Genomic DNA, 70,738 nt, shown 5'->3' with positions numbered 1-70,738 from the left:
GTGAAATGGCTGTTTTCAGATTGGCCTCCAGAGTTGGATTTAGCCGAGCCCTGCTTCTGTGTGAGCCATGCTACATGGCACAATGTCCAGTCCTGAAAAGGTCAAGGGGTTTGGAGAGGTCATTCTGTAGTTGCAATACCAGGCTAATCATTCAGAAAATGTGTCCCTTGGATGAACTCAGCACTCACTCTGCAGCTCACCAGGGTCAAATTTTAACTGTGTTTGTTTAATATAAGTCTTACCCTTGAAATGTAGATGGATAGATGAAAGATAGATCGATGAAAGGTAGGTAGGTAGGTAGGTAGGTAGGTAGGTAGGTAGGTAGGTAGGTAGATAGATAGATAGATAGATAGATAGATAGATAGATAGATAGATAGATAGATAGATAGATAGAAGATAGGCAAAAATCTGTTGCTGGTGTCTCTGCTAACAAATGTTAACAACTTCATATAAAACATACCAGACATATGCATTTTAGTAGCAATTTACCAACTACGCCTCTTTTTCACCAAACTGCATTTATGAAATATATTATCTTAGACCATGGAAAAAAAATAGTTCTAGGAAGCACAAAATCTATAGTGAAACAGATAGGAAGTTTCTTCATTCCGATGCCTTCTGTCTTATCAGTTCTACCAAAATCAAGAAAACTGCATTAAAATTAAAATAAACCTTGCACAGAAAATTAAATTCTAGAACTCTCACATAATCAGGAAACAAATTAAAAATACTGTGTTAATTCTTTTGTTCTTTTGGTGAAAATAAAAACTCTTGTCTTCATCCAGAACTGCAAATTCTATTAAAACACTTACGGGGAAGTAAAACCATAGTGGTCATTGCTTTGGAATAAACAAGGCTACATAGAATCCAGCTTCTTTTGCTTCACAGGATACAATTTTAAGAGAAGACATTTGACACTGTCCCTGCCCCCTTTCATTCTTAAAACCCAAGCAATATGCAGTTTCAAAAGAGCAACCCAAACTTTAAAATAATATCTATATATATATATAGGTATATTATTTTACATATATTACCTTTTTAGCTTCGCAGGATTTTTTCCCAGATGTTTAAAGCTGATGGTATTCATATTTGAAGTCAAGTCTTCCATTAAAAATTAAAAAAAAGTGTTCAAATTTTAATGTATATTTCAGAGAATATTATCTCCTGGAAGATATCTTAAAAGATTCAAGGCTCCCGGGTGCTCTCTTTTTTTTCCCAACAGAAGGTCTGTAGAGGTTTGCTGTTGAATAACAATAGGAAAAGGATAAGTATTTGAAGAAAAGAAATGATTAATGATTTTTTCCGCATAATTCTCACATTTTTCTCAGCTCCTGTCTGCTTTCAATGCCTGTGAACTTTTGGAGGCTATAGAAATCCCCACCCTAAAATCTATTCACACTCTCCAGCTTTGATTTGGTTCTATAGAAGCTACATTCTTACCAGTATATGCTTTAAAGTTTTGTTTGGGATACATAGAAGGGAGAAGGACTTGGGGTAGCGCTAAACAGTCTGAAGTGAACCCTCCAGTAACACAAAAATCAAGAGAAATTAAAACAATGTGGTCTAGCTACCACCAGTCCTGGGGGTGGGGGAGAGGGTTGGGGTTGGAATTGGGGTTGGTAATCAAGCTTACAAAACATTTGTTCCACTTCAATATGGCAATAATATGAAATCAGTATGGAATACAATTGTCAGCTGTTTATTTTCTTTCTTATTTTCTTTTCAGCCTTCCTCAAGCCTGTCACTACCAGATGTAGTAAATGTTCTGAATATTCCAAAAATAATAAAAAAAAATCTACCAAATACTTGAAATGACATTGCCCTCAAGTATTAATCCGTAAGAAATATGGGATGGGGGAATTAATTAAATGTGTTGTTATAAACAGATCTTTTTTCTGTAGGTGCAGGATGCATGCACTTCCCTCTGTGCATCCATATATAACTGTCCCAAGACATCCTGGAGGCACCATATTTACTTATAAGTTAGTCCCATTAATTTCCATAAACAAAGGATCTGTCACAGATTTATTTATTTTATTTATTTATTTATTTATTTATTTATTTATTTATTTATTTATTTATCTATCGTATCGTATCGTATCGTATCGTATCGTATCGTATCGTATAGTATCATATCATATCATAGCAGATTTAGAAACTCTCCATCTCACTCACAGACTGACTCTGGGTGGTGTACAATGATTCACAGCATTATGGCTGTTTTTTGAGTTGTTCCAAAGTAGTTCTATTAAAAAGCAGTGGATTAAGTGGACAGTGCACAATGTTTAGCAACCCCAAATTTCTTAGTAAAGGATTAATAGAGGGTATGGCTTGGCACGTTCTTAATTTGATTTAGAGTAGTCTCACCCAAATCAATGAGACCCAAGTTTGCAATTATTAACTGAGCTATCATAGAATTAAATGATTTTATATATAACTAAATTCTAATCAGGACAGGAATTTTTGCTTCAACTTTGATATGATATCTATTTATTTATTTGTCTATCTATCTGTCATTTGAAAGGTGAGCAACGCAATTATAGTAGATCCAGTAAAATTAATGGGATCTAGCTTGTTAGGAGTTGTTTAAGTCTCATTGATTTCAGTTGGTCTGCTCTAAGCATGATCAAGTTTGGATCCAACCTATTACAATTAAATATAGACATGTGGATTGTGAATAAATCCTACTGAAATGCATGCTTTGATAATACAATAAAGCAGTAAAATAACACTCAGTTTGAATAATGGATAAAAAAATATATAGCCTAAAGGAAGGTTATAGAATCGTTAACTCTCCCATGGAAATTACTTTCTCTGAGGCATTTCTCAGGGTAGAAAGCAAGCGGAATTTCTCTTGCACAAACTCCATTAAAATGAATGTGACCTTCATTTTTACAGGTCTTCTGGTAGAGAACTTCTGGATGAATTCTACCTACATGATCAAATAAATTGGGACCTACATTAATGATATAACTCTTCTGTCTCTCCCTCCCTCCCTCTCTCTCTGAGTCTGTGTGTGTTTGTGTGTTTTTAAGGAGAATTTAAGTTTTCTTTACACTAGCTTGTATCACCACCATACACACCCAACCATATAAACACACACACTCACACAGAGTTTGTAACTTGGAAGTGGAATGCTATTTCATCCAAAACAGTATTTTCGATACTTTATATGGGAAAGAAAATGAAAATTAATACAAGAGCTATGGAGCACAAAAGAAGTCATTTGTCTTCTTGATTATCTATTTGCTTGTCAGAGTTTGAGCTATTGCAGTGGCTGGCTCCTTTGTAATATAAAAATACACAGAAAAACCTGCAAACACCAAGAAACATCTGCGCAAAAATTATGATCATAAAATGCAGTAAATACCTTAAAGAAGGTAGCTTTTCTTACAGAAAAAAGAGAAGGGAAGGAATAAATCTCATGGAAAATGTAAGTCTACCCTCTTAATATCAGGTAGAAATCTAATACTGTGGTATTTTTTGAACCAGTTTAAAAAGCAAAATGTAACCATCCTGATGCATACTTACAAAATAAATCATTCTATACAGCCTGAGTTGTAGTAAAGGAAGGAATAGCCTATGGTCAAGCATTTTTCATTTGTCAGAGAAGTTTGGGTTTAAAAATTGACAGTTAAAATCTGCTAGAATCCAAAAGTGGTGGAATTTACATGGAGAGGGGAGGTGAACAATCACAACAAAGGAACCCTTGTCAATATTCTAGCTGTTGTTCACAGATTCTGAAAAACGCAGAGTCATGTTCACAATAAAATGTTTTATTTTGTGGTATACTATATACACATTTGCATGGATATCACACAAAACAGCGAGAAGTAATTATACAAAAGCAAAAGAGGGAGGCATCTTCTCTCCCTCCACAGAGTTCTCTGGCATCACCCCATTTTGGAATGTCTTAGAGGGAAGGGAGGGGAAGAAAGGATTTGTGCCTGTGAAAAAAGGATGCAGGGAAGGTAAGGTACAGAGGTCATATATATCTTCCCCTCGCCCCTAACTCCCGGGGGGGGGGGAATTCCCTGAAGTCCCATCTTTATGCCTACATTATTTGGTCCAAAATCGGGTATAAAGACACCAGAGGGGCACTCTTATAAATAAGGGCCCCCCTCCCGTTTTAATGGCTACTGGAACACAGATGGCCTTATAATCAACTTTATGGAGTGAAATGTACAGCACTCTTGGCTTTCCATGTTTTCCATGTTATGTAATTAACCTGAAGAAGCTGCCATTTTTAATGGGTTTATTATTTCAAGACCCCCTCCCCATTTTTTGTTGCTCTTCTCATTTTGTTTTGTTTGTTCCTTTTGGGCCCTTTTCTTACTATGTTCACCAGCCAATTATATCCTTAGAGGAGGATATATCCTCATCTCCTGCCCCTTCCCCAATTCTAATAATCCCCTCATCCATAAATGCATTAAAACAGCTTTCAATAGTCTTAATCAGCCCTCTCTCTTTAGGATGGCTTGTGTGGTAGGTGAGGATGGATGAGGGGGGGGCATAGGGAGCAATAAGGATGGGATGCGAAAGAGGAGACAGAAAGAAAAGAAGATGGAGAGGGAGAGAGAGAAAGAATCCAGTCCTCCTTAGGTGAAACCAAGCCTCATTTATTAAAGATGACTCTGGCTGTCGAGCTAATGGCTGGCATAAGGTCCTTCGTTTGTACGGGAGAGTAAACATGACAAATGGGCCCAAGTTTGGCTTGATTAAGGATGAAGAAGGGATCCATCTTAGCCAAATCTGGAAACCCCTACCTCCTATACAGTAGAACAGAGAAACTACCCCCAAACACAACCCGGCCAGTGAGAAACCACCCCCCTTCTCCTTTGTTTCCTCTTCCTCTTATAAATAGTGATCCCACCCACCTACCTCCATATCCCTAATGGCCCCCATCTTTCTTCTCAGGGAACAGTAAAGCCACAAAGCAACCTTCCGTTCCATAATCACTTCTTAGCACAAGCATTCATATACATCCTGCCCCCAACACACACACACACACACAGACACACACACACGTGCGCGCCCACACACCCCCTCAGGTCGCATTCAAGGATGGTTATAGGTTGGGGGTGGGTTTCAGGGTTGGCCCATTGGTTCGGTCCTGGGGGCCTCCTGCCCCGCCTGGCACCGGCAGGTTGGCAGCAGCATTTGATCGGATCTTAGTATTGGGTAACTTGTGGTCTTTTTTCCATTTCATCCGCCGATTTTGAAACCATATCTTGATCTGGCGCTCGGACAGGCAAAGAGAGTGAGCGATTTCCACCCTTCGCCTCCGGGTGAGGTAGCGATTGTAGTGAAATTCTTTCTCCAGCTCCAGCACTTGCTGCCTCGTGTAGGCTGTCCTGGAGCGCTTGGGCTCCCCTCCGGTATAGTTGGGGTTGACTGGAAGAAGAGGCACAAAAGAAGTGGGAAGGAGGGAGGACAAAAGAACAAGGGCGGAATGGGGGAGTGTGAAGGTTACTCTTCTGCCTCTTTAAAACAAAACAAGAACGGTCTTCACTGCCCTCAGTCTCCTGCAAGTGGTAGTCAAGCAGACCACAAAAACAAATCGCAAACCACAGGTCCCCCCCCCCGCCCCAAATCTGCTCAAGATTTTGAATCCTTCCTTCCTTCCTCTCAGAAACCTCTTATGGGGGACACTCCGACATACCTAGGGTAGTATTCCAGTCTCAGATCTCTTTCAGCCCACCAGACACACCCCATTGCATTTAGTACAGTTTACTTTTGAATAAACCCATCCAGGATAGGATTACAGAAATACACCCATGGGTGTATCTGTTTGCAGTGAATGGAGCACAATGTTTTTTAAATGATACAGGCTTAATTGGAAGGTTTGAAGTAGAATATCTATTCGACCTTTTTTTTTTTTTTTTTTGCCTACCCGGAGATCAGTGCCTTTAACAAGGGTTGGAACCTTCCCACTTCCTCCGGCCTTGCATAGCTTTAAAATTTATACATCCTGCATTAAAAAACTTCACTTCATTCCCAGCCTAAAGGATGATAGCTGAGATCTTCAAAGCAATTAAACAACAAAGTTTTAAAGTTAATCTACAGTAAACCCATTAACTTACTCTTTGTTAGAGTGTTTGGTATCACTGCTAAGAGAATGACAGCAGACTCTGCATTAAATTACGGATAGCAGGTCACTTTTAAATTTATCGGCAATCTTAAGCAGAAATCAGAGAAAGAGGCCCTATTTACACGTGCAAGTGCCGACTATTTAATAATGAATCCATCAAGGATAGGAGTGAAATGTAGAGTGCAGTTAAACCTTGTCTTATTGGACTGATAAACAACATAAGTACCTTGAAATCACTCGCAGTGAACAGGAATTAATAAGCTCAGGGGTGGCAATTTAAGTGCCCCCAAGCAAAGTAATATTTATCCACGTGTACCGAAGAGTTAAGTGTGCACCCCAAAGTTCTATAAAGTTTCTGCTAGCATGTAACACACTCTTTCGTACTAAATCGTCTTTTCTCTGATTCCACTATATAGCCACCTTCAGTGCTATGAAAAGAGGTTGTGAAAAACTGTCAAGAAAGAGAGACTTTTCAAGAGAGGAATTTGAAAAAAAAAATGTACAAATTGAACTTTTAAAAATCCCATACCTCCTTAAAATTTTTCCAGTGGAAAGGAAAGGAAAGGAAAGGAAAGAAAGGAAAGGAAAGGAAGAAAGAGAATCTGGAGAAGGATGTTAACAGGACTTCAAAGGCAGTTGGCCAAGAAGAGCAATAAAAATTTATGGAGGATGTAATTATAGAGCTCTGCAAACAGGGAGACCATAAATCTCCAAGGGGAATGGTTCTTTTACAACGGGGGCAATAAGCCTTTTTCCCTCTCTTCCCAACGAGACTTTGAGGTGCAGGTTAGTATAAAGCGAACAGCTCTTTAAGGTTCACTTACCCGTGCTAACATGAACCTTCTTCATCCAAGGATAAACTACCGGCTCTTTGCCAGGGCTTTGGTTGAGAGAGTTTTGGCTACAGGAAGGCGGTGGGCTTGGCGTGATGGATTCGCAAGTATGATTTGGTTCGGAGAGATGGTTCTGAAGTCCAGCCGGAGCATGTTGGCTCCTGGGGGAGAGGACCAGTGGCTGGTGCCCAGAGCCCTGACATGGAGGATAGGATGGTTGGTTACAGGCGGACCGCGCTGGGTACAACGCCTCGTGTTGGAAAGAGTTCTCCTGTCGCCTCTGGCCGCTGAAATATTCCGGAGTATGACTGGGAAGGTAATCGTGCTGGGAATATTCTTCGCATGGTGGGAATTTGGGGTCCACATAGTTGGAGTTGATCAAGAAAGAACTCATGGCCATTAATTTTGGAATTGCAAGAGCGCGCGCGCGCCGGCACGCACACTCGCTCACTCACACACACACGCACACCCCAAAAATATACTAAAATTTATTCCTATTTCTTCACCCCCCTCCCTTTCCCCCTTCGCCCTTCCTTCCCCTCCCCTTCTCGTTTTCCTGTTTCGCAGAGCCCTCCTACTTTTGCCGTCAACTGAACAAAGTTAGCTATCCATGTGACCCCATGAACCAATAGAGAAGTAGCCTGGGATTCCCGGATAAGGAAATAATCAAGAAGGAGGAAAGGGGTGGGGGCGCACTTTTAGCCTTACCGTTGCCACCTCGCATTCAACTTGAAAGCAGGTTGCTTTGAAGCCAGTTGGATTTATTTTATCTGTAAAATACATTCGGGATATAAATAGGATTCTGCTTTGCGGTACGAATAATCGGCATTCTGCATTCCTTTTTGATATTTTAAAAACTATATTAATATTTTAATTTCACACACACAAAATCGGGTATTCCATAATCTCTCCAAAATCAGGAAGACACAATCCTAAACTCCATCCCTTGTCCGCGGATGTTTGGTCAAAACTCAATACACCCAACGTCTCTTTTCGTAGCGAATATTTTAATTCAAAAGGCAAATAAAGAACTTTGTTGAGAACAAATATGAAACTGGAAGGAAAAGAACGGGATCTATGGGTATGTGAGGTATTCATTTTCTTGTCTCGGCTTAAATTTTGTGAGCGAGTCAAACCAGTGGCAAAGATAGATAGAGGTTATTTTGGATCGATAGAAACATCATTAACCAATTCGAATTACCCATCCTTTAAATGACAGCTAGTTTCTGATTTAGACTGGTTCTCTTTCCATGTTTAGAAGATAAAACTCATAAACATTAAGAAGTAGAAGAGAGAATTAGGACTAATGTCATCAAATTGTGTTGGGCATTAACTGAAGAAATTCGCTTTTTAAAAAGTATAAAAAGAGGTTACAGGGTTCCTATACGGACAAACACACACACATCCAGATTGTTCCTTTTCATTATACAGCACTGTCTCATCTTCCTTTTGTAAACTTCACTGGGCAGGGATATGTTCCCTTTACTGTGATTTCCCTCCCAATAAGATTGCAATGCAATAGAAAAAAAATTAAAATGATTAGATGATAGTAAAAAGTGAAAAAAAACCTGTGATAGATGCTTATATATGTGTGCGTGTGTGTACACACATGTATGTATGTAAAACCTAACAGATGGAGGTGCACCAATGGTGCATAAAAAAAGGAAAAATCTTAAACAAATGATTTTAACCATTTATTCTCCTTTCTTTTTCTCATTCTTCTTTCTTTAAGGCTGGGCTCCGCTCCGTAGGGTTTGTGTCAACTACATATTCCCCTAGATGCGAATTTGTGAGACAGCTTCTTTTACACAAATTCGGATCTACAGGGTACATACAGAAGACAGAGAGACCTTCTCCTTTGCGAAAAAGGGAGAAAAATGTTAGTTTTCAGCCAAAAGTGGTTGGCATTTGGAAAAACAATGGTCCAGTTTCAAAAGAAACTATGGAATTGTGGGCATTTGCAAAATAGTGCAAATTAGCCAGAATCTGTAGTAGAATCCATTACAGTTTCATCCAAAAAGGTATGCAGTTATTGAAACATAATCTGAAATTTAGGGGTTAAAAGTGGATTAAAGAGGAACATTAAGTAGAAAGAAATTCATCCTGAATCTAGTTCAACAAGATTTATCCTTTCATTAGAATGAAAATCACTCCTTTGCATGACTTCATGGTAGTAAAGAATAACCTCCAAACATTGCAAAGATTTTTAGGCATCTTTGCATAAAATGAGAAGTAGAGAAGAAAAGGCAGAGAAATCTGGAAACAAATTTAGAGGTAGACAGGGAACTAGGGTGTGGTTCTTTTTTTCTTCGCATTTCCTTTAAATCCCAGAAAAATGAAGAAAAGATCAAAGAAATGTAATTGCAGTCCTCCCACCAAAATGGGGATATAAAACAATAAAATATGTATCCTGGGTAAACCATTCATCTTCTGTAGGTAGTAGGAATGAGGAGAACAAAGTTGTAGGCAGATGTTTAAAAAAGGTAAAATAACTCCAATTTTGTTTTAGGATATGTTACTAATTGTCCCTAAGCCTTACTGAATTCAGTGTTCTCTATCTCTAAGTACGGTAGATCATAGAATTCACTGTTCCTGCAGAAAGAAAAAGGCTTTTCTGTTACCTAGACATATTTATCAGAAGAACATTTTATTCATTTTCTTCTGAAGTTAGGATTGAACTACTGGAGCCTGAGGTGTACTCTTCTGAATAAAATTATATATCAGTATATGTACATGAATTATGACATACATATACTGATATGTAATTGAGAAGCAAAACTATTCACTTCAGGAATAAATATTAATTTCAGATAAAACAAAACATTTGGAAGGAAATGTGACTAAACTTATCATCATTATTTTCTGGTTGGTTTTCCCTCCTTCCCAACTTCCTACCAAACAATATCCCTCTACCCTCCTAGTCAAAAAACACAACACGTTTCTTGTTCCTTTTCCCCCAATAAACAAATTTCTAATAATAATGAATATTTTAATTATGCAATATAAATAAGAGTATTTTAAATAATGTAAATCTGCTTTCAGCAGAATTTTCTTTTAACTATGTCCAAATTGAATACCTTCATCCAAAAATGGAGTGTTGACATATCATTTTGTCTTTATACACCATTCCAAAGCACACCAATCTCATTAGCAGAAAAACATCAAAGGGCATTCAGAATTAAGCTACAAATCTTTAGTTTTAAAAAAATAAATCAAAGCTAACTTGATGAGGAATGGAGATCAACTAGTGAGGCTTACTTCGAAGTAAGCTTTTTCCAATTCTGGTGATCAAAGTTGAAAAGAAATTCCTGCTCTCTTCAAGAAAGTTTACCAAATATGGATGCACACTAGTCACATCTTTCAGACACCAACTCTTGTTTTCCTTCTGATCTGGATCTTTTCCATTTTTCCCTTTCCTGTTTTGGGGAGGGGGGATGTTATATGTACATTCTAGCTGCCCTTCATTTAAGATACGGGCTTTCTGGGAAACGAAAAATGAGGGTAATTCTCTCTTTTAAAAGAAACAAAACAGAAATATCGGTATCAGTTTAAAAAAATTCCTTGTACAAATAGACAAATGGGGGGAGGAGTTATCCCAGTATCACCAGCACCCCTAGCGTTTAGCAGAAATGTTCACACTTTGCTCCTCCAAAACACACATACCCCCAAATCAAAAGAAACAGTAACGTCCCCGCTTCTCCCCACCCCATTCGCATCTCCTCCCCGCCCCCTAACCTTTTGCGCTTAATTGGGTGGTGGAGAGGAAACATTTTCGATTGCTCTAATAAAAATGTCTTAACTTTTTGGAAGTTTGGAAAGAGATTTAGTCAAGCGATTTCTGCATAAGAGAAAAGTTAATGAGGCTAAAAAAAAAAAAACCACCCCAATCTCATCGCAAACGTGGCCAAGGATCCTGTTTGCAAAATGTAATAATAGATCGGAGAGGATGGTTGGCAAGGGTTACCCACAAAGGGGCTCACTTTTCGGGATGCTGTGAGAAAAGGGGAATCCAAGGGGAGTCTCTCAGCAACATATAGACAGACAAAACACCTGCCCGGACATTACATCTTAAGACCTTGATACATAACTGTCACTCTAACATACAACATTTGCACCTTTTCCATTTTCGGGAGGGAAGGGATGTTGCGCAAGAATCGGCACAATGCTTATAACTATTACTCTGTCCTCTTTCGGCTAGAACTATGTTGATTTCCGAGGAGGGCCGATTCTTAGCACCCTTTGCCAGCATGAACCCAAGGAGCTTCAGGAACTGATCCCTAAGTGCCTTCACCCCAAATTCCGGCTTCATCGTTCTTAAAGCTCCTTAAATATTGTTGAAGTCACTCCTCGTGTTCTCTTTTTCCACAGTTAAAAAAAATCGGTGCGCTCGCTGCCAGCTAGGATACAAAATGCAATCGTCCATCCCGACCACTTCAGCCGCAATACGCCCCCTCTCCACCCCACACCCGTGCCATGCAACCATAATACCAACCAGAAAAGTAGATCCTTCGCTTTTATCTTCCCTTCCTCCATGTCAGATATTTTCTCCGAAAGTCTTTCTTTCTTTCTTTCTTTCTTTCTTTCTTTCTTTCTTTCTTTCTTTCTTTCTTTCTTTCTTTCTTTCTTTCTTTTTATTTCTTTCTTTCTTTTTATTTCTTTCTTTCTTTCTCTCGGCTTTTAAAGCTTAAGATATATTTGGCTACTGGCTTTCAAGCAGCCTTAGGCCTAACTGAGCCTTTTCGATTCGGATACCGGCAAGTTTTCGTATTAATCTCCATAGTTTGTCAGTCTTTGTTAAACAGCTAGGCGTGTCCCGAGCGCCTCCAACATTTTAATATTTGTTAGACGCGCTGACCTGAGTTTCACCCCACTCCGGGCTCTCCCCCTTGCATTTCTATAATACGCTTGCATAGTTCTCTCGGTCATATTGAATTTTACTCAGGCCATTACTTTGTACGGGAGAGAAGTGGGGAAAATGCCAGGACCAGGCTTATGAGCGCAATCCTGTCCTTTATAGGAGCTGCAATTATTGTTTAATCCTTTTAATACACATTCCTTTTACTATATATTTTAATTACAGCACAATGAATTCCTGGGGATACAGCCCATATACACAGCGATATCAATATATCTGCACTTATACTAATAGGATTAGTAAGCATGCAATATAGTACAATATATGTAGAGAGAAAAATACAATGAAAAGAGAGAGAGAGAGAGAGAGAGAGAGAGAGAGAGAGAGAGAGAGAGAGAGAGAGAGAGAGAGAGAGAGAGAGAGAGAGAGAGAGCCCAGGAATTGTTCAACTTTTTCTTTTGTTTTTGGGAAAGAGAAAGTTTTGTTTTTTCCTTTGTTTGGTCTTAGAGGTTATGTTGAAATTACACTTGTCACAGGAAGGGAATTGTAGGAAACACTTGGCACAGAGAAGGAGAGTGATAGTCTCTCTAGCAAAGAGAGAAGAAACAGAAAGAAAGAGAATTGTCTGTGCAATTCTTCCAAATATGCTATCTTTACATTTGAGTAAAATGGCACTAAGCAATAACGAAATATTGAGGTTAAATCTCATTTATATCTGATACAGTGGCCCCTTCAAAATATTTAGTTGTCTCTAAAATATACTAATCAAAAGGAAAATAATATTTGTGGAAATTTTCAGGGTATTAGCCTAATTTATCCAAGTTACATTTTTACTGTTATAATTATTTAATGCCTTTCTTATTGTGCAATCTTATTTATTATTTTGCATATGCCACTTTCTACAGGTCCCAAACACAGAGCAATGCTTTACATAGGTTGCTGACAAAACTGGCAAATTGCCATTAAGTTATTGTTATGAAGAGGTCATTATATTGATTGCCTTGTAGAAATACCCATTCTCTTTCATTTTATCTCTACATGGGATGGAAGCTTTATCCAATAACAAGCAAGCTTCAGTGGTTTCTTCCCTTTTTCCCCTAATTGATATTTCTTCAGTGGCTATTTCTATAGGACTGGAATATGTGAGGGCAGAAAAACTGAAAGCTTTAGGTTGCACAAGTTCATATTAGAAGCCAAGTAAACCTTTATATTAGGGACAGAGACTTGGGACTGTTATCCATTCACACACACATTCCTTCATAATAATGCACTAACTAGAGATGACTGCACTTTAGAGATAAGTGAATTAATTAAGGGTACCAGGGAATGCATCACCTAAGTTCCAACTAAACAGAGGGCCATTTATTTAGTGGTATTTTATAAAATACCAAGCAAAACATATGCCATCTATTAGAATTAAACCTTTACCTTCCCCCCCCCCCCAGACATGCACAAATATATTTTCTTACATTTCCATGGATATGCACATGAGAAATAAAACACTAATTGGAAATTAATTACAGACAGATCCTTAAATATGTGGATTATATTATTAGATATAAACATTTTGCACTTGACTTCTTTGGTCATCTTAATTTTGATAGTCCAGCTAAAATTTCTGTTCAAGAAATTCATCTCCTAAAGATGAGAGAAAAAGAGAGGCTGAGATTCTAGAATGGAATGGTTCTTTGTCTTTAATGGCACTGTATATCCCTGAACAACCTCTTTTGTAAACAAATTGAATCTTTTCAATATTTTCTTCTAAATTTTGTATCTGAAAAAAATGTAATTTTAACTCACTTAGGATTTTGATATTCACTTGAGATTGTAACCATGGCAGAGAATAGCAAATCTTCTTATAAGAGATTGTGATTATACTGTAATAAATTTGTTGAAATCCAAAGTTTGATAAATATACAGTAAAAATGTGGAAATGAAATTCTGCTTTTTTGTTGCAATGTTATTGTTGAGTGAAATCAGTTTTTTCCTTTCAATATTGTAATTCTATTTTTTTCTTTTGAAGGTTGAAAAAAGGTTCCCTATCATTTTAAATTAAATGGCCTTTTACAATTGATTTAATCCATCCTTCTTTCATTCCTCATTTTTGCTAAGAATATTCTGCAGCAATACTCTTAAGGATTTTTCCCCATGTAAATTCAGAGACTTTAGATGCTAAAGAGACATACGTGAGTTATTTATTCCTTGTGTAAAGCTAAAAAGAATCTACCTGATCATTCTAAAAAATACTTCTGTCAAGTAATCGAATATTCGATTTCTCTGCCATTTAACTACATCATGTATTGATGTGCAATTGTATTTAAAAGGCAATATGTTCTTAAGCGTATTATTAACTGGATAAGACAACTGCATTTGTTTTTTAAAATACAATTCAGGAATACAGAATATTATCTGCTTAAAGACAGACAAACAGTATAAATCCACAAGCTAAATATATAAACAAAGAGAAACATGATTGAAAATAGTTTCAAAATAAAAAAGTTCAATATTCAGTATTGAATTTCAAAATAATAATAATTTAACAACAGATAAAGAATAAGCAGGTCTGGCTTTCTGATGATTTTTATTTTTTTAAAAAAAATATTTATTTATATATTGCTATTAATGTGACATGACTTTCAGCCTACTGGGAAATTGTATAGGACAACCACTTGGTGGAATTCTCCCTTTATATATATGAACATTATATATTAGTATATAAACTAAGAACATTCAGTAAATCTTTCTGTTCCAAAAAAAAGGAAATTTCATAAGTCAATATAATCTTTATTTATTTTCAAGAGTGTACCTACAGAAGTTTCCCCTTGCATCATGTTCTAAAGCAATACTTTCCAAACTTTTCCTTTCACTGTCCAAAACTGTTTATCAGAAAGTTCATTTTACCCAATATAGGTAAAACACATTAAGTCAATTTAAATGTCCCTGTTCTGATTGGGCAATGGTCCTGTGTATGTTACCCCTCCACTTTTACTCAATTCTGATTAATTTACCCAGGTTTAGCAAACAGTGCTCTAAATCCCTGAAAAATGCCTGCAAATTGCCGGTTTAAATCTATACATTCAAAGCTGGATTAGGTTCTAAATCCTTTGGAACTTCATTTTGGAGTAATGTGGGGAAAGATTTAGAACATTACTGCCAACATAAATTAAGATTTATGATGATTACTATTATGCACCATTAAAAGTAATTTCTTAATTTCAAATCTATTTTTCTATGTGATTAAAAAATACCACTTAAGGATATAGGTAGATTTCTAACCAAAGGAAGAATTGCAGCCAATTGTGTAACATTAATAGTATTCTATATTCTATATCTAGAACACTTTATATTTATACTTCCTTTATACTTCCTAGCAACTCATCTTGCTGATATTTTTATGTTATGGGATTGATGGTAAATTGGTCAAACTGCACATAAGGTGGGTCATATAAAACATCGATACGACCATTCAAGAGCAAGGTTTTATGGCCAAAAGCTGCTGCCACCAAAGAACCCTGGGATGGGTAGCATCCCAAGCCATTCATTTCTGCGGAGCTTGCTCTGGAAGTCCAGGACACTGGGCTATGGCCAAGGTGTTCAGGGACACTTTTTCTTGGAAAAACGAGGGAATGGAGCAGAGGAGGGAGGGCGAGAGGGCGGAGATCGTTCAGAGCCCCAAAGAAAAGCGGCCGTCCAACTTGCCCCAGGTACGTTTCCTCGTAAATGCCGGGAGTTCCCTTTGCACTTCCTAACTCTTTTCTCTCATGTTCACCTTCTCTCCTCCTTCGCCAGAAAGCCTCTTCCTTCCTTCCCCCCATCCCCGCCGCCTCCCGCCCTCCTTGGAGCTGACATTCTGTCTATCCGCCTCCAACACAAGACCTGGTCTCGAACCACCTAAACTTTTGACCCTCGCCTTTTTGACCCTTGGCGCTATAATGGCTGCCCTCTCCAATCCGCCTAAGACCACCGCCTCTGGCCAGATTCCCCAACCTATACCGGTCGATACTTCCGGCCGTCGTTCCTTCCCCAACTTTGCAATACGCCCCTGTCCATAATATATTTGCCTTCCGGGTGGAAAAAAAAGGGGGGGGGGCGGGGGGAGGAAGGTCGAAAGAACGAGGCGGCTGGAATCCCGGTCGCTTTTCCTTCCTCTGTTTCATGCCGGGCAGCGGCGGTGGAAAGTAGCCTTTCCTCTCCCCCCCCTCCCCCCTCCAATTCTCAGGGCAAAGCTTCTGTAGGAAAGGAGGGCCCTCTCTGCAGAGGAGGGCTGGTGGGCAGCTGCTGTGAATTGGTCTGAAGCGAGCTCTGCTGGCAATACCGCGTTGTTACAAGCGCGGAGTTTCACCCTTCTTCTTCAGCTCCAGCTCCTTTTCCCCAACCCCAACCCCCCCACCAATATGATACTTCTATAAAGTTGTTTTTAGGAGAAACTTTCAGTTTGTGTTTCTGGTGTAAAACAACAAATCCTTTTCACAGAACGTGGAAAATCAATTCCAGAAGATTAAGCTGTCAGGAACAGCCTATCCATCCTCAAAACCCCGAGGCTTGGCATTGTAAAATCCTATCCCCGCTTCACAGGGTTTTGAGGAAAAACCTGCTGAATTGCATAAGGTTTGCCATCTGTAGAATGCAGGGGCTGGGGGGGGGCGGAGGGGGGGTAAGGAAGAGACCGCTTTTCTCAAGGCTACCTGGTGCCTGGGAATCAACTTTTGGGAATCAACTTTGCGAAATTGTTCGGAAACACCGCAAAGGAAAAGAATGTCCGAATTTCAGTTTCAAAGTGAGGACTTCTTGAAAGAGTCCTATGTTTCTCCGGTGGTTAAATTTGTATTTGATACTTAAAACCAAGAATGGGTTCTTGGCATGGCAAGTACAGGTCAATTATACCCAAAATTACATCCTGTCCAATCGAGTTCATCACAAGAATCTGTCCTCCATCTTCTCAAAATTGATCATATTTTCCTCCTCCAAGCCTGCATTGTTAGAGAGAAGCCGGCAGAGCCAGCGAATCTTACTGAGTGAATGATTCTCTCTTTTTCTCTTCCTTCTTTATTACTTTGTTGTGTTTTTCTGTACTCAAAGCAGCTTACTCTGTCAAGCAATCAGTCCATCAGCCAAAAAAAAGAGGAAAAAATGAAGAGGAAGGAAGAGGAAAACTAAGCAAAATCTCAAGCATTGGTTGGAATATTTGTGATGCTGTAGCTTTTCCTCAGTTAGAAAGAAAATGCTGCAATTATCAACAGAAGAGAAGAGCACTTTTCCATTTCATCTTCAAAGGCAGTCTCGATATGTCTCCAAATTCCCACAAAATGATGGTTTCCTATGAAATGGCTACTTCTGGGGGGAAATGAGATATTTCCATGGCAAAACCTTAATGTTTCATCCTGCTAGAAACATTCCAAGTTCTTCACGTTACTCTACAGTTTTGAAAATTGTTTGTGGGGGGTGAAGGTGATACTTAATGATAGAGACTTGCCTAAAGCTGTCCAGAAAAATGTCTGAAGATGTTACCATGCATAAACCTTAAGAGGGGAAAAGGAAACTTTAAAAGAAAAACATAAACAACCAAAGCACTAAGATAAGAAATAAAAGAAGTTTGGAAGAAAGCTTGCAAAGAATGGTGAGGGGGGGGGGAAAGGGGGGAAGTCTAGTGACATGAATAGGACTTAAAATGGGACACTCCCAAAGCACTTGAAGAAAAGTCTCCCGTTGCATTTGTACAGGGAAATGCAGAGGTCCTTCCCCTTCAGAGATGCCTGCTCTTTACCTCTGTCTGCTGACCTAGGAATGATCCCCGGTGCCTATGAATTATTGATGAGCTATAAGAACCGTCCCCCACTTTTCAGTATGCAAACCCCATTACACTGTTAAAATGGCGATTTAATCGTTTGGAATAGCTTTGCTTTGCTTCCTCCTCACCCTTCTCCCGCCCCTCCACAGAACTCATTTGTGCCCCTTTTTCATTTAATTTTCTTAATTAAAACCTTTTCACAGATTTTAATTCCTCCTCTTCCTCCTCCTCCTCTCCCCCTTTCTCTGCCCCTATAAAAAAAGAGGACAAGGGAAAGAAAAAAGCCAAACTCCACACCTTAAAAAAACTATGTTGCATTTTAAATAATACTATTAAAATAGTACTATCATTATTCTTTTTAGTAAAAGGACAAATCAGTATTGACTATTGTCCTATTAATTAAACATTTTAGATGCAATATTCAGTAACCTTTCCTTGGCAGTGATGAGGTATGTTAAGAGGGGGGAAAGAGAAAATGCAGGAAAAACTGAGATTGAGATAAAAGAGGGGAAAATATGTGTTTAGTTCCATTCATACCCCACAATGTTATTTGAAGTTTAATCTTCAAAAGTAAAATTATAAAGAATTAGAATGAAGACAATTTCAGGATAAATATATTTGATTTCAATGAGAAATGTGCAAATCACATAAAGAGCATTTAAACATACACAACTAGTACCTTTTAAAAAAAAATCTATTAGCAAGTTGTTTACATGTACACACACAAACACAAATGCACACACCTAGCAAGTTTCCTTGCCTCTTTTTAAATTTTACATACTATTTTTAATGCTTTTAATATTATTGCACATCACCCAGAGTTCCTCTGTGAAAGAAATAGGCAGTTCTTCAATATAAGTAAATAAGTAAATGTTGTGTGTGTGTGTGTGTGTGTGTTTTGCAGGATCCAATTTGTGTTGATCACCAGGACCAGAGATTTAGTCTTTCAACCTTTCAAATTAGTGCTGGAGCCCATCTTCAGGGAATTTATCTCTTATGTGTTTGTGTCTGTGGACAACTAGCAAATTGTACAAACACACATACACAGAGAAAAAGATCTGTTTAAAAGTACTTCATGGGATCTCTGCCATGATCTCATTGTACAGCATCCTGTAAACCAGCCTGAATCCAGGTAGAAGGCCAAAATCCTGGCGTGAGATAAATAACATTCCTTCTGTTTTATTTACTTCCTCGCATAGACTTAGCACTAGCAGGATTTCAGAAAATGGGTTGTTTAGGGCCCAATTTTGAATAGGAAATTCCAACTCAGAAACTAAGGAAAGGCTTTCCCTTTGTTATGGGAGCTATATTGTCCAATCTTCATCCCATAAGTTATCTATCTCCAAGAAGCCCAGAACTGTTTGCTGCTTAACTGTATATCAGGTATAGGTGTACATAAACAAATGTGTCTCTGTCTCTTTCTGTCTCTAAATGACAACAGGCTGGAAACAATGGGAATGATAATACTACATTTCTGAAGGGCACAGAAGAGTGTGAGAAAGCATACATGTAACATCTCCCACATCTGTATGCAGAGTAATGCCTGAAGGTGATATCCTACAAATTGACTGGAGATCACTAGAACAAAGTTACATTCAAGACAATTGCTTCAAAGAAGGGTACGTGATGTCTTCAAATCACAAATCAAATATTTCATTGTACATCTCCAGATTTAGCTAAAGAACAGTGGCTTGTGAATTACACAGTAAATCTACACCAATAGTTTTAATTGTATCTATTTAAATGTGTATAAATATGTATATTTATGTGGGTTATACTAAGCCATTGTGAATTGTGGCTGTGAGCTTTCTACTGTGTATTTGTATGTGAGCCAGTGTGAAAGAAGCATTCATACAATAGTTTATACCCACACATGCGCCTGCAATGAATAGGGTAGACTGGTTATCATGAGGCCAATAGAGTTCAAGGGGAGTTTATGCATTGACTTCAAAGAACATTGGATCTGACCTTTTGTGGTCAAGAAGTCAGCTATTGTTGCCTGACAAATGTACTACTTAGAGAGGTGTATATTGGCTGGTTTGGAGCAGATTGCCTTCTCCTCTTCTTCAACACCCCCTCCCACACCCTTCACAATGTGTATGGGTGGACTGAAAACATTAATTGGAAAAAGATTAAAATGTGATGATTAAACTGGTCCATTTTTGCTTTAGGAAAATGGTTCAAGATCATTCAAGGGTGGAAAGTGGCGGTGCTGGCGGTGGGGGGACATATACATGTCTGTATATTTCCATGCATAGTTTATTATTTACAATTGCTAGTTACCTTAGTCCAATCACATTTCTAATAGCAAATTGTCATATTAGCAACAGGACAATCTATAGTAGTTTGCCACCACATTTTTCTCTTGAATATATTTAACATGGGAAATATTTCTTTAATATTTAGATGTAAGATTCAAAATACCTCCATCACTTTACTATTGATCAGTTGTAGAAATTCTTCCACTTTGCCATACTTTTAAACTTACTAGTCATCAGAAGATCCTCAGAAAGATAAAATTAGGATTTTGCTTGTGATTGTGATAATTTTATTGTGCAGAAAATAGACAGCATTCAAGATTTTTTGCTTCTTGTTTATATTGTATGCCAGTGCAATTTACTCTTGAATGCTTTAAGGATATAGTATTGTACAGTTTATAACAAGAAATGGAATTTTGCATAGGAACCATCGGCTATCTAGGTAGAATTTTCTTCCTGTTGATTCTGCTCTGAAAATAGTCTTAGTCTTTTTCAAAAGAATGATTAGTTAAAAAAAAAAAATCAAAAGCAAGAGAAATTCTTGCTTTCCTTTACTATGAAGTGATTGCTGAGTCTTTCTGAGGTCTAGCAGTATTTGTGGAGAATTAAAAGAAACCCAGATAAGATGAATGTCCTACAGAAGTGACATAAAAGAGAAGACATTCAGTGAAAAGATTGCAGAAGTAGATCCAGAAAAAAGAAAATGAGGACAGTTTCACCACTTATTTACTCTTAGTAGTGCTGAAATATTCAGATATATTTATCTTGGGAAGGGGCTGGAATGGAATGATGTAAGACTGCAGCACCATTTTCAAACTTTACCTTCCTTTTCTTTACCTGAACAAGAAGGAAGCAAAAGCACCACTTCCTTTTGTTCACAAATGCTGTCTTTCAACACCAGCTATCCCCTCTTGGCACTACTTCAAATACAAAAGAAAAGGGTCAGCCTATAGACAATGCTCCATATTTACATCAAGAATCAAAGGCCTCTGGCTCAGGCCTTGGATTCTTGAGATATTCCAGGTATCCTTAGTTGGAACAAGCCTTTTCAATTAGTGCTATGCATTGGGCCCCGCAGTGCAGTCTTTTCCCAGTATCCATGAGATTATCTCATAGTGCGTTTAGCAATACTTTTAATTTCAGTTCACTGTGCATGTGGTCTGTGGTTGCTATATTTGAAAAGACACAAGATTATACATACAAGGGACAAATGCAAAGAGGTGAATAGAGAAGTTAGAAGCATAGAAAAAAATGACTGAAGAAAACAAAGTAGAGAATGGTAAGAAAAAAGTAGTTGAGGGTTAGAGTAACTAAACCTGTGGAATAATTATGAATATTTCCTCCACAATCACATTATGTCCTTATAAGACTAGGACAGTATTGCCAACAGTTTACTCAGTATCCAAACCCTTCTAGATAGTATCATCTGATTGTTTACTATAAGATGCTAGTGTTGGTACAAAATAATGCCATATGCCATTATTTTCCTTCCTGAGAGGAGGAACAAATTTAGAGGGGATCATAGTATTTCATATGCAGAGTTGCATGATTGATGCATTTAATCCTAAAATGGAACATTTATCATTATTGTAGGAGTCCAATCCAAATGACTCAATGCTATTTATATTTCCTAAGAAGCTCCACTCAGTTAGGTGCAATATACTTTTATGCAAACTTGTATAAAGTTTAATGCAAGCCTGCTTTAATTCAAAGGAGATTTAGACTCCAATTCTATATTCATTAAGGTAGAAATATTTCTCACAGAACTCAATGGAACTTCCTAACTATGGCTGGATCACAGTCGCATTGTATGCCCTCTCCCCCTCCCCCGCACTGCATGAGCATTCAGACACAAACACACATAATCAAAAGTATATTATACAATAACAAAAGAACCACGTTGAAAATAAATTTTAAGGAGATTATTATCTTCCCAACACTTCCTAAAAAGGAGGCCACATTATTGCCTCCTTTTTATAAGATTAGTAACAAGAATTGTTTTAAGCAACAATAAGAATATCATTAACCGACAACATGCTTTATAGTCTAAATGCAGAGAAAACAAGCAATAGAAATTACCCCCTCTTACACAACCCCCAAAACATGTGTCTACCAAATGGCATGGTCATAAAACCTTAGTTTAAATGATTGAAGGGGGAAGGGGTTGAGCGGAAACGGGAAGAAAATGTAAACACCACAAATTGTTAAGACAAGAGTTCTCTCACCTTTACGGCCAAAAAGCAGCAGGGAACTGGCACAAGATCCCTTAAACCCAAAAGTTTATCCTCTTTTAATTCTTAAATCACCTAGAGGCCCTGATTTTCAAGATTCTACCCTGTGTGATGATGCTTATTGCTGCTGTTTTTAACGGTGTTTTCTACAGTTCTCAACATTATTGGAAGAAAAACCTCCCAATAAATGGTAAGCATATTTCTGAGATGACTCAAATTCAGAAATAGTTTCTACCAATACAGTCTTTTTGAGTGGAAAGGTTTGATGTAAGTGCTACAGTGGCAAATTAGTGAAATGTGGTGCTTACAGAAAAGTAAGGCTTCCTATACTTTTTGATTTCCTATAATATTAATTGAAGTTGATGGGAGCACAATAGCATTTAATGGAAAGGAACAAGTTGAGGGTGGGTTTGGGAAGTCAAAGTTAAGCAGAGAACAAATAATTACTGAAAACTGGGTCTACAATCCCTAACCATTTATGCTTGCAATGTGACAGTCCAGAACCTATATTATTTTACTAGGAAATAAACCCATGGAATAAACTTAATGAGATTTACTCCTAAGCAAGGTATGTTGGTTAGTTACCAGAGGACCATACAGCATGTTCTAATGGCATCTATCAAGCAATAAAGCCTTGTTTTATCAAGATTATAAGTCAAAAAAGTTGCATGCTCTTACTGCAAATGGAAGCTCTTATGAATCAGGAAGGGAGGGAGGGAAGGGAGGGAGGAAGAAAGGAAGGAAGGAAGAAGAAAAAAAAGAAAAGAAATTTTAATCCCAATCAGATTTTCCCCGTCTTCCTCAGTACAAATGAATATGCTTATATTAATTTTCACTGACAAAAAAGATAACTACACCAATGAGCTCTTCTAAAGTTAAATCATTAATTCAATGTCAGGACCTTCTACTTAGATCACCCTAGCCAAGGAAATATAAATCTTTTATTGTTAACATCTAGATTAGGTTATCTTGAATTTAATCTAATTTTCCTTTTCTTGAGATGAAAGAAATAGGAGTCTTTAAAAATATTTTTGGGAAACAGATCTCTGTGTCATCTTTTTTTATATTTCAAAAATCTAGTCTTTATAAAGGCTCCAGAAGTGATAAAAAATATGTCCTATGAATCATATATCTGTCAATGAAGTTCAGCTCATAAGTGAACTGAATATAAAACAAGGCATGCATGTGTAGTGTACTTGTATGCATCCCACAATGTGTGTGAGAGTTGCATGCCCTCACAACCCAAGTAAACAAAGGGAAGGGGAAGTACATATACTTATTTTCTACCAGAAAATTCTAAGCTCTGTATTCTATGGCCACAAACTTTCACAAGATATTTTTCTTGTGGACTGTGGCCAGGAAAGCAGCGACCAGTGAGTATTTGCAGTTATGCTGTGGATAAAAAAAAGGAAGGAAGAAGAAATTCTAGAGAAAGGAGGGATGACATAACTGTTATAGCAAGAAAAAAAATGTCCTGAAACCAAATGCTGAAGGGGGGAGGGGGAGGGGGGGAGAATAAAAGCTGGAGGAAATGGGAAAGGGTGGATTAAAAGTAAAGTGCCAAATTATTTATCCAGAGCTTTTTAAGGTAAGGACAACCTTGGTTGGAATTGCTTATATCTACCTTAATAATTCTTAGATCCTTGATTAGAATTTGAATTATTAAGTTTTCACCAGCCCTAGACTGTGAATCTGCAGATTACTACTAATAACAATAATAATACACATTGTTTAAAACCATTCTCACGCTTGCACCTTTGACTCCTAAAGGTAACTCACAAAAATCAATCCCACAGATTCGGATGGAAGTCTGTCCTAAGCAGTTATGCTTAAGCTTCTGATATCAATACAATCAAGAATTCAGTATTATCTCAAAGTGCTTTCTTTAGGAGGCTAATGTCAGAGTGGATACATATAAAGTTTATATATACATATAAACCCATACCTCACAAAATTATTGGTGTATTCCTCTATGCTACCATCATTATTAACAATTATCTCTGTTTTTTCTTGGTTCCTGCAAATCATATGCTTTTAAAAACAAAATTATTGTGGGCCACAGGCAGGTAATTCAGGGGCCTTGGTGACAGTGTTCTCACTGAGATTTTATGCAGGAGAAAGTTTCCAAGGAAGAGAGAAACCCCTCCCTCTAGGCCGCGCTCCCTCCACCCTCATCTATAACAACCTGGTTCTTTAAAACTCATTTAAGCAGATAGTATTTCAAGAGAACTTACTTTAAGGTTAGCAGTTCCTAAGTCCTCTTTGGAGTAAACAGTGCACCATCAACGCTTCCTATTTCTGCAATGGAGCTGCCTTTATCTGCCTGGAAAAGTGTTCTCCCTTTCCTGCCCCCTTCCAAGCCAAAGCAGGCAGTTAAAATGTCACTTAACATTCTGGAGAATGTGAAATATATTGTACATTGTCAACTCCCCAAAACCATAAAACTAACTTTATGGACCTCACGTGACTTTTGAGAGCCAGTGAGGGGTATCTGGCTGAGGTCTGGGCGATTTTTACGATCTAACTTCTAGATAAAACCCTATCCATTTGACATCTTAATGTCACAGCCACTTTCGGTATACTTACTTACTTTACTACGGGTAAAATATATACATGCGTGCATGTATGTGTGTGCACGCACAGGGCAGGTGTGGTGTGTCTATGTATATTCAAGAAAAGGCAAGAAAATGGGTTGTTTTGGAAATGACAACTCACACCCCAGCCCTCTCAAAACCATTTTAAGAAGTAACCAAAGAGTTTGGGGTAAGTTTGTAAGACCAATTTTACTTCCTACAAGAGTGTCAGAGAGAGGGGGGAGGGAAGGAGAGAGAGAGAGAAAACTGCTCTAAGCTATAATTTAAGAATATCAAAGACTACTTATTTCCCTATTGCAACAAACAGACCTTAATCATAGCACTGTGATTTAAGGGGAGGAGGAAAAAAAAGTTAGATTACCAGATTAATTTTTAAAGGAAAAAAAAGAAAAATTGCCTCCTGCACATTGTTTATATTAGCCCTGTTGAGACAACTGTGATTTTCCATGCTGAATGAATTGTGTGTATATGTATAATATTTGCAGAATTGTATAGAAGCAAACAGAACAGATAATACCATATGTACTGAGCTCTAAAATTTGAATGGCATGTTGCCATTCTGTGATAACTTCAGTGGCTCCCTAAATGCTTGGTTTGTGGTCTTTGAATCTGTAATCTGAAGCACATTTACTTGGAAGTAAAGGCCTTAAAATGAGATAGAAATTTCTTGGTCAAGAAAATGGTCAAAGTCTCTCAGTCTAAGGAAGAAAAGGAATTTTTGAGAACCGAACCAACCCACTGGTTCCTCTTCTTTTTTTCTGAGTTGTGCTAGTTCAGCATCTAATACCGCTTACAGGGGATGATTTTATATCCTTGGCTCATTAGAGATTTTAGGGGAGTGGGACAAAGACCCCTAAGGAGAACCTGGAAGCTGGATCAAGCGGTGGGTGAAGAGTATACACTTTCTCTCTGGGCCTCTTCTTAAAATGTAGATTTTGCTGATGAGTAACTTTAGTGTTGTGACTTGTGAAAATGGTGGAATAAAAAAATGCAAAGAAGGGCACTATTTTTCTGGCCAGGAGAAACGTTTATTTGACTTCAAGTTAAGGCTACAAACCAATACGAAACAGCGTCTTGGCAAGGATGGGAACAGGCGGCTAGACGTGACAAATGCCATTTCAGACACACAGAACACTGAATTCACCCTGCCCACTAAAACTTCCTATTAGTCACTGTAGAAATATTTCTAGTATTTACAAACATTTTAAACATACTATGGTTGGTCCAATCATATACCCTTTTAAAGTGAACTTCACTCACATTTATTTAAAAAAGAAAGAAAGTTTCAGAACTGGCCTGGGATAAAAACAAGGCCAGGATCAAATCACAGACTTGACAATTTCAAAGACAGATACATGGAGTTTATATAGAGAGATATACTGGTGGTTGTTTTTTTTTTAAAAAAAAAGTTTTTTTGTGGTTGATGGTTTTTAATTTTCTTTCTTTTCTTTTTCTTTTTTCCTGCTACTGAATTGCAGGAGCCCCCAACTTGAGTGGAAGGAAAAGAGGTAGGGTTCCACACAAAGTTGTGAACTTTTACGAACCCATCGTTCCTTCCCCATACTGGCTTATAAATAAGTTATAACATTTAAAAAGCACATTAAAAGAAAGAAAAGAAAAGAGAAAAGAAAGGGACATGCTAACTTCTTCCAGAAAGCATCATTATAGCACGGACACAAACATTTAGAACATCTAAAGCATCAAAGAAGCCTCTGGATTTTATCTTTTAATTTAAAGGGGTGATTGCAGCAAAAGACACAATCCTGGAATAATAGTACCCATGAAATTGCTTATTATTATTAATATTATTAATAATAATAATAATAATAATAATAATCATAATTTAAAAAAATCAACAGCATGCTGAATGGAAAGTGCTTCACTTTACAGTACTCCAAACTTAACAAAAACAAATCTGGCTGTTGCTTTTTGTTTGCTTGCTTATTTTAAACTTTCTTACTTCCTGCCCCCTCTTTCCTATTTCTTAATATTCCTCCTTGATATAATTTATGGCTGAAAAGCACTGCCACCAGATGCTAAGCTCATACTTTTGAGTTTGTTATCTTTCTTCCACTTCATTCGCCTGTTTTGGAACCAGATTTTTATCTGTCTTTCGGAGAGACACAAAGCGTGGGCTATTTCTATTCGCCTTCTGCGGGTGAGGTAGCGGTTAAAGTGAAACTCCTTCTCCAGCTCCAAGGTCTGGTAGCGAGTATACGCCGTTCGGGCTCGTTTGCCATCCGGTCCGGTCATATCTGAATAATAACAACAACAGGACATAGGAAAAAATGCCTTTTGTTGGTCTGCTTTCTCTTTTTAGATCACAGGCACAGAAAGAAACCGCGCGTTCAACTGTTTCCTCCTCCGTCGCCTTACACTGCAGACAAACGCCCCAGCAAATTGAGCACACGGCTTCTCTGCGTCTCCGTTTCCTCCATGTCAATATCCTTCGTTTTAATCTGGCTTCAGCCTTATTTCTAATTAATTTAGACCCATACCCCACTCTCCTTCTCACACTCTCTACAGCCCTATATCTTTTTCCAGGAGCCGAGAACATGTTTTTCTAACACAATCTGATTCTACGCAGGTTTCTTCGAAGGAAACTGCTGCTGTTGGGGCCTGGCTCACAGTTCACGGAGTTTTCTCTCGGAAGACAATCTCCGAAACCCGGCCCCTCGTCTCTCTTCCCTCGGGTCAGTCCAGTTCGACTGGCGATCTAAACAGGCCGACTGAAAGACTGAGAGGCGATCTTCCTAGGCGTTGCGCCTTTCCTTAACACCCCCCCCCCCACCCTACCCCAGTCTCGGCCACATTTCATTGGAAGCAACTTCCGCTGAAATCCTTAGGGCTCGCTTTCCACCCAAAGGGAGTTAGCCTCGGCGTACGAAGCGGGTCGCCAGGCAGTTCCTGCTTCCAACTTTGAGGCGCACACCCTTCTTTCGTTTTTACCCCATGGGTTGAAGGGAGAGGCAAAGAGTTTGCCACCGCCGCATTTCGCCCTTGCAGACGGGGAAATGTGGGGCGGAGGGGGAGGGGGAGGGAGAGAGGTTGACAGACCCATCTGTGCCCCAAACAGCCTTCCTTTTTAACCCTTCCCGTTATCTTTCCCATTTCTTTCCTTCTCCCTTTTCAATTCTTGCTACTTTCCAACATCTCCCACCCTTCCGTTCTCCTAGTACTAGGCTATTATAAGCGCTAGTCTTATTATTATTGTTACCATCAATACAGTTTGACTTTTGCCATGTTGATAACATTTTTTAAAAACGGAGGGAACCTTGATTTTTTTTTTTTTTGAAAGATAAGAAAATACTCTTTAAGAATCGAACATTATAATGAAAGAAAGAGACACTGAAAGCAAATAGAAAAGGGCATCTGGAGAGAGACAGGAAAGTGGTTTCACAAAGCGATTGAATTCCTTCTTCCGTCGCCAAAGCAAATATGTCCTGCCAAAATCCTATGCTTTATGTGTATGGGTGTGTATGTATGTACACACACACACACACAGACCACAGACCCAGAGAGAGGCAGACAGAAGGCGCAGGCACGCATCCCATAGATCACCCCAGCCAAATTAAAAAGGAGCAAGTCCGTACCGTGGCTAATGTGAAGCTTTCGCATCCAGGGGAATATCTGCGGGCTTTGTCCTTCCGTGGCCGGCGTGGAGGTGGCGATCGGCTCTGCCTGAGCTCGGGCGCCGTTGCTGTTGACTTGGGAGCCGCTCTCTTCGGGCCCCGAAGACGCGCTGGTCTCGTCTATCTCGGCAAACGCAGTGGCGCTAGCCGCGCCAACAGAGGCTGCCTGGTCGGCAGGGGAGGACCCGGCTGCCTTGCCTCCATGGCTTTCGCCACCGCCGCCGCCGCTGCTGCCGCCGCCACCGCCGCCGCCACCACCGCCGCCGCCGCCGCCACTGCTGGTGCTGGTGCTGCTGGTGCTGCTGGTGCAAGGGAGGGATTCGGGAGAAGACAAGGAGCAGCTGGACGCCTGTCTGAACCTGCTTTCGGGCGCTGCTTGGGCAGGGAAGGCGCGAGAGCTCTCCCCAACCGCTCCAAAGTGGCTGGAGGAGGAGGATGATCGGCTGATGCTCAGATCCATTCCATTGTAGTTGTATCCCCCGTAAGAGCCGGCGTGCATGTTGCCTGGATCTCTATAAGATCCGTTCATGGAACTGCCGGCCCCATAATTTAACAGCTGATAGTCTGGGGCATTAGGATAGCGTCCTGAGAACGAGTTTACAAAGTAAGAACTCATTTGGGTTTGTATTTTGGAGGGCTTGATTTGTGGGGCTCGTGGTCGTTATAACCCCTGTGCTTGAGGATTTATGATGTATTAATGAATTATAGCGATGCACTGTACTTCGTTTTTGCTATGTATGCGGCCAAATATGGGGGTGGGGTGGGGGGTGCGTTTGGGAATCACGTGCTTTTGTTGACCAGTCGTAAATTCTCACTGATGACCTCAAGAGGCAATTCATGCTCTATGGTTACAAATAATGACGATCCGAGAATCGTTAGGCCCATGTCAATGCGCGGCTTCCAAAGAGGGAGGAAAGAAGGGGGAGGAATCAGCGAGCACAGATGGCTCCTTGTTGGCATTGTGCGCCACCTACTGGGTAAATAAAAAAGTAGCCGACAGGGAGGTTACCTCACTCACCTTTTTTTTTAAGTAGTCAAGCGCTCAGTTTTTGTGTCCTCTGCCTTTTCTAGAAATAAAATGTTTTTCCCCCAAAAGTGTCGTTTCTGTCTTTGTTTCTCTACTTTCTCTTTTTCTTCCATAGGAGAACATGCTTTTCTAATGCGGAAAAGAAATTTTCTTGTTATAGTAGATGCAGTATAAAATTGTTGCTATTACTATTATGAATAACAGTTGTTTAATACCAAATAATAATCCCGGTGATGTTTTTGCTTTGATATTAGAAACGGTTATTCAGGGCAAAAATTATTCGGATGAAAATCAAGATGATAGTTCCTCTTTCTCCCTCTCCTGCATCCCTTTTTTTAATTTGCATCTCCTTAGGAGTCACCATCAACATCAAAAGTTGCTTGAATGTTTTTGCATTATTATCATTATCATACTATTCCTACACTTTAATACAGTGCAAATAATAGAAGGGGAAAATCAACTTATCTTGACATTATGTGTGGGATTTTTTTTTCCAAATAATCAGCAATATGATGAATTATACAACTGGCAATCTCTTGAGAGAACTGTTTCAAATGAAGAGGGTTTTCAACGTTTATTTAAATTATTAAAATGTTTGGTAATGATCAATTTTATAATGATGGGCCAGATTTGGATCTGGAATTCTTTGTTTTTGTCCAGCCATGTCACTATTTTCTTTTCCATTCTTCTTCTGCCAACCTACAAGAATTTACAAAAACTAGCTTGCAACTCATTGAAAATTATGAGCCATATTGAAACTGGCACTTAGTCATAATAATCACAGCTACTAAAAAGTGTAGCAATAAGAATAAGTATTATGCAGCTGCAAGACTTCAGAATACTGGATTTCATTGTATTTGGAAGGTGGGAAGGAATTAATGTCTTTATACTTGAGCATGTGAAATGAGAGTGTATTAGAAAGGAAATTATTGTTTCACCACTTTTTCTTCTTTTCAAAAAAAGGATTCAGAAAATATAAAATAGTAAAAACAAACAAACCAAGGATAGCTGTTAACAATTTGCTAAGGACAACAGCAAAGAATTGTTAACCTTCCTTAAGTAATCAATGCTTGGAAAGGAAAGGAAAGGAAAGGAAAGGAAAGGAAAGGAAAGGAAAGGAAAGGAAAGGAAAGGAAAGGAAAGGAAAGGAAAGGAAAGGAAAGGAAAGACAGAATTAAATGAGGAAAAATAGATTTAAGGTTCTCTTCTTTTTTAAAATGCTACCTGAATATTTCCTTTTAAATCGGTTTATTTAACACATTTTTCTTTTGATCATAGGACATTAATAGCCCCCAGTCTCATATTTTAGCTTAATTTGTAGTAAGATATTAAGGCTAGTTAGAGGGCTTGAGGAGGGGGGATTGGAAAGATTTACCTAAAAGGAACTTGAGCCAATGTTTGAGAAAGGCTATGAAAATGTTATGTATGTTTTAGCAGATGTAGAATGGGACAGCGAATTATGCCTGTTTCTTTGATTTATTATATGTGTGGTGTGCACCCCACATAACTCTTTTGTGCAGTAATAATAAAAAAATCCATATTAAAGTTAAATGTCAGCTCCAATATATTCTTGGTGAAAAGGTCTTTTATTTAAGTTTAGGCTAAGCAAGTGAAAGTCGTGTGCGTCTCTCTGTGTGTGTGTGTGTGTGTGTGTGTGTGTGTGTCTGTAAGGGGGGGACTGAATATATCTTTCATCCTCTAACTTCTGTAGTGTTTAAGGAATTGCTTGCCTGTTCAGATTAAGGAAATCTGTTTTTTTAAAGCAGGTTTTTAATTTTTTTTACTACCAACCATACACCTCGTATAGATATAGATGTATTCATTAGAAACGATGTGGAAAGAAAGAAAACACATTCTAAATTATGAACATAACAAGTGTTTTTCTCAGTGTACTTGTTTTTATCTTTTTATTGTTTGTATAGGTCTTTTAAAATCTCCATAGCTAACACAAACTACAAATACAACACTATACAAATTGTAATAAAATAAAACCGATTAAAAAAACTCTTTAAAAAAATCCACCATACTTTTTAGGTTGCAATTGTTCCTTTTTAATATAATTTTGCTTAAAACAATAACCCTTAAATGACAGAGAACCCAGGGCTTGATTAACTTAATTTTATATAAAAAAGCAAACAATAAGTAAATCGTGCATGACACTTCTGTTTTACAAAATAAAGACAATCAAATAGCCCCAAACCTGACACATATATTGCAGCACCTCCACTTAAATACAAGGGTTAACAAGAATCCTAAGGAGGACACCCAAAGGTAAATCAAACAAAACAAAACACAACCACAATCCCAACTGTGGCAAAGAGAAGGGGCAATAAAGAGGGTGGGAAAATAAATTGGACTAGAAACATGGTTATGATATGACAAATTCAATAATTCAATGCAAGTGAGGGTGTAAAAGGACAACACCACCATAACAGTCTCAGATATTTTACAAAAATGCTTGTCTCAGTTGTGCCTTTTGGGTGGGAGGAGTTGCCATTTCTGGAGCTCCCCAATTGTTGACATTCTGCTTTCTCATTCATCATTCATTCATTCATTCATTCACTCTGCATTTATTCGGGCTCTCATTCTCTCTTTCTCTCCCCGGTTCTGGGTTCTGCTTTTTCATTCCGTTGGTTTCTCCTCCTCTTCTTCGGCGCTCAGCTGAGTGGAGTTTAGGAGCTTGTTCTCCTTTTTCCATTTCATCCTTCGGTTCTGAAACCAGATTTTTATCTGGCGCTCCGTCAGACACAGGGCGTGAGCGATCTCGATGCGTCGGCGCCTGGTCAGGTAACGGTTAAAATGGAATTCTTTCTCCAGCTCCAGAGTCTGGTAGCGCGTATAAGTCTGCCGGCCTCGTCTGCCACTCGGCCCAAAGGAGGTACCTGGTGGGGATGGAGAAGAAGGCAAGCGTGTGCTACTGAACATTTACTGGAGTTACACATATACATGCCAATGGCTATGCTATGCACCAGAGTATCTTGTGAGTTTGTGCGTGTGCAGGGGGGGAGGGGAGGGAAAGAGACCCCATTCCCTGCAGTAATGTTCCTACTCCAAGTGGCCCCGCTCTCTTGTTTTCAACTCTCAGCTATCAAAACCCACTGTAGTACCTAATACCAGTGATAACCAAATCCACTCCTATCTAATTGGCTTTTCCCTTCGTGCTTGGGGACATTTCCTTTTCCAGAACAATTCTGTTTCAGGTTGGAATTGAAAACTTGGAAGATACACCTCCCAGAAATTCTTTGCCTGCCGTTGGCTGAGCAGCCAGAAAGCTCAGCTTGAAAACTTGCAACTCCCACCATACAATCTGTTTTGTTTGTTTGCATGTTTGTCTTTTTCAACAAGAAGGGGAGGGCAAAACTTTGGAAAGCAATGTGATGTAACTCAGAAGCTTACTGTTTCTGGGAGAGTTAAGGAAACTGCTTCTTCACCAAAAGGTTCTCTCTACCTTTCTCTCCCTGCAAACTCGAGTGCCCTCCTGAGCAGTATTCACAAGGACGAAAATTGCTGCACTGGGACACTTGCTTGGGAATAAATCCCATTCCTCAACTGCTGCAATTCTCCGAGAAATAGGCTTTGAACATGCTGTGGGGCTTTCAAAAGCAGCAGAAGGGGAAGTGACTTAATATGGGGGGGTCGATATTTAAACAAAGATAAGTAACAACACTCCTTCACACAGTTGAGGGTCTAGGAGCAATGGCGTATAGAGGTTAATATATATATATAATGAATGAGTGCAATAGCAGTCTGACAAGATTTGTTTTGGGAGAGTTATCTATGTACTTCCTTCCCGCACTTCCATTAGGAAAGAATTAATGTCCAAAGTTAAGAATTCTTTTTACCCTATGCTCTCTTCATTTTCTTCTGGACACTCACCTCTGACCAAGTTTATTTCCCTTATGTGGTGCTTAGTCTTTCCTCTCTTTTATTTCTATATTCTCTTCCCCTCTGCCATTCAGATCTAATTGCTTTAGATTCCACAACTTAAGCTAAACACCTATCTACCTACCTAATCTATCCACCTTTTACCTATCTCTCTCCATTGATTTCCCTTAATTTCCCCTCCCTTTGGAATGTAGGGATGGAAGGAGGAGCTGTGGCTACATCTTTATCTTCTTTAAATGAATTTTTATGGAAATTATGGCATCTGGAGGCAGTCTTTGATCAGAAAGGTGGGGAGAGTGAGTGAAAGAAAAACTATCTACAACTTCCTCTTCAGGCAGGCATTCAATTACGGTTTGAGTTTCATTAAAAATGTAGCTTTCTCTTTTCAAATATTTAAGCCCTCCTGACATTATACAACAAGCTGAGTGTGCTGAATATGCCTTTGGCTGAATTGGTATCCTGTCTGTATCACTGGGAGGGGGGGGGAGAGAGACGTGGAAAAGAAGTTGAAATCCAGATCTATTGAAAACAATTGGGGAGTGGGGGTCAGTTTGGTAGCGATTTGCATCGTGTGAGTGTGTGTGCACGCGCGGATGAGTGTGAGTGCCAAGATGCCTTTCTAAATCACCCCTAGTGAGTGACAGCTAACATTGCCTTCTACAAGACAAGAGCCGCTCAGTCAATAAATCTCTGCACTTTCAGTTGCAGAAAGTTGGCTAAAGAGAGGAACCAACTCTAGAGAAGTTCCTGCAGATAATGTGACAAACATACAAACAAACAAACAAGCTAGGCAGCGCCTTTGAAGCACAGCGTAAGCAGTGCAAAAAAGTTTGAAGGAAATTTCTGGCTCTACTGCCTGCAACTTCAGATTAGAAGAAAAAACATTTCCTGCTTTTATCTGGGTAGCCATCTGTCACCTAACATGATTGGGAAGAATGAGGGGGGGGGGAAAAGCAACTTACTATTGCAGGAATTCATTCTCTGCATCCAAGGGTACACTGGCGTGGAGCACTTTTGATCCTCGTTGTCCCCGAAAACGTGCTTGCTCTGTGAGCATTCTGACTTCCGGGCTTGTTCCTGGCCGAACTGAACAGGCTCCTCTAGGCTCGAAAGAGAACAGCCGGTCTCTTTCTCCCTGTAAAAACCAGATGTCCCGTAATCGCAGGCTGGACTCCGGTTGTAAGCTCCGTTGGTTTGCTGGTAGTAAGGCGCGCCCGCGTAACCTTTCTCCTGGACCCCACCGCCCCCAGTTCCATACGTGCTGGGATAGTGTCTTAAAGGATCCGCGTAGCCCGTGGAATATAAAGGGAGCTGTCCCAGAAATGGTTCTTGACCTCCGGCTAAGCTCACCGGAAAAGTAGAGTTGACAAAATAAGAACTCATTGGAAATAATAATAACAACAATAACAATAATAATAGTTAACCAGAAGAACAGCGTCTGTTCTTTCCCTTGCTCTTTATGATTTGTTGCGTTTTATAGTCCAAGCGGTTTAGCTATTAGCAGTATATGGGAGATTGGGTTTTAGCTGAAGGGGGATGGCCGCGTGCCAACCAGGGACATAAGGGAAGAGAACCATCTGATCACGCGCTGACCAATAGCAGGAGTCGGAGGCTGCGAAATAGCACCCTAGAGGGGTTAGCTCTGCACAGGGGACCCCCCAGAACAAACCAGTGAAAGCATCCCTGCCACCAATACTATCACCTTTAAACAACAGAAACGCCCCCCCCACGCACAAGACACTACTCTTTACCCCTGTTTCTCCCCCCCCCTTTTATCACGTACTCAGTATCTCGGAAAAGATAAATCCAAGAGCTATTTGGGGGTAAATTTTTGGGTAGTAATAAACAAACACGAGAAAGGTGAAAGATATGAAGAATGACGCCGGTCTTATCCTTGCTGCTATCAAGGAGAGGGAGGAGGAAAACATGAGAAATATTTTCAACTTGAAAAGTTTGTGGTTTTTTTCATATAAGTGTCTGGAGGAGGAGGAGGAGGATGGGAAAGCGCATTATCTCCCTCCTCCCCACCCACCTTTGGGTTCAAGTGGGGGCAATGGGAGCCTTTACTGTACAGCCAGTTCAAGCGCTCAAGCGCTGGATCTGGAGAAGGGAAAAAAATTCCAGCGAGCGTCTTTTGCTGCGTCCTCTGAGCACAGGACAGAGCTTTCTATCAAGAATTTTAAACTCCTCGGGAGGTGCGACTGGGCATCTGGAGGATGGGGGTTACAATTTATTCTCCCTTCTCCAACTCTCCTACTCCCCCACGGGTATGTGTTTCTACCCTCTCCTCGCGCCTATTTTATCTCTCCGGTCTAATTAAATCCCTCCAGTATAAGTTTGCGGCTCCGTGTCCAAAGTCCGAGAGAGGCATTTGCCGGTCTTCGAGCTGCCACGACATTCTGCGCAAAGAACGGTGCCCTCTTGCGTTTTTACGGTTCAGGCCGGGTCTTTGGACAGGTTAGAGTTAAAAGCAGCGGCTGGTCTGACTGCCAAACCCCCCCCCCCCTTATTGATCACCTAACATCAGAAATTATTAAATTTAAAGCAAGGGATAGTCCCGGGGTGAGAGATGTCAGGATGGTTGATAGGAGCTTTGGGGGCAGAGGGGAAATCCCGGTTTTCTATTTTGTGCGTTTGCGTTTGCAGTAAATTCGGGAATAAAATTAAACCCGAGTCTAATTCGTTGATTTGCTTTAAAACTTTTTTTTTAAAAAGATAACTATGAAGGGGATGAATAAGTTGACCTAAAGGCTGGAGTTTTTAGCTTTTGACTTTCGCCTCGCCAGTTCTCAAGTTCTCACACTTGGCGGGCGAGCCTCGATCTCCAGCGATAAAATTATCCTGTCTTTGGCTCGGTTATGACAGTTTTTAAAAAAGATGTGCCCATTTCTTTCCCCCCCTCCCCAATTCCACTTCTTTCGTATGCAATTGTGAATTCAAGCAATCTTATAAAGATGCTCCAGTTTTTTCTACAACAGTGAAATAGTTCCAAATTGTAAAATGCTACTTGCCCTGCCTATCATTTTGCCACCATTGTCATACTTGTTCTCTCTCTGCCTCTGTTTCTTTGCTCCGTTTTACTGGCCAATTTATCGATCCTTTCATCCGGTTCATCTTCCATCTTTTCTCAAGAAACAGCCATTACAGCCGTGCTGTTTTCGATTCTCAAAAACTTTGAAGCACTGTTTACAGACCTCACATCTTCATCGCCAGTCTATAAAAATACATACCTCTTTCCTAATTCTCTTTGCCTATCACGGGATTTCCCTGCACTTTTTGGACAAATGAAACTGTAACCCAACCTATCTGTCTATCATCCCTCGATTACAGATGTGCAATCTGTTCATAAGAATTCTCCACCACACACCTTCAATTGCTCCCAGACCGGATTTACATGGCAATGTTACCCCTGCAATGACCAATGCGATTTCTTTCTGTTAAGGATTAAGGAACCACAAAACATGTTGGCTTGCTATCTAATTTGTTAGCCTGTTTTTTTTAAAGGCATAGAAACCCACAGGGTCCCAACACCACTATAATATAACTCTTAGAATGAAAGGAAATCGCAAGCAAGGGGAGTAATTTTTGTTTGTTTGTTCAAGGCACTCTCCCTCTTTTCTTTTCTCTCTTACACACACACACACACACAAACACACAAAACGTACAAACTACCCTGGTCTTTGATTTGTGTTCCTGCTGATTCTTTCCCCCCTTTCCTTTATGTTCAGAGTACACCCTAACTTTAAGTTAATCTGTTTTACTGATATGTAGAAACAGAGAAAATTGGGCGGAAGAAGAGTAAGAAAACGGATCTGAGCAACCCCACCCCACTCTCAAAAAACTAATTTCAAATCAGCATAACACTTCAGATCCCTGCTTAATAACAGATTAGCAAGAATCTCTGAATGGATTATTTGGCTATTTAAGTGAGTAAATGTGCTACCTTTGAACTTTTAATCTTAAGAACTGGTACTGGAAATGCGCATTGTGGATGGGTGGATGTGGGGGGAAAGGCATTGGTCTGGGAAAGGATTGCTTAGGGAATAGAAAATAGTTAAATTTGAAATATATAATAAATACATTTAAAAATATTTAATGTATACTCTTTAAAATGGAAAAAGCCTAGCCTTTTTCAAACCTGTTTGTGTGTTGGAGAAAAGTTCCACTGCTCAAATCTGGCAACTCAGATGGAATATTTTAAATGTTGCAAAATATTTGAAACTTTAAATCTGAAAATAGGTAAACTCAAAAGTTAATCCACTGATTGATTTGTCCTGCACTAGTAGTTATTTATTGTCCAAATATGAGGAAAAAAACTTCCCACATTGCCAAATCCTGTCAATGCTTTCAATGTATTTTGATTTTACAGCTTTTAAAAAGTATAAATTGATACCTGAAAATGACTTGAAAACCTGCTGTACACTATTCTATGTTGTAAGTTGGGTGTATGTTGTAGTAGTAAGGAGACATTAGTTTTTAGTAATCAATATTTGGGGCCAGAATAATCCCTCAGATTATTGCTATTTATTCATTTATTCATTCATCATTTATTTATTTGATTTCTATAGCCCCCATCTCACATATTATCTAATACCATAGGTAGTTGAGAATATTTATTTTAATGCCTAGCCCATCAACATCTTTTTCTTCTAATACTAATAATTTTCATCCTTTTTTCCTCCTCTGATTACTATGAAAATATAGGGGACCTTATTCTTAGGTCCCTTGGCAAACTTTTATAGTGGGCAATATTTTTCAACTAATATTTTTGTTAGTTGAAAATAATATATGGGACAGCTGTAAAGCAAAGAGACTCTTCTCTATGACCTGTTATTGTTATAAGATACTGACAGGCTTTCTTTAAACTCAGAAAATTTATCTTGACCAGTTTAAGGCATAAGTATGAGAAGAATTAATAAAGATTAACAGTATTTATTTATAGAAGTTGTAGCTGGTATTTTGCTGAAAAGGTGCCCCTTGTTTCTGACCCCTCTCCTGTTTCCTCTCCATTCTTTCCTGTCTTTGCTTTAGCAAAATCCAACTTTAGAGAGCATCAGGAAAAGTGGTGATGGTGGTGGGGGAGATAAATGAAGGGATTAAAACCTACACCCAAATATTTCTTTAGGCAGATGCTAGGCCAGGGAATTATTTGGTGGCAAAAGGAGGGGGGGGGGAGTTGAAGCAAGCTTAAACAATCAGAAAATTTTCAATAAGATATAAAATGGCAAGCAAGTGAGGAAATTTTATTTCTCCTTTGTGAATGGGGGTGTTGGAATTCAGCAAACAGCATGATCTTTTACAGGAGAATCAAATTGGTACCATAAACTTAAGATTGGCCTTTAAGTACACCCTGTATATATACACACACACACACTGGGGGGAGGAAAGGGAGAGAGAATTGAATAGCCTCATAAATTTATTTAGGATCATAAAAGTATTCACAAGAGATGAGCTTTTTTTGTCTTACCACAAGTCTAACTGATGTTTATATTGTGGGCATTTATAAAACCTACTAAAGGCACACAACTCATAATACACACACATATACACACAAGCATGTACACACCCACCCACACATACTTTGTCTTATCCTCTCAATTTCCTGTTTTCAAGCATTTAACCATTCAATTTTAATTTTCAGCCATTTGTGTTTAATTTACCTGACTTCCCCTGTAATGTATAATCATCTTTTTAATGGGATTGTGGAGGATTAAAAAAAAGAGTATGGGGACATTCCCTTTCATTACTTTATCAAAAGGATTAAGCTAATAATTAACTAGAAGGGGAAATGGCTGTTTATAGTAACGTTAAGAAACAAAACAAACAAGCTGGCCCCACATTTTTTGGAAATATTTGATTAAAAAAAACCAGAAATGGCAAATGCTGCAAAACGATATTTTAACATATTTTCCAGCTCTCTGAAAGTAACAGAGGAGAGGGAAACTAATGTAATTGTCACTTGGCTATCTTGTGTGGTGAGAGATATTCTAAAATAAAAACTCAGAAATCCTCTATCTCAAATGTTAACCTCATTATAATGATATTTACACAAACATCATAGTCTATATTAACTGGAGGAATGCATATAATTGAGGCATAAAAATAAAATGATTATATTTAATCTGATTCTGATAACATAAGTTTGTGTGTGTGAGTGCGTGAGTAGCCTATGATTAATAAATTTTATACTTACACGCCAGCCCTCTCTAACCCTAGTAAAATTTTGAACAGTAATATCAAACTATGTCTTTCAGTTGAAAAATGGAATAGGTTTGTCATATATTGACAAAAGTACCTTTTTATCAGTTTACCAGAAACAATTAAGCAAAACATTTTACATAATTCCTTAGGAAAAGATTTTTTTAAACTGATACAAACACATACAAGTCCCATCTGAAATGTTCCTACGTTCCGAAAGCTGTAAAAAAAATACTTCATGCAATTTAAAAAGAATAGTCTGTTACCATGAATGCATTTTAACACACACTAACACAATCTTAACTAAAATAGACGGGTAGAAATTATCTTCAGCCCATTTTCCAGATTCTGTAAGGCATGTCTAATCCATTACATGACAAAAATAAATTAACTGTAGAAAATGAAAATCTTGGTCTAGTTAAACTAGTTTTCATGGGAAATTTATCACTGTACAGCATGGAAAGCAACTCGAAGAATTCTTTAATTGGACGGTAGATGGCAGCAAACAGCACCGAATGAGAAGGCAGAGTAAAAGGCGAACAGTTAAAATAAAAGAATAGGTGCTCCGTTGGGGAGGAGAAAACTGCACACATATAAACAACTTAGCTGTGTTGTTTAAGCAATAGGAATTCTTTCGCGAGTGGCCTTTATATAATCCACTTACAGGCCATCTTTTAACTGGAGAGTGATACTTCCCAGTAGGAGTAAAAAAGGCCATAATGAATACATGAATATTGGAAAACAAGCGGTTTAGAAATGGCACTAGTCTGAAAATAGAAAAAAAAAACCTATTGTATTAATACAACAACAACCACGATTCAACTCTCAAAAGTCTGGTGGATAGAAAAGAAGGGTACAGAGAATCAGAAAGATCACAATAAATCTTAGTCCAACAGTCATAACTAGATATAAAAATGTAGAAGACATATTATTTACATATTTTCATTTTCCCCCTTTATATTCCATGCAGTTGTGATTTATTTGCAGCAAGGTAATGTTGATAAAGAAACTTGGAAGGCTAGGAAGTTAGATAATTTTTGGTTTTTAAAATGTTTAACTAACTGTTACATACATTTCAAACTGAGTAAGCAGTATTCGCTTCCAGGTAATAGTAGTTCTTTTTCAAGTACAGCTCTTCAACACTTTACTGGTAAATGGTTAATTGAACACATCAGCCAAGAAACGTTTTAAATTATTCTGTGAGGATCCCTCCCTCTTTTTAAAAAAAGCATATCAATTAGAATCCAGTCGAAAATATTATTTATAGAGCAACAAAACGAAAAACAATATTTCTAAATATTGATGGAATGACATGTACAAACATTATCATCTTTATACAATACTGTTGTATCTTACAACACATACACATGCATGCACGTGCATTTTATGTTAACGCCCAAATGTAAGCAGTGTTACCGCCCTTATATTAACATTTTGGGGTTTTTATGTCTTTAGTTTAAAACCTAGTGCCGTTGAATTTTTCCCTTAATTGTATTTATTAACTGTTGTGACCATCTATCTGTGTTCTGTCTCTTCTCACCCTCCCAACCTTACATAGACGGAACAGTTTGTTAGAAGAAAAATCACCTACGTCGACACAGAACACCCTGGAGAAAAGGATCTAAATCGAACTGGCTGCTGTACAGAACTTCTTAAAATGAGTGGATTCGCTCGCTGACAAGCAAGTCTCGATAAATCGTTCTTCCTGGGATGGGGAAGAGATTTGAAGGGTAAAAGAAAGAATGAAAAGAAGCCTACAGAAGGGGTTGTATTCCCCCTATGTTAAAAAAATATATGACTATTGAGGTAGCTCGAATTCTCTAGGTGACATGGATATCTTAATCCCTCCCTCCTTCCTTCCTTCTTCCTTCCTTCCTTCCTTCCTTCCTTCCTTCCTTCCTTCCTTCCTTCCTTCCTTCCTTCCTTCCTTCCTTCCTTTTTCTTATGTAATGATATATTTAACAATAGCTTTTCACCATCTCATATTTTTTTATATTTTTTCATATAAAAAAGAAAGCAAATCTATGTTCAGTTCTTTGCCTCCTTCAAATAATATCAGCTTCAATTTTAGAAAATTATGAGCTTACCTTTTGATGCCCATCCTTCTCTGGATTGGGAGGAGGAGGAGGAGGATGAAGAGGAGGAGGCGAAAGAGGAGGAGGGGGGGGAGATTGAATTGCGTTTGCTTTTATATGTAAGCTGACAAATATTGTCCCAACCTGATAGCCGTCCATTGCGACTTCTGATAGCTTTTTTCCTTTGCCGCGTCGTTTTGTACAGAAAATGGAGTAACTTCCCTCTTTGAAAAATGACCAAAGCCTCCATCCGGTACCGATTCTCCATTTCCCCCTCCATCATTAGAGAGAGAACCCGAGTCAGTACAGAGAGAATTGGAAAAGGAAGGGTAGGTGGGATCAATAATATTAGCTATTTAAGCTTAGTCCCAGATATGCGTGCATCTGCGAGAGTGTTTGTGTGTGTGTGCATGAGAGAGAAACTGTGTGTGTGTGTGTGCGTGTGTTTGTGCCGGCGCTTCCCCTGCTCCTCCTCTATTTTTAGCCCTATTGAGCTTATACATGAAAGCAAAAAAAAATGTTAAAAGAGACGACAGTCCTACAGAGGACAGTGATCCGACCCAAGGTACAGCGGCCAAAAGAATGGTAGAATAACCACATGGGAAATCATAAAAAGTTCATGTTCACGGTTAGCAGTCCACATGACCAGCTCTGGCCAATCGCAGAACCCAGCCACTCATAAAGTTCTATCACAAAGTTGTAAATTTTCATAAAACAACAAGGAATTTATTGCATTTCTTCATGACTGCTTTAACAGCAGTCTTTTTCTCAGCCGCCATCTTTTCTTTAAAAAAAGAGGGAGAGTAGAAGAAAGAATATACGAAGATTGGGGGGGGGGGCTCCACATCTCGGCAGGGGGCCTTAAACGACCCCTCCTTCATTAAAGGTTAAAAGAACCTCCTGCGAAGCCACCTCTCTGCACAAGCCCTCCCAAGCTTTCGACCCTTCTTCGCTATAGGCATCCACCACTGTCTCATACCTGTAGTATGGAAATGCGGGAGGAAAGAGGGAGGGAGGCATAGAAGCACTTGTTCTGAAATTATGTTTTGTTTCCTTTAAAGCAAAAGTGGTTCTCCTTAGCTTAATCGGACTGGGGTGGGGAAGAATATTCTCCCGCGATTTCCCTTCCGGAAATTCGCTACCAAATTAAAACATTAAATGCTCCAGTTTCAAGACATCAGGGGGAAAAAACATAATCGGATCGTAAGAAACATATTTAACGGAGTCAGGCATATAGATGTTATTATATTCATGCATTTGTATAATGTATGCATGTGGAACATGTGTATTTACATATCTCTGTGTGTGTGTATATACACAGACATACAAGAAGGAAGGTAGGAGAAAAAGAAAGAAAGAAAGAAAGAAAGAAAGAAAGAAAGAAAGAAAGAAAGAAAGAAAGAAGGGGCGTATACTCGCACAGGCGCACTAAGGTTTTTGAAGGCGTACACACTACCGCAGTGGTACATGCCACGAACACAATAGTAGTGGTCCAATGCAGCAAAATCGCATAAGGGTGGGTGATAGGGCAGTTCAGGAATACTGTTTCTACCCTTAGAACCTATCCACTGAAATTACTTATTTTGCTTGAGAAAGGAATATACATTTTTGTTTATTTGGTCTTTCAGATCTAATTTCAAAGAAATTAGACATAGTATTATTCCCTCTCCTTATTTCTCTGGATAGATTCACGCAACCATCAATTAACAGCAAAGCAATTATTTTCTAATATTTTATTTTGATAATTTTATATGTGCGTATCTATTTCACCTATCTTTCTATTGCACGCACATACTCATGCCCAAGAATACACATCTCTTCTGTGCGGATGTAACTGTATGCAATATTACAAGATCTTATCTAAAGATTATCTATTTCTTTTCATAATCTATAAGTAATATTTTTAAACATTTCCTTCTCAGAAGTATTAGTATACAGTTGAAGGCAAAGATATAACTGAAAAATACTGGAGAGAAGAATTTTAAAACATCAAAATAATGTTACAGAAAGTGTGAGTGAGTAAAAATATCTATTTCATGATTTTATTTTTACTTTAAGTTTAATTAAGAGTTGGATGAAGCTTTGCTTTACTTTTTCCTATTTATCATTTATCTTTACATTTTGACCATTTAGCACCTTACCGCCAATGAAAACAAAAGCAACTCTGTATTTCACAATCATAAAAAATGAAATGCGAAGTGGTTAAGATACCATTCCTCTTTTAGTTCTGCAATTACTGGTCTAGGATGTGAAAGTACAAAACTGAAAAACTAAACTGAAATGATGCCTTGAATGTGTCTGAAATTTGTTACAAATGTTATGTTGCCTTTCTGACTTAAATCACTCATTTGTATTATTTTTTATTGTTAACTTTTACTTGCCACAGATAGATGTCTCCCTATGAAAAGGTTAAAGATACAAATTGAGATAAATCTAAGGAACTGAACATGCATTTTTGTTGGTGTTATTATTAGTTGGTGTTATTATTAGTAGCAGTCGCAGCGTATCTTATTTGCTGTTCTTTTGTTTTTTGAAGAAGCTGATTGAAAAAAGGGAATCACATGACACAGTTCTTTTCTTAATCAAGGCGCTTGGTGTCAACCCTTAAGCAGACCATCACAAGCTTTAACCCTCCATTCTGTTCCCAAAGTGGCCAAACTACTGACATTGGTAAGCTCATATGCCTGCCGATAATGCAGGGAGAATAAAATAGCTTGTGATTTTAACATGATGTAATCAACAGAGAACGGTGCCGGATTTTTGCAATAGGATTGAAAGGAATTTTTAAACATGCATATCAATAAATGGAAGAAAATAGTAGGAATTGGGAAGGAATTTTTGAAATCTGCTCTCTCAAAGCATAAGCGCCAGTTGGAAGACACAGGAACGCTTCCCTGTTCACACCAAATAAATGATATCTCTCACCCATGTAAAGCTGCTCAGTGTCACTTCGCACTGCGAGATGAACGGCATATAAATTTGACAAATAAATAAATACAGCCATTAATGGACAGAATATTTATAATATTGTTTTTAATTATTTTCCCCTTTCTACGCAGAGTAATCACAGAATACAAATCAAAAAGATTGGTAAACTATTAAAGTATTTGCTATCTATCATATACATTGGTTTTACTCAGCACAATATTAATTTCAGATTCTCTAGTGACAGTAAAAATGAAGTGGTCCATTGCCAAACATGTAAAAATATACATCAACAAAAACAGAATAAAATAAAATGAGCAAGAAAAAAAAACAGCACCAGTAATCAGACGTAGAGGCACAAACCTACGAAGAGGAAGACAGGAATTTTACAGAATTATGTACAACAATTTTGTCTTCTGCTAAGTTTTGTGTTCCCTTCATACATTTGGAGTTCATGGGTTTTCTAAGGAAAAGTGCTAACCACGTCCACATTTTTACTTCATAAACCATTTCTTTTAAATTACAAGAGGCTCAAAAAGAGAAGTTTTAAACAAGAAAATTTACAAATACTTGGACTATATTATACCAACATGAAAACAAAACAGTTACCTAGATTTGATTCTAAAGAGACATTTAATAGGTAGGTTTCTTTTTTTGTTGTACAAAAACAAAATAAGAGAGAGAAATGTTAATATAGGTAGTTTTCCAAGTGTCAAGAAGCAGAAGAAAGAATCCTTTCAGTTTGCTTAGATGTTTGTTTCTTGTTTCAATGTACAAACTATTATGTTAATTTTTACATTTTCCTCTAAATTTGTGGAACAGTGCGGTCAGATTACTTTTTTTTCTTTTCTTTCTTTCTTTTCAGTGCCATTCTCTCTCTTCCATTCCCACTTTCATCCCTTCTTTTTCTTTCATTCTTCTTCATCTTCTTCAGCCTCTGGTTTTTCCTGGCTATTTGAGCCTGGCCCTGCAGGTTTGTTTTCTTTTTTCCACTTCATCCGTCTGTTCTGGAACCAGATTTTGATCTGTCTTTCTGTAAGACATAAAGCATGGGCTATCTCAATGCGTCGCCTTCTGGTCAAGTAACGGTTGTAATGGAATTCTTTCTCCAGTTCCAGGGTCTGGTACCTGGTATAGGTCTGGCGGCCTCTCTTTCTGTCAGTTCCTGGAAAATAATAAAATAGAATTTTACAAGATTGTTTTTGTTTTGCACTTCTTTATGTGCCTCTGTGTGTTTTTTTTTAACATGTTGCCTATTCACAATATACATATGTTTAAGACTGCCTACTTTTTTTTAATAAGACATATTTTTCCTTACATAAAAAATCTGTATTTATTTTATACTTTGACACCATTAAAACAAATTAAAAGAAAAGTATGATATTGCATACTTTGAATGAATCTTTTTCAGCTTCTTTAGGCAGGAATTTATTATTCAGCTCTATAATTTCAAATAAATGTTGCAGTTATTAAGCGCACAACTTAAGCTTGCTCATACACTTTTTTGGAGGCATCAGGTTGAGTTTAGGGCAAGCATTGAGGGTTGAATGAATTTAGGACAATTTATTGGTGATGCAAATTTTGTTCAAGGAGATTCAATGCATTACTTTTTTAAATGTCAAAATTCCTGTCCCTACCAACAAAGATCAGTAAAAATTCGTGTTGAGAAATGCAAACCGGAATGAAAAGTTCTATAAAGAGCTTGTTACTTATTTTCTCATAAGATGTTTGATAAGAGTTAAATCATGCAACAAGAATTGAGGTGGATGAAATTACAAGGAAGCTCTTCCCTGCAGAAATTTCCACATCTGGTAAACTTATTTAAGTCAGTGAAGGTTAATGTTAGGGTACTTCCTTCCTTTTCCAGGTTGTGTTTTATTTTATTCTACCCCTTCCCCTGAGGGAAAAAAAGTGGTATTTGGATTTTTTCATTAGGAATTTCGGAAGCCGCTGGGCTCAGTTAGGCGATATGGGAATTCCTCAAAGCAAGCGTCCTGTCTTTGACCACAACTATTTTACTCCGGCATCCAAAGAATCTGGATTCAAACCAGAAATCAATTCTGCAGTCATTTCTTGCTGGCCTCATATAACTAAGGAGGCTCCAGCTTTTGAGTAAATGGATTTTTATCACCGGTTCTTGCCAGAGTTAAAACAGCCCTACTTTACCTCTCCTAAATGTGTTGATCAACTTAGTATGTTTATTGTTTAGCAAAAAAGGGAGAAGGGATGTAAGTCTTTGTCTCTGTAAAAAGAGCAATAAAGCAGGATACAAAGAGGAAGAAAATAAGCTGTCTGTGGAATGTAAGTTGTAAACTCTTGCTGAACGGAAGGCTGTAATGGCCAGTCTTGCTTTGGCAGTGGAATCTCCCAATTCCATGCAAGGCTCAAGGAAATGCAGGGGGTGGCGGGGAGAGGAGGGGGAGATAAGAGACAGAGGAAATAAACCCCAGTTTTCATTGCATTTGTTGGAATGGGGAAAGAAGCCATCAGACCCTCAATAAAAGGGGGGGTCAGCCTTGCGCCCTGGTTGTGCTCCGTCCTTCAATATTGTCTTGTCTTCCAGCAGCAAAAAAGAATTTGCCCTGCTACCAGGAGCTGCTGCTATTGCTAGTTTTTATAAAGTGGGGAGGGAAAAGAAAGTCCTTCTTAACTGTCTCTCCTCCACCCCACAACACTAAAGCTGGGCTTTGAGGTGCAATCTCTAAATCGTGGTTTATGGATTACCTAATAAGAAAGAAAAGTTAATCTATTATGTTAGCCCCTGAAATTACTGAAGCTACTGTGCCTTCATGTTCACACACACACACACACACACACAGCCTTTGTTTTCCCCTTACCCCCCACCCCTGGCTTTGGTCTCCTTTCATGCTATTTGGATAGAGACCTAGGCTGAATTTTTGCCTCAGCCACCACTTTCCATTCCAGATGTACTCTTAAATAGAACTTTACCAGGGCATCCCCCAATCAGGTGTCTCCACAAGCCTGGGATTACAGCTTATATTGTAGCTGACCATGATAGTAGCTGTAGTCAACACATCCAAAGGGCATTGGAGTGAGGAGACCTGCAGTGGAATATTACTAGAAAATTGGCAGATTTCAGAAGAGCCATGGGTGATAGAATTGCCAAAGACATCCATTTCCTATAGACATCCATTTAGTTTTCTGCCTACTGATCTGTGGACAACCTTTCCCTGCCGTTCTCTCCCACACTGAAATGACCACTTTCACTAACATTCCAGCTATAGAAGAATGTGGGAAACTGGCCCTTTTCAATATTCTCATTATCTCTACCTCAGTATTTGGTGGTCTAACAAAAGTCTAATCAATTTTCCTACATTAAATTACTGGGGGAGAGGGATCTCCCAATGGTTGATTCATGCCTTCCTCCACCTGTTAGTTCTCAAGAAATATAAGCTTGAAAAGGCAACATAAGAGACACACCACCATTTACAGTCCTGTACTAGTTATTTCCCTTCAGATACGAGTGCATAGGATTGCAACTTAAATGTATTTTCCTTCCACTTCAAGCTTGAAGTGTTCTGTGCTCCTTAGTAGTCTGCCTCTGTTGGTTTTAATACAATGTGCTTGTTCTACTGGGATCCTGTAACAGTAATTGGTATAATGGAGTTGATTTGTGGGAGTAAGAAAGGGAATCACCAATCCCACCAAGCATGGAAGAGAAATCTGGCTCTCAAGAGAAGCACAGAGCTATTACTGAATGTGATAATGGTGCTATAACGGGTTAAGGACAGTTGAGCTTAGAAAGCCCAGTGATGGAAGCTTCTTTCTTCCCTCTGGATTTTGCAAGGTGCCTTAGAGTTTAACTTACATTGCTTTTCCTAACAGCAGAACAAAATCAGATAGACAGAGAAAAGTAGGCAGGTAAGACTGTTGGTACTTAATACAGACTACACACAATTGGGGAAGCGGATATTAGGTGTAACTAGCTCGACCAGTGCATCTGGCTTCACAAGTCTGTAACTCTTATGTGCATTTCTGTTCCAAAAACATGCACATATTTTAATGTGGATAAGGGAAAGAATGATCTGATTCCCCCCCCCCTTCCCCAATTTCCAGAAACTGGTGGGTCTGAAGTGCATATCTATAATTGCACATCCTGAGGAGAGGAAGGGCATAGGACATGGGGGAGGGGGGGAGGGGGTGTAGGATTCCTGTTCTAATGGAATGGCCTTTTTCAAAACAAAACAAGCCCCACTGGGTTTGTCCCCCCCCCCCCCCGTCTTTTAAAAAACATTTCTACTGTAAAATAGAACAACTATACAATCACTAAGAATCAACCTCCAGTGCAGGATCTGAGAGAAACTTCTGAGTTTATGTGTTTGTAATCCCAAGAAAAGGGGAAAGGAAAGGAAAGCTGACTTTTTATAATCGGTCTCTTTCTTCTTTCCTTTCACCTCCCCTCTAATAGTACAGCGTGCTTTTCCCAAGACACCCTGCCATTGGCATACAGGAAGCCAAAAGCAGAAACAACAGAAGAAATAAATATTTAACCATTTGATTGTTTAAGGGTTACTTTTGTAGGGTAATCTCAGCGAGAGAAGGGGGAGGGGTGGGAGAGATTCCTTTGAAGGCAAACGTCATAAAAGGAGTTCAGCACCATCTTTTTCTCCCCCACCCTCAATATTACCTCTTCCCCCCGGCTGATCCCCCCCCCGGTTTCTCCCCAAGGCTTTCCCGCCATCTCCACCACTCTCCCGAAGGATCTCACCTGTGCTTCTCATCCAAGGATATATTCGCAAGTTGCTTTCGTGCCGCAAGTCCGTCTCCCTCTGGTCGCTTTTGTTACAGTTGGGCTTGGACGCGTCTCCCGGACACATCATGGACAGGTTTTGCTCAAAGGGGGAACAGTGCATGTTGAAGGAGCTGGTGTCCAGACCGTAGCCGCTGGAATACATGCCGGGGGGCTGGGGGTGCATGCCTCCCCCGCTAGGGTAGAGAGCAGGCATGGAAGCAGCGAAAGAGGCCGTGGAACTGGAGCCATAGCCGGTGCGCTGGGCATTGGAAGCGAATGCGCAAGAAGTTTGCTCGGGAAATACTCCGGAGGGGAAAACCGAATTTGCGGCCTGATATTTAGAAAATAAAGCATTCGCATAATACAATGAACTCATAATCTGGCCGGGTGATTTGTAGGCCGGGACGTTTTAGTGTCGGTTTTACGAGGTACCGTGATATATTACGGAATTAGACTCCAGATTTACACCAAAAAGGACCCCCTTTTTCCTCCCTTGGCCACGTGACTCTAATCCACGTGATCCGAATAGCACCAATCCGTTCCGATCTTCCTCCCTCCCCTCCAACTCTCCCTCCCCCCAACTGAAACTGTACCCCCCCCTCCGTAATATGGAAAAGGGGGGAAACACTATGTATGGAGCAGTGGCCGGAATTTATACAATACGTTGCATTATTGATGATAGGGTAGATACTGAATCTCCCAAGCCAGAAGCTGGAAGGAGCGAAAATCATGCGCGCGGAGTCAGTAAGCGTCCGTTTTTAATCAGTTCTCAAATGAAGCTAGTAGGAAAAAGATACAGGAGGGAGGCGGCGTGGCAAAGAAAATAAGAAAGATCTCCAGTGGGTAGTGGCGCCAAGCTAGGGCAAGAAGAAAAGAAAGAAAAGAGAAGTGCCGCGAAATCAAGAGTGAGAAGTGAGGTGAAGTAGAGAAATCGAGCCACTTGGTCCATCCAAGCAAGAAAGATAGCCGTAGGATTAGCAGGAAATGTGTTTTTTTTTTCCCCCTCATCGGTTTGATTTTGTGTTTTTCTCTCTCTCTTTGAAGTTGCTGTTGACGGGATATATACATACAGATATAATTTTCTCCTTTCTGCCCCTGTTCTCCCTCCTGCTAAGTACCCAGGAGAAAAACGCGGGATATTGAGAGTCAGGGAGCGAAGAGAGATGCCCGCCCTAACTCGCGGTCTCGGGGCGGGTTTTATAAGACGACATTCCACTGGCATCTGCCGCCGCTCCCCATTCCCACCCCCCGCGACGATACAGTTTCTGACCCGCACCAACGTCGCCCATCCGAGCACTGGGAGACTTACTGTTTACTATTTCAGTTGCTACCTCCCCTACCCCTCCCCGCTCCAGTAGCTCCCCTTCTGAATGCCATTCAATTCTATATGTAATTTATTCCACTGCCACAGGCGTTGAGCCTCGGAGCTCGCTTTGCTTTTTCTGGTGGCGGAAGGGGGAGCGAAGGGGGGGGGGAGAGGAAAGATTACAACAGATCTCTATTTAAGCGTGTCAGCTCTTCTGCTGGACTCAATTATAGGGAGAAGGAAAATGTGACCAGCTGGTTATTCTGCTTTTTTGCTGGGGAAGCAAGGAAAGCTTCCAGAAAAGAAAAAGAAGGGGGGGGGGACCGAGGGAAGAGAGATTAAAAGGTGCACATTTCACTGAAACTTATCAAAGCCCTCTGTGACAAATAAGAATAAAGCTGGCCTTGCAGCTCAGAGATTGGCAGAGGTCCTCTTTTCAAGGTTAAGTTGCCAAAAACAAGTGGGGAAATATATGGAGGGGCATGCAAATATCACGAAGCTCCTCATAGGAGGGGTGGGGACTACCAAAACTGACAAGCTTCCAGAGCCTGGGGGGGTGGGTGGGTGGAGAGTTTAAGTCTTCTGTTAGGAGCAGTAAGGCTGGAATTCAGCAGTGATAAAATAGAGGCACATGCAGACCTCATTAGCATAACTTTTCTGAAACTAAAAATATTTAGCCAATCTCCTAACCTGAAGCCAAGATAAGTCTGAGACACCTTTCAAAAGAAAAGAAATCCATCTTCTCCCTCTGCCTTCCTTCCCTCTTCCCAAACTTCCAGCAAAATCTCAGGTGCATTTTTCCCTGAAAGCCATAAGTTTCTTCTGTGTCTCTTAGAAGGCTTTGTTGGATGGCAGTAGCTGTTTTGGATATGTGTTTATTTTCCCAACCCTTTTCTTCTAAATGTTCAGGAGGAAGTGTTAAGCAGAATGAAGAAAGAACAATGTCATGGGGAAATTGTGGCTTGCAAACTTTATTTTAACTCCTTTCTTCTGCTGCTTCCAGCTTCAACAATAGAACAAGGTGAAGAGAGAACAACAAAATATAGCATTAGTTTCCCCACCCCCAATAAAGTAATTCACGTATACAGTATACATTCTCTTTTTTTCACAGTAAACCTAAGGGGGGAGGGGACAAAAAAACAAGGGAAAAACACTTTTTACAACTTCTTCCACTGTGTGCATGCCAACTAAATGGGAGAGGCAAGAGAGAAAACGAGAAACACAGCCTTTATTTTTCTTTTGTTTTCCTTTTTCTTTCTTTTTTAAAAGGTTAAAAACACTTAAAAAGACAAACAGATAAATAAAACAAAATGGGAACCCAAAAGGAAAGAGGGTCTGTGACAATCAAAAATCAAGACAACTACAGCATAAATAGGCAGTTTCATGTTGTTGGGTATATTTTCAGAGCTACCTGCAGAAAGGGAGTTTAACCACAACACTAGAGAAAAGAGAGACAAGAAATGAGAGAGAGAGAGAGAGAGAGAGAGAGAGAGAGAGAGAGAGAGAGAGAGAGAGAGAGAGAGAGAGAGAGAGAGAGAGGGAGGGAGGGAGGGAGGGAGGTGTATTTCAGAGGAGGGATGAGAAAAAGAAAAAAATAGGAGTAAGGAAGAAAGTCTTCAAAAGTGCAATGCTGTATATATTTTGTACATCATTTCCATAGCACTGGTGTCAAAATAAGAAAAGAGGGAGAGAAGGAGGGGAGGTGGAGAAAAAAGAGACAGAGAGAGTGAATTTTTTCACAGCCATGATTAACAGAAGCTATTGCATTACACTATTACTAATTCTTAACTGGCCAGAAGATGAAAAATAACAAACAACAAGGCTAAAAAGATCCCATGATGTCTCGTTTTTTTTTTAAATATATAGTTCATTGTATGTATCAAAGGACATCCAGGAGAAGACGCTCACAGCTATATTGTTTTACAGCAATAAAAGGCGAGATTCCCCTCCCCAAGCAGTATTTATCCTCCCCCCGTCGGAACCACCGTTCACATTAACTGGAATTAATGGAAGAATGGGGGGGGGCTTTCTGAGGCTTGCCTGTCCAGTCTTCCAGCGCCTACTTTTTGTCCCCCGTCTGTGCTTCTCCGCCCTCTTCCACCTCCTGAGCCCTTTCCATTTTCTGTTTCTCCAATTCTTCTTGCTCACATTTGCTGCTGGGGAACTTATCTTTGTTGTTCTCCTTTTTCCACTTCATCCTCCTGTTTTGAAACCAGATTTTCACTTGCCTTTCGGTCAGTCCCAGGGCGTGAGAGACTTCAATTCTCCGCTTGCGGGTCAGGTAAGGATTAAAAAGGAACTCTTTTTCTAGCTCCAGGGTCTGGTAGCGACTGTAGGTTTGCCGGCCTCTCCTCCGTCCAGCGGCTGCTGGGGTGCGGGGAAAGAGAAAAGGAGATTGAGAAGACACAGCCACCAGGATAGGGGACAGAGGGAGAGAGAGCGAAAGACGCGCGCGCACACACACACGCACACGCACACACACACACACACACACACTCAGAGAGAGAGAGAAACACACACACACGGGGAGAGAGAGAGAGAGAGAGAAACACACACAGACACACAAAGGCAGCGGCGGAACTGCCCTTCTTGTATGGTACAAAGGGGAGGTTAATTACACAGCAATGGATGGAGAGAGGCACTGACGAAGAGGTCCACAGATGCGCTCTCCTCTGTTCGCCCGAGCTTCAACCTCACCCGGGTTCTTGGGTAGCTCACCCCGCTCCCTCCTTTCCTCCCATCCCTGTCATTTTCTTGGGAAAATTATTCCCTTCCTGACATCCCAGGTTTCTGGCAACAAACGCCCTCCCCGGCCCTTAAAACAACCGCCGCCGCCGCCTGCCCCCCTCGCATCTCCAGAGATTTAAAAGATAATAACCAAAGCGGCGAGAGGAGGGAGGGAGGAGGCGGAGGACGCCAAGGAGAGACACAAAAAGGGGGTCTCGGAGGTTGTAAAAGTACCATAAACTTTAGGGGAAGCTTCTCCGATTGAAAGAAGGAGGGGAGAGAAGTCCAGTTCTCCCCATTCAGGAGAAAAGGTTCCTTTCAGGGTAATTAAGCGATAAAGCAATTCAGAGGTGCAAAAGTTTACGCTCATAAAACAGTACAAAGTAACCAAGGGTTGAGGTGGGGGAAGGAGGGAGGGGATGAAAGATAGTGGAAGAGGTGGGAAAAAAGGAAGGCGAAATTGCTTTATGGGTTCAGGAAATGCCTTCTCGACGGCTGGACGCCTGGCCCTTCCTGAGATGCCTCCTCACCTTGCGGTCTCATCCAGGGAAAGAGTTGTGTGGGAGACGGGCTCTGCTCCGAATTGTCCGCGTCCTCTGCCAGGCCGGTGGAGGCTAGCTTGCAATCCGGATACTGCACCAGGTCGGATTCCTGAGCGCTGAAGAGGCTTTGTCTTTGCAACGGGTCATAGCCGTAGAAGTTGCTGGGATCCCCGTGGCACGCTACGGCGCAGGGATTCTGTTGGTAAGGGGAGGTGGAGAGAGAGGACGCTCCGTGGTAGAACTCCTGGATCTGGGTGGGGTGCTGGAAAGTGCCCCCCGTGCTCGGGCCGTACACCACCGTCGGTCTCCCTCCGAGTTCTTGGGCGAACCCACAATCGTAGAAGTTGGGGCGCAGGGAGTCCCCAGTTTTGTACTTGGAGAAGAGGGAGTTGACAAAATAGGAGCTCATTGTCATATAAATAGCTTATTTTAAATAGGTCTAGATCTAGGTACCAGGGTTAGGGGAGATGAAAAGCCACAGGATGTTAAAAGATTACGAAGAGGCGCCAACCAACGAGTCTTTGTGATTTCCAGGAATATATACAGATATGCATAGATTTAAAAAAAAAAAAAAATCCTGAGGATGGAGTCAAAACTCTTTCCCAATGAACATGCTATCAGATTCCGCTTTTTAAAATTGCTGCTGTTGTTGTTTGTGACTGTTGTTATTATTATTCCTCTCTGTATGTGTGTCTCTCTTTCTCTCTCTTCTCCTTTTTCTTCTTTTTTTCCACCTTCTTCTTTAACCCCCCCCCCTTAAAATATATATGTATATATCGGCACTTAAAAAAAGTTCTCGCTTTACATTTCCAAGGCGAAGTGCCAGTTCATAAACAGTTTTCCGTGATTTACTTCGGAGCAAATGAGTTTGTTCATATTTCGCAGTGTCTTTTCTGGATCATTTGCATCTATTACGGAACCCTCATCCTATTGGTTTCCACATACTCCACACGGACTCTGAACAGCCTGCGAGCAGGAAGGAGAGTGAGTGGGAGACAGAGAAGGAAAGAGAGAGAGAGAGAGAGAGAGAGAGAGAGCAAGAGAGAGAGAGCGGAGAGCAGAGAGCGCAAGGGAGAGAGGGAGGGGGTGGGTGGGGTAAATATAGAGATTAAATATGCTAAACTATCTACGTTAATGAGATATCTCTCGCCTTCGCCTCGCGACAAATCATCTACCTAAGCCCACCCAAAAGATTGATATTTGGGGAGGGTTGAAAAATTAAAGAGAGGCTTTGCTCCCATCGTTAATTTTCATTTTTTTTTATTTTATTTTAACGAGGCAGTTTTAGCCCTTTGGAAAATGTCAGAGTTGCTTTGGAAAACTCTAAAAAGAGGCCAGATTTAATTGCTATTCCTTTTTTTCTAAAAGCCTCCTATAAATGTAATTGATATTTTAATACCAAGTTATCAAATCCTATGGCGTCCTATAGCCTCAACATATTTTAAAACAAACGAGATAGTCAGATTTAACATTTTAATGATCAATTTCCTTATTATTGATAAAGGCTTAAGCATCAGTGCCAAAAGAAAGAAACGGTCCATTTGTAACAGCCTCCTTCCAAAAAAGATAGGGCCTTAAACTGTGTAACAAACTATACTGCACAAAAAAAATAAAGCTAAATAAAAAGATGTGTAGGCACACAAACACAGACATACACACAGAAAGAGAGTCAAACAAATAAGTATCTAAAAAAGCAAAACAAAACAAAACCACACACACACTGGTATGTTCTTGCCAGTTATATTGCACTACATAAAAAACTGTTAAAGAGTTTTTATGAGTTCTTTCCTCCATGGCTATAAAAACCCAGGTTTCGATTGGCACCTAAATACCATTATTGCAAGATGCTGGGGTGTCAATACTGAATTAAAATGATTATAGTTTTTCATATATAAGGTTGACTTTTCAGCTCCCTGATACCACCCCTCCTACCACATTCTCCCCCCTTCTGTTCCTCCCCCCCTTCTGTTCCAGCAGGGAAGAAGCTATCTCCCATCTTCCCTCATCTCCTACCACAGATGTGGGTCTTCTTAACCGAGGGTTCACATGTGCCATCCTCAGAAGTAGCCCCCCCCCAAAGCCTAGTTCAAACCACAAGGTGCTTTTAACTGGGAAAGACCCAGAGAAAAACCAGGGGGGGGGGGAGAGAATGAGATTATAGGAAGAGGGATTCCTGATATTGCTTTAAGTTGCTTTCAACTTTGCTAACTCAACCATTCACACCACCTCCGCCGCCACCACCACCTATGACCACTGAAGAAAGTAAATTCTAGGAGTCCTTTAGCTCTATCAGCAATTATTTTCATGGAGCTTTCTGTGTCCTCCCTGCTCCAAAAGATGCCAATCCTAATCCTCAAATGTAAAGTTTCCCAGCTGTATAAGCTTGTTTCTCCAGTCACTCCTTCACACCCTGATACACAGAGGTGACATTTCTGCATTATATGAAATTACAGATTTTTGCGTGCTGTGATCTCACTTTTTGTGTTTGGAATCTTGAAAAGGGCCAAACACTCCAGCTTCTCTTCTTCCAGCCTTGCGCCCCTTATAGTTATATTTGGTTAACATCCCAAAGATGAATTCAAACAATTCCAATCCAATCCAAACCATTTCAAAGTTCTGTACATCTTTCAGTCAAAATCCTGAGATGTATCTTTTGAAACAATAGTTCATATTATGATACCAATTCAACTGAGAGGGAAGGAGAAGGAAAGAAACAAAACAGAATGAGAAGGCTTAAAAAATATGTTTTAAAGGTAAGAACAAGTCTGTTTCATTTGTTTAAAGGCTATTTTTTCTCCAACCCTTCTCCCCTCTCTAAAATTCCTGGAAATACTTAAAATGAGTGCTTAAAAATAGAGCTTTTATTTCTATATTTTCTTTTCCTACCCGTTCAATGCAAGAAACACTTTTTTAAAAAATATTTGATTATTGCTATCCATAAATTTTTCCAGTAATAAAACAAAATAGGGACCAGCTTTTTCCTTCTCCAATATGTTCCCAGATTTATAGGGCAATCTTTGGAATCTCACTGAGAATTTAGCCCCAATATTTCCTCAGCAACTAAGCCACAAACTTTCTAACATTTACCTGTGAAATGCAGTCCTACACTACTGAACATAATAAGGATTATCTCTGAATAAGTACCTACAGGATTGCTCCATAAGCTTTCTCAAAAATTATTCCCACAACTAGTATGTATTTACAACCAGTCCTCAAATACTTAGAATTTGCTGGCATTTTTAAAAAAAGATATACCTGGCTGACATCTCCGAAGGCATTTGTTAATCTGCAAACGCTGACTACCAGGATGAGCCTAGTGCTCTGTTCTGCTCTGCTCTGCGCTCTCTCTCTCTCTCTCTCTCTCTCTCTCTCTCTCTCTCTCTCTCTTTCTGTGTGTGTGTGTGTGTTTATGAGGGGGGGTGAGAGAGAGAAGGGAGAAAGAAGAGGAACCAGAATTAAGAAAAGATAGCTGAGTTATTCTGGAAGTTAGCATTTTAAGGAATGTGCAGGGCAATTTAGTGTTTGATATCCTATGAAGAATCGTCATCAGCATTAAATCATGGGTATACTGTACTTGGGGCCTCTGATGAAAGGCAAATGTTTCTATTATAGGGAATGGGGAGGGGGAAACCACCAGAGAAAGTGAGAATATAATTTACAAATACCCAGCGGAGGAAAGATTTATTAGGAAATCTTTCCCCAAAATACATCACTTGGTAAATTGTAAGTTCTCATTGTTTTATAGCTCCATGAGTGGATTAAAAAAAGAGGGGTTTTTTTCTATTAATTAGCACAAAGTACATCTGGTTAAAAGATTGCAGCTTTTATGTATTTTAGAGTTGCTGAACATTGCCTGGAATTGCAGTAAAAAGGGGAAGACGTTTTCTTATTTTCTGACTATCCACATTCAATCTCTCTTTTTTTCCTTGAAGTTCAGTTTTGTAATGTAGAAAATCCGCTGGGTATTATTTAATCAATTTATGGAATCTTGACTGTTTCTGACACTTTGTTATCTTTTTTGTACATTTTTCTTTATAAAACATATTTATTAAAATGTGTTCTGATTGTAGTTTTTAATCACTTTTTTACTTCTTATTGATCTCTTTTATTCATAGAGTTCCTTTGTGAACTGACAGTGCTTTTGAATGTGGCATTGGAAAATACTTGTTTCACATACACACAGAAAAACGTGTATACATATGTGTGTGTGCGCACGCACGCATGCCCGCGGTTACATACACACATACACATCTATATCCTTTTTTTAAAAAAGAGAGAGGTTGGTGTTGGAGTTACCTGGTCCTAATTATATTTTGAAAGAACCATATTACAGGCAAATTTTTCTTTGATTTGCCTAGAAAGTCCCTGTCCTTTTCTAATGTAACTAAGCACAAACACAAGATATTCTGGAATTTGTGTTGCCACAGAATTCCTTCACATTCTTCAAAAGCTGGACAAGTACACTGGAGAATGAACAGTTCAATAACCCTGCAAATATTTAAGGATATTTATGATGATTCTCTTAAAATTGCCATACTATGTAATGATCTACAATGATTCCCATCAAAGTATACCCAGATATCCTGTGGGCTGGACAATGCATGACATTTCCCAGAATTTGTGACCTATCTTTCTTCTCTAACTAAATAAATCCTACATTTTGAAAATAGCGGTATAAATATCAAATCCTTTTGACATCACAAAACAACTAGAGGGGCCAAAGAACATTGCTCGGATTTTGTCATTATGCGGTTAAAGAACTGTTTGCTTACAATCACACGCAGAGAGGGGTGGATGGGATGCAGAAGCATACACACGCAAAAACACACACACACACGCGCACGTTTAACCATACCCTGGGTAACAAGTTCAGCATTAAATTGTTCCCACAAAGCTCTGTTAAGACAAATGGGGTTGCGCAGAAACAATTATACAAAGTCCCCTTCTTTGGCTCGGGGTGTGTTCAGGAGATCTTTCCACGGCCTTTGTGTGACAAGTTTTCATCCTTCCTTCTTTGCTAGCCTTCCAATGGGCCGAGTATTTATACCTTCTGAGAAGAAACGCTCCAGAAAGATCGCCATGATTAGTCCTATATTTTATGCTTGGGGATTTATTCACAATGGTTTCGAGCAACAATTCCGTTTATTGTTCGTAATGAAATCAAGGTGTTGTAGACTCAAGAGAGAAAGGCGCTGCGGCCCGGTTATTTCTGCCATGGAGTGATAGCACCATCTAACGACCATTCGAAGTAAGACGCCCGTAAAAATAATAGATGATAATAAGCAAAGATGGGTTAGGGAGATTGGTTGTGATGCTTTTATGGATCCCATCTTTTCTTTTCCATTGTGTGCATTTTAAAGGGTTGTTACCTATGATAAATCATGGAGGAGTGTATAGGATTTCTTCTGAAAGTGACCGTCGCCTCCTCAGAATTCTTGGTTAGTTCTACGGCGTTGCTTTCTTTCCATCCGGTCGTTTTCAGGGCAATAAAAGACAGAGACCGGGGATTCTGCTTTTGAAAAACCACCATTGTTTTAAAGCTGGGGACTAAACAATTGAAGTATTCTGCTTTGGAAGGGAAAGCTTGGGTTGTAAATAGATTAAAAAGAGGGCAGAAAAAGCTTTTCAAAACCAGACGTCTGGCCAGGACTTTGAGTGTGTGTCTACATTTGGTGGTGATGGTGATAGGGTGTTGGGGGAGGGGGGGGGAAGAGGATGTTACTGAGAGTTTATGATCCAGGATGCTGGCAACTTGAAGGTGATAAGAAACCCCCGGACAAAGAACCCACAGGATTTGGATACATTAATGCTTTCTTTCTGCCCTCCCTCCTCCCTGTTTCATTTTTTCCCTCTTTTTAAATGTTTCTTATTTCTGCATGAAATAGACAAAAATACATCTTTGCTTCTTCTTCTTCTTCCTCCTCCTCCTCCTCCTCCTCCTCCTCTTCCCCCAGCATAGAAAGACATTCTGGTAATTTAGGAGCTTCTGAAAGTTTCCTACTCTTGTTTGCTTTACAGTCGCTTAGTTCCTTAACCTTCAGAAATTTATACCCTATAAAGTTTTATGGTGGTCATATTCTTTTATTGCAGCCTACCACGCAGAGTTTTCTTCTCTCTTTTATGACAAGCTACTCTCCTACTTCTACTCCTGTAATACCCAGCATTTAGCAATCATTTCATTTTTTTAGAATATATATTCATGTGTGTGTGTGTGCACGGGTGCGCATGTACACAAACATATACATACATGCATGCATGTCTGTGGTAATGGAGATAATTTGCTTGGTGTTTTTTTTTGCAAAGGCTTTATAACCTTTCAAAAAGTTGTACAATTATGTGGATTTTGGGCATAAACAAAAATGGAAACAACAATGCATGATTTTCTTTTGAATAGAGTATAAAGATATCTAGATGACTTTGGCAAAATTCAAAATATTATTCTTTTAATCTGAGTTATTTTTTGATAAAAATTACCAGATAATTACTGGGCATTGAAAAATATTCCTTCTCTGAAGAATTCTGAATCATCATCCTTCCATCCCTGTGGAAAACAACCTTCACTGTCTACACCTTTCTTTATGTAAACATCACATTCATTCACTCATATATATTCCCTCATTCATTCATGGGTCCTTTATGTTTTATTTTTGTTTTCTGGTGTAAAAGTAGCAAGAAAGACTCTTTTAAGCACAAATTGAAAGACAGAGAACTGCTTTATTTCTGTTTTGCTGAAGAGATTTAGAGATGGAACAGACTTTACAAGGAAAGAAATAAAAATACACTGAGAATGAGCTTTTTCTAAGGACAAAGGAGAGAATCTCCAACAAACCAAATAAAATCTAAAAGATCTTTATAATACACACTAAAGAGCCATTAAAGAAAAACAAACACAAGTGCAAATATTTCTGCAGTTTTAGAAAAAGGCATATAACACAATGAGATATAGGTCAGGGTCCCCTTTAAACTGATTTTTATTCTGTGGGATTAAAGAACTGTGGAAAATACAGTTTGACCTTATAGAACTGAAGAAATTATTTTTTTTCAACATTTTTCCTCTACAGAGAGACTTTTTTTTTCTAATGAAATCAACTAGTTTCTCTTATTAATCCATGCGTTACCAAAAATGCAGCTTTCAAAAACATCTCTTGTCTTCACTAATAAGGTCTAGGAAGGCATCTATGACTAAAATCAGTTAATATCAGCTAATACATGTGTGGAGAATGTTTTTCTTTACAAAATGTTCATATTCATCTTGGAAGAATTTCAGAACAGTTTTTCTGCAACGCTCAGGGTGTCTGATCGGTCTTGAGAATTATTGGAGGCAAATAAAAAATGCCGAGGATAACCCCCCCCCCCCCAAAAAAAAACCATCTCAAGTCCTCCCACAACCCAGCTGATGCAATAGGGCTCTCTAATGCTGGCAGTCCTATCTAAAAACCAAACAATACCTCCAACTTTCTTTTTATTAGAAGAAGTTAAATAGATAAACGCAGAAGCTCAGACTTTTTCTTTAAAAATCCAATATAAAATTGGTTTTGAAAACAGTATGAAGTTAGCAGAATTTAAGCCATGGGTATGCCCTATATTTTTCTCCCGCAGCAACAATTTGTTAGCTTTGTAGAGGATTTGCTCAGCAATCCTTCTTTCCTGATCTAAGACAACTTGCCTTGGATGTGGGCATTTCAAGTTTTTGTTTCTCTCCCCCCCCCCCAAGCAATTTTTCAAAAACCCACTAAAATATTGTTTAAAATGTGCTGGAGTAAAAGATTGATTTGCTTGCCATTTCAGAAAATCCTTCAAACCAGGCAATGCTATCTGAAATGTAAAGTTAAAATCTGCCTATCAAATTTTGAAAGAAGGACGGCAGACAAAAAAAAATGGTAGAAAAATTCTGTACATCACTCTATGAAATTAGATTTTTCTTCTGGGACTTCTGTCTACAAAGAGCCTTACATTTAGGCAAATATTTTTCCCCTCCCCTCTTTCTCATCCCTGTTATGTTATGAAAATTTCTCACCAGTAGAATGGTGTTATTTCTAAAAAGTGGGAGTGCATAATAGCAGTGGAAATCGGTTTAGAAATGTAGAGCCTTGTCTGGTTCTGCAACTGTTTAAAAGCTGAAAGTGGTTTAAGCCCCATTTTACATTCTTATAAGCCACAGAAAACAAGAGGAACCTTCACAAGAGCACATTCACGAAGTTTTCCCTACAGAAACAACAGAAGAGCCCTCCCAAAACCATATATGCACCTGGCACTAAAGTAACTTACCCTCTCCCCAACCCCATTCCATCCCAGTCCTCCAAAAGGTTGGGGTTGAACGCATTTCAATAGTCATAAAGGAAACAGAATCCCAAGTCTGATTATTTAAAAGTGGAGAATGGGGCTAACAAAGACATGGAAACCCCTTTTTATCTAATGGGACTGTTTTTCTGTTTGTAAACAATGATGATATAAAAAGTATTAAGAATCAAAAGAAGCAATTTCTATCTCAGAAGCAATCAACTACCCTTTTGGGTCACTCCGTGTGTTCCTGTTCCTTTAAATGTGAACCGTGCTCCAAGATAAGGAGAGGGGTAGGAACCTACAACATTCAAGTATTAAAACTTCTCTGTGAAACCGGATAAATGAGGGTTGACTCAGAGACCCTCTATCACACTTGGTACTTGAGTGCCCTTCTGAATAACTCTTGTCCTTAATAAATTATAGATACCAAAAGCAAAGAGTCCCTTGCTTTTACAAATTTAGGTATCTAGCTTCACCTGCAGTTCAAAAGATTTTAGCTTTCTGACCCTCCTTTTCTCCTTAAAAATGCCTTAGTGGAAGGTTGAAGGTTCTCCAAAGCCAAATAAAGAGAAGGAAAGGGGTAAGCAAGCCAGGGAGTGTGGTCTTCCCTGGATGCCTGGTGAAAGTTTGGGCATTGCTTGGGGCAAGATTGTGACTAAAATATTTTTCTTTCTAAAAGCTGTTCATCAAATAGGCTAAGGGAGGAAAGAGAGATGCCTTCTGAATGCAAGCCCTCAAAAAGTTAGTGGTTTATAAATGTTTTCCTGGAGTTTTCCTCCCTGTACTCCATGGATAGAGGGGAGATCTTATCTGCTTTAAGAAAAAGAATGTGGTGTGGAGGTTGAATTGGGGTATCCTTCACTTGGGCCTCTGTATAGTTGTTGCTCCTGGATCAATCCAGTTCTAGCCTGGGGATGGGGGGGGACATGTCCTTAGTTGATGACAGGTTTAAGGTCAGACTTTTTCTTTCTTTTTCTTGGCTTAATCAATAGCATTCAAAGCAATCCTCCTCCAATTGCTGCTTATCCAATGCCTTGCATTACAACTCTCCCCATTTTTATTTATTCTGGCAAGGAGGGGGGGATTTGAAGCTCACACTATTTGGAAGGCTTCAGGTTTGGGAAGGTCTAACAAACAAAAGAAGTAGCTATGCTTACAGACTATTGCCTATCAACAATTACCTTTCAGTGCATAGCATCCCCCACCCCACTTATTGTCCCTTACTGGAGTGATCAGTAAATATATTTAAAAAGTGGGAAGGTTGTCAAATGGAAACAAGCATGTGTAGTCTTCTGAATCCTTTGCCTGCCAAGCAGGAGAGGCCTCTTTCTGGCTTGCTTGCTTTTGTCCTCATCTCAAGCACAGCTGAGAAGGAAGTCATTGACCATCAAAAACCATCTAAGTTTGGGGGGGGGATGAAAATTGGGGTAGAACAGAGAAAGGAGGAAGCAGAAGAAAGTTTCACTCTTTTCCCTGTTCCTTATTCATTTTCTTCATTTTCATCCTGCGATTCTGAAACCAGATTTTGACTTGTCTTTCACTCAGGTTCAGAAGCCTGGCCACTTCATGCCTACGGTCCCTGGTGAGGTACATGTTGAACAGAAATTCCTTCTCCAGTTCCAGGGTCTGATATTTTGTATAGGGGCATCTTTTCTTCCTGGAGGAACGAGCATGCAACCAGTTGGCTGCTGGGTTACCTGGAAAAAAACAAAAAAACCAAAACAAAACAGGGTTACTCAGGAATTGACACCAAACCCTCCAAGTTTCTTAAAATCTCTTTGGATCAAGTTTTGAATTATTTGAAGACAAGCTCATGTGCAGTGGAGACCTACCAAATCTTACCCATAATATAATGTTGGAAAAGTAAATGTACAAAATATATCTGCAGTCATGTTTGACATGCAAATAGCAAATAAGACTTTAGAAAGGAAAGGGGGGAAAGGAAAATCAAAATGAGTAATTTATTTCAGAGATGGAAGATTATATCTATTTACATATAAAAGACAGGAAGGAAGGAAGGAAGGAAGGAAGGAAGGAAGGAAGGAAGGAAGGAAGGAAGGAAGGAAGGAAGGAAGGAAGGAAGAAGATGGCCCTTTATTCAAATGTTTTAAATGAATCTATTTATATGGTACTTGGGTAGGTAAACAATCCACACACATATTTTAAATATTGGTGTGAAAGGCATATTTTTCCATCCATTTATATTTCCATAAAATAGAAATTCATTCATTCCTTCTTTTGTTTATGTTACAAGAGAGAAACATATTGCCCGTGTTTTCACCCATGACTCCTAACCCAGCAAAGTAGGGGATCAAACGGAGAGGGGAGGTATCTTCTCCTGAAAGCCACAACAGCCTCCCCAGCAGTGGCATATGGTGCCTTCTGCCCATGGATATTATTTTAGACAAGCAGAGTTTCAGAAGTAACAGCCCTGCATTGGAGAATTCATGAGACCTTTTATAAGGGGCAGAGAAGGACCAACATTGTGACTAGAAGCCAAGTCAGTAAAATGCTAGAGGTAAGTAAATTGATTTACTAGAGACTACAGTAGGTCTGATGTGGCCATATCTCCACCAAAGGCAAAACAAAACAAAACAAAAAAGGCAGCTAGGTGTGAGTGTGTGTGTTGTGCTGTTCATGTAGAGCCAAACTAGCTTAATCCATGAGTAACTGGGTTCTTTCACATACAGGGAATTCTGCTACCAAGGGAAGGGGCTGGGGGTGCTGCAGCAGAAAAGACAGCCCCTTGCCTGGTTTCCTGGCCTCCTGCTGAAATTAAAAGCAGCCTTGCAAGTCTGAATTCTTGTTGAATGGCAGGAGGGGGTATGGCCGCCATTTCTCCGTGGATGAAATGAAATCCATTCTCTCTCTCTCTCTCTCTCTCTCTCTCTCTCTCTCTCTCTCTCTCTCTCTCTCTCTCAAAACACACACGCACACACACACACACACACACACACGGCTTAGTTTCCACTCTCTTCCTAATCTTAGCAATTACTTCCTTCATAGAAGTGGCTGACTCTAATAAGCAAAAAATTAAATATTAAAGAAAGTCATTTTTGTTAATAATTAATACTGCTACCTATCTTCAATGGCAGGGGAAGGAATTCTCCACAATGGTCCCCCCCTTTTTAGGGATATGGATGTGGGTGTGATTTCTTGGCATTTCATGGAAACATGAGGTATGGCACAGGAAAACAAGTTTATTTTTCATTTCACACAATTCCCCAAACAGGAAACAAAAGACAACAAAACAAAACAAAACAAGAGAAGGAAGGAAGAGGAGAGGTGTGTGGAGAAAGAAGGAGGGGCGGGAGTTTTAGTTAGTAGGCTATTCTTAACACCAAATGCACATTCATAAATACATACACAAAAGCACCTATGCACATACAAAGGCAGGGTGTGTATTAGACTCAAGGTAATGCTTTTCTGTCAATAAAGAAGTTTAGGAATAAGCTGAATTGCACAGAGGCGAAAGCGCAACTTCTGTCTGGGGCAAATGGGGTCCTTCTCTTCTTTTGCTCCCCCCCCCCATTTCTACCTTCTCCGCATCTTCACCTCACCGAACTTGACTCCGATACCGGTGGACAGTCTGGATCTCTGGGAACCGAACCTTTTCTCAGCAAGGTTTCTTTCTCTCTCTCTCTTTACTCTCTCTCTCTCTCCCCCTCCATTCTGGAGCCGGTGGGAAGGGGAGGAGGGGAGGGAGTAGAAGCCAGAAATCTTCCCCCTTTTTTTTCCAAATGTTTAAATTTGAGAAAAATTCAAATAAAAAATTGTTGTCATCATCATCACCATCATTGGCACCCCCTTTCCTTCAAAAATGAAAAGAAATAAATAAATTTCTTGGAAAGTCATCTTGTGAATGAAATAACCTACATCCTGATTTGAAACTATTAGGGAATCCGCGTGTATCACAATACTGAAGTCAGCTCTCTTGTTGGAAACATCCCCGGCATTGGGCAAAAGGCAAAGAGAAAGAAGCCGAGAAATTCGCCTTGCATTATAAGTAAAAAAAAACAAAAGAAGATTTGCATTAATTTTGTTTTAATTTCCCTTCTTGATCCACCCCATCCTACCCCAGGTTTCCTCACAATATTTTTCCTCGAAGGTGCCCGTGTGGGGGGGCGGGGGGGGGCGGGGAGAGATAATAGTGTTCAAATTGCAGAAAGAAGCCTACATGATTAAGTTTATAATATGATCCTCTTAATAAATTTAAAACAAAGAAAAACCCCTAATGAAGCTTGCTTCTTTTATTTATTTATTCTGTTTGGGGGAGGGAGAAGGGAAGGCATTGGGTCTGAAATATTCATACCCACGCGGGGGTGTACATTTCATACCCAAACAACAATAAACAAAGAAGAAGACAGCGCACGCTACCAGGGATCGGGATCCTTCAAGGTAAATAAGGACACTTGGAGAATTGAATCTCCCTTCTTAGTTCTCAATGGGATCCTCTTTCCACACTATTTTCATTCTCCCGTCTATTCCTCCTTTAGCCTCTCTCCAAACAAGCATACGGACACACACACACCGAGGCTCATTCAATACTTCCCCAATCTATTATTGTTGTCCTCCCCCACCGCCAATTTTTATACATACAACCGAAGCTCGCGAAGCAACTGTCCCTTCCTCACGCCACCGGCTGCAAGTAAAGTCGAACCGCGTCCCTTCCAACCCACACTGCCCAATTTCCACGCTTATTTCACTTCCAACAATACACTAAAAGCCGAGCAAAACCACCCACTCCAGAACCCCCAGCCCTAGATTTAACACCAGTGGCTTAGATGGGGGGGGGGAAGGGGGAGATTTCTCTTTTAAAATCTTTTTTTTTTTAAAGCTTCCCTTGCCCATTGTGCCTTTTATGACACCCCCTCTTAGGTTTTTATGATGTTTACTTCCTCACTTTTTATAACTTACTTTGATCTGGCCTGCTTTTGTCCTCGCTTCCTTCACAAACTTTATTGTCCTCGAAGCTGGGCCTCTGACTGGAAGCGGTCCCTTCCCTTCCAGCAGAAGGGTCTAAGTGGTACTCCTGTGTCCCCTGTTTACGGATCTCCCCGGGGTGTCCCAGCAGCGGTTCTGTTTTAACTGGTCCCTGCCCGGCTGCTATATTTTCTGTTCTGGGCACTGGCTCCAGCCAGCTTCGTAGATACCTGCTCTCTGAGGTAGGGATGTTTTGATGCTGGAGGTAGGGATGGTAGACCGAAGGAAGGGTAGCAGCAGTGTGTGGCGGCAGAGGCGTCCAGGAAGCGCTGAAAACGGAGGATTTGGGCTGGAAACTACAGGAGGGGAACTCGAGGTGTTCGGTGTGGGTAGTTTGCCTGGAGTTTGAGTATTGCCCGGAAGAGAATTTAGCGGCGGGAGAGTCTTCGTTGTCATGGCTTATAATGGAGTCGACATAGTAATTGCTAAGAGTTCCAGAAATTGACATTCTTGGACATCCTACGAGCACCACGGTTCAATGAAGGGGAAAGCAAGCGAGCGAGCGAGCGAACAAGCAATAAAAAAATAAGGAGTAGATCTCTAGTTAAGCTGCTGTACAGATATTAGAGTATACGGGGCGGGGAGGGGGGAGCTGGTTGGGAAAAAAACAAAAAACAAAACAAAACAAAACACCAAACCAGGCGACACTCTCGCTTAACCCCCTTTCCTCCTCCAGCATCAACTTCCCAGCCAAGAAAAAGTACAGTCGGGACTGCCGGGTTGGGAGCTTCCAGCAAAATGATTGGTCAAACTTTTTTCGTGAGGCTGATAAAGCGTCAGGGCAGGCGTAAATCAATCCTGGCGGAGCGGGGCGGGCGGGCGAGCGGGCGGGGGGGGGACTGCGCGCCCGGGCTGTCAACCGCTCTCTGCATTCCATATCAAGGATGGATGGCGTTCTGTCGAGGCGATGTTGCAAAACGTCGGGGGTTCAGAAAGCGAAACGTACAGTGCAAACGGGGATGGGAGGGGGCGCCGGGCTGGGGGTGGATAGATGCTGCAGCGATGTCGGTGTGGGAGGGGGATCGATTCCCTCCCCTGAAACATGAAAGAGAAATGCTGAGTTTTGTCCTCTCTTTGCCTTCCTTAAGGCTCTTCTGGGGATTTCTCCTTCCCCCCCTTCCCCCCCGCCCTCCCCCAACCAAATCTATAAGCGGCCATTCTGGATTCCTTCGCCCGCCTTCGATATGTCAAGGCTACTTATCTCAGCCGGGAAAATGCAATATGAATTGTGCTTTCTTTTCTCTAAAGTTTTCCAGAAGAGGGCGGGGGATGAATCGGGTTACGGTCCAAGGCGTCTTGGATGCATGTACGCGAGAGACGCTTTCCACATGGTGGTGGTTATTATCACTATCATTACTATTGTGGTTGAAAGCTAAGTTGTAGATGGCGAGCTAACCTATTGCAAAAGCTTTTAATACCGGAAGATTTTCCCCTTTCCCTCCCTCCGTTCAACATTAGCTGTCAAGGATTTGTATATAGAATCCCCCTCCCCACTATTATATATTAAACGTTGTCGCACGTGTACATTATATATGCCGGTGTGGATGTACGGGCGCGTGACCTGATGATGCCTGAATGAAATCTATAGCTTGTAGTAAAACAGTAGCTTGTATGGCAAACACATTATAAGAAAGGTCCACACACGGGTACATATATTCACACTCACGTACCTACCGTTCCCATATATTTTTAAGCATGTGTATTTACATGCAGAATCACTGTGGGTTATTAACGTTGCTTTGGTAGACAAGATTTTAAACAGGCAGAGCGTGAACTACAGAGAAAAATCTGCCGGTTCCGGACTGCAATAGCCCCGTTTGTTTGGAGAGCAAGGGAGGGGCGGAGGGGCTTGGTGGAGAGGAGACGGATTTGCACTGCTGAATCCCACCTCCCCTCTCTCCTTCTTCCCCGCCATATACACGCACTTTAATTTTACTACCCTTGTAAAATGTCCAATCCGGTACCGCTTCTTTTTCTTTCCTCACAGAAGGCGTTAGACCCGAGACGGTTAAATAGTTGAATAAAACTTACATTAGCTTTCTTTGATTTTTATAGCCTTGAATTTACTGCCTGTGGAAAGGGAGAGTATTTGGAGGAGGGGGTGGGGGAGAAGCCAAGGATGGGAGAGATGTCTTGAACCTTACAGAACCTTATTTTTGCCTTCCTCTGTTCAACCTTTTTTGATGCTGCAGAATGAATCCAACACAAGCCAGATCCTTATGGATTTCCTTTACTAAATCTCGTTCACTGCATTTTGCTTCCGAGGAATTCTCCCGTTCAGGTCAGCGGCTGTGGAGCATAGATTGACAGCACAGATCCTAAAAACATATAATTGCAAGTTTATGTCCTCTTTTCATTATTGTTTAGTGGCATTTACTTCTAAGTAAATATTTTTCGTTATATCAGCATTGATTTATTATACCAATGCTCTCCGGCTTAACTGCTTTGCCAAGCTAGCTGTCGGTTCTGCGTCAACAATGCCTGATCGTAAATTCCTCTTCCGTAACCTGGTAGATCCCGTTTTCTTTCTAATGGAGCAGGAAGTGTTGGGGGTGGGGATGTTCTGTTTTTTTTCCCCAACAAGATTCAACTCTTCAAAAAAAAAAAAAAAAGCAACAAGAAAAGAAAGAGATCTTTAGGCTTTCAGCAAAGAGTTTTAAAATGGGTGCAAATAGACATTCAATATGAATGCAGAAAAGGGGAGTGTATTCTGTGACTTTCAAGTAAAAACTCCCTTTTCTAAGCACTGGCTTTGACCGAGTAATTGGTCTCATTGGGGTTTTGGACAACTCCATTAGTCCTTCTAGAAGAGGTCCTTCTGGCAATGAAGAGACTCACTAGGTCCAATAACAACTATGACAGACTATGCTGAAGCATCCTTTCGCTCAAATATATTTTCTTCTTACAGAATGGAAGTGGCTATAGTCAAGATATGGACCAGGATGATATGTGTAAGTTTGGGGTTTGGAAAGACCATAGTTGGGTTGGTAGATAATAAAGTAGATCTGAGCTGGCTTGAGAAATATATCAATGCCCAGAAAATTGGATGATAGATGCATGCATAAATAGAGTGAGACATTCAAAGGAAGAATAGAAATAGCCTTTCTTTCTGGCAGAAATTAAAATATATTAATTAAAAAAATAACAGGGAGCCCAAGGCATTACAATTCTGAGAATAATTAGAGTAGAAGAACCTTAGAAATTCTGGGACCTCATTTGAGAATAAAGGTACTGAGAAAGAAAGAAGTGGGGGACAATGAGACAAGAACTAAATGTCATCTGAACTAGTGGAAAGCTGATACATTCAAATGCTGTAGTAATTGATTTCTTCTTGTAGTAATATATATAATAACATATGGAAAACTAGCCTGCATCCCATTCTTATCCAACTTATACTCTTCATTTGTGGTTCAAAGGAAGGCCGAGGTGGATAGTTGGAAGATGGAAGATTGTCTTGCACACTTATGTTTGAACCTCAGGCACATATATTTTGCACTAAGCAGGTTAATTGAGATTATTTTCAAGTAAATCTTTAGGGGATTGCAACTGTGATCATGTCCAGTCAAATGTAAACTATTTTTGACCTAACAGTTTAAATGGTCAAATTCAGCTTGGTCTTCCTTCTCTCCCTGCAATCAGTAGATTTACCAGTAGTAATAATAAAAACCTGGGTACTTCTCACTGACTATTTATTTAAGGATTGAAGGATTATTAAATATGGGTGGATAGAACCCTTCAAAATGAAATCTGAC

The 70,738-nt window shown here is 39.8% G+C and overlaps 6 protein-coding genes across 7 annotated transcripts; all 6 read right to left on the bottom strand.

The window, feature by feature from the left end:
* Window positions 1–5,068: 5,068 nt before the first annotated feature.
* Window positions 5,069–7,324, bottom strand: HOXB4 (homeobox B4). The gene is made up of 2 exons (XM_029283057.1): window positions 6,916–7,324; window positions 5,069–5,394 (listed from the first exon to the last, which is right to left on the bottom strand). Exons 1-2 carry the CDS (start codon window positions 7,322–7,324, stop codon window positions 5,069–5,071), a joined length of 735 nt encoding a protein of 244 aa, XP_029138890.1.
* A 19,333-nt stretch (window positions 7,325–26,657) lies between these two features.
* Window positions 26,658–28,898, bottom strand: HOXB5 (homeobox B5). The gene is made up of 3 exons (XM_015810483.1): window positions 28,586–28,898; window positions 28,244–28,498; window positions 26,658–26,905 (listed from the first exon to the last, which is right to left on the bottom strand). Exons 1-3 carry the CDS (start codon window positions 28,896–28,898, stop codon window positions 26,658–26,660), a joined length of 816 nt encoding a protein of 271 aa, XP_015665969.1.
* Window positions 28,899–31,931: 3,033 nt separating this feature from the next.
* HOXB6 (homeobox B6) lies at window positions 31,932–34,577 on the bottom strand. Its single transcript, XM_015810484.1, has 2 exons — window positions 34,157–34,577; window positions 31,932–32,191 (listed from the first exon to the last, which is right to left on the bottom strand). Exons 1-2 carry the CDS (start codon window positions 34,575–34,577, stop codon window positions 31,932–31,934), a joined length of 681 nt encoding a protein of 226 aa, XP_015665970.1.
* A 10,726-nt stretch (window positions 34,578–45,303) lies between these two features.
* HOXB7 (homeobox B7) lies at window positions 45,304–49,521 on the bottom strand. The gene is made up of 2 exons (XM_015810482.1): window positions 49,122–49,521; window positions 45,304–45,557 (listed from the first exon to the last, which is right to left on the bottom strand). The coding sequence occupies exons 1-2, from the start codon at window positions 49,519–49,521 to the stop codon at window positions 45,304–45,306; spliced, it is 654 nt and encodes a 217-aa protein (XP_015665968.1).
* Window positions 49,522–52,510: 2,989 nt separating this feature from the next.
* On the bottom strand, window positions 52,511–54,135 carry HOXB8 (homeobox B8). 2 transcript variants are annotated; one of them, XM_015810479.1, is made up of 2 exons: window positions 53,709–54,135; window positions 52,511–52,818 (listed from the first exon to the last, which is right to left on the bottom strand). In XM_015810479.1, exons 1-2 carry the CDS (start codon window positions 54,133–54,135, stop codon window positions 52,511–52,513), a joined length of 735 nt encoding a protein of 244 aa, XP_015665965.1. The 2 variants fall into 2 exon arrangements, with proteins under 2 accessions (XP_015665965.1, XP_015665967.1); XM_015810481.1 differs by having other exon boundaries at window positions 52,511–52,815; window positions 53,709–54,129.
* A 9,329-nt stretch (window positions 54,136–63,464) lies between these two features.
* Window positions 63,465–67,434, bottom strand: HOXB9 (homeobox B9). Its single transcript, XM_015810478.1, has 2 exons — window positions 66,921–67,434; window positions 63,465–63,700 (listed from the first exon to the last, which is right to left on the bottom strand). The coding sequence occupies exons 1-2, from the start codon at window positions 67,432–67,434 to the stop codon at window positions 63,465–63,467; spliced, it is 750 nt and encodes a 249-aa protein (XP_015665964.1).
* Window positions 67,435–70,738: the final 3,304 nt, after the last annotated feature.

This window comes from Protobothrops mucrosquamatus, unplaced genomic scaffold (genome assembly GCF_001527695.2).
Source record: "Protobothrops mucrosquamatus isolate PMUCROS unplaced genomic scaffold, P.Mucros_1.0 scaffold10, whole genome shotgun sequence".
Classification (NCBI taxonomy): Eukaryota; Metazoa; Chordata; class Lepidosauria; order Squamata; family Viperidae; genus Protobothrops; species Protobothrops mucrosquamatus.
The sequence above is the reverse complement of the archived record's forward strand: the minus strand, read 5'-3'. Positions and strand labels throughout refer to the sequence as shown.

Coding starts and splice junctions, on each gene's coding strand:
- HOXB7 (XM_015810482.1), bottom strand. CDS start 49,521: ATGAGTTCATTGTATTATGCGAATGCTTTATTTTCTAAATATCAGGCC. Junction 45,558..49,121: donor TCCTTGGATGAGAAGCACAG/GTGAGATCCTTC, acceptor ATTATTTTCCAG/GAACTGACAGAAAGAGAGGC.
- HOXB6 (XM_015810484.1), bottom strand. CDS start 34,577: ATGAGTTCTTATTTTGTCAACTCTACTTTTCCGGTGAGCTTAGCCGGA. Junction 32,192..34,156: donor GAGAATGAATTCCTGCAATA/GTAAGTTGCTTT, acceptor CATCCCCACCAG/GTACCTCCTTTGGGCCGAGT.
- HOXB8 (XM_015810479.1), bottom strand. CDS start 54,135: ATGACAATGAGCTCCTATTTTGTCAACTCCCTCTTCTCCAAGTACAAA. Junction 52,819..53,708: donor TCCCTGGATGAGACCGCAAG/GTGAGGAGGCAT, acceptor CCCGCACCCCAG/CAGCCGCTGGACGGAGGAGA.
- HOXB9 (XM_015810478.1), bottom strand. CDS start 67,434: ATGTCAATTTCTGGAACTCTTAGCAATTACTATGTCGACTCCATTATA. Junction 63,701..66,920: donor CAAAAGCAGGCCAGATCAAA/GTAAGTTATAAA, acceptor GTTTTTTTCCAG/GTAACCCAGCAGCCAACTGG.
- HOXB5 (XM_015810483.1), bottom strand. CDS start 28,898: ATGAGTTCTTACTTTGTAAACTCGTTCTCAGGACGCTATCCTAATGCC. Junction 28,499..28,585: donor CGAATCCCTCCCTTGCACCA/GCAGCACCAGCA, acceptor GCGGCGGCGGCG/GTGGCGAAAGCCATGGAGGC. Junction 26,906..28,243: donor AAAGCTTCACATTAGCCACG/GTACGGACTTGC, acceptor GTTATTATTCAG/ATATGACCGGACCGGATGGC.
- HOXB4 (XM_029283057.1), bottom strand. CDS start 7,324: ATGGCCATGAGTTCTTTCTTGATCAACTCCAACTATGTGGACCCCAAA. Junction 5,395..6,915: donor GAAGGTTCATGTTAGCACGG/GTAAGTGAACCT, acceptor CTCTTCTTCCAG/TCAACCCCAACTATACCGGA.